This window comes from Lontra canadensis, unplaced genomic scaffold (genome assembly GCF_010015895.1).
Source record: "Lontra canadensis isolate GAN:19392208 unplaced genomic scaffold, GSC_riverotter_1.0 scaffold588, whole genome shotgun sequence".
Lineage (NCBI taxonomy): Eukaryota > Metazoa > Chordata > Mammalia > Carnivora > Mustelidae > Lontra > Lontra canadensis.
Genome location: NW_022631575.1, coordinates 1 through 51,054, shown reverse-complemented (window position 1 = coordinate 51,054; position 51,054 = coordinate 1). Strand labels below are relative to the sequence as shown.

General features: G+C 44.3%; 1 protein-coding gene across 1 annotated transcript; it reads right to left on the bottom strand.

The window, feature by feature from the left end:
* Positions 1-2,102: 2,102 nt before the first annotated feature.
* Positions 2,103-40,414, bottom strand: LOC116863137 (putative ATP-dependent RNA helicase TDRD12; the record flags this gene model as incomplete). Its single annotated transcript, XM_032850629.1, has 21 exons — positions 40,256-40,414; positions 38,176-38,312; positions 36,160-36,279; positions 33,218-33,273; positions 31,929-32,014; positions 28,175-28,364; positions 27,537-27,629; positions 20,490-20,584; positions 19,769-19,845; positions 16,929-17,009; positions 14,948-15,008; positions 14,431-14,538; positions 11,301-11,486; positions 9,628-9,784; positions 9,010-9,137; positions 7,192-7,383; positions 6,837-6,965; positions 5,662-5,779; positions 4,700-4,839; positions 4,345-4,565; positions 2,103-2,202 (listed from the first exon to the last, which is right to left on the bottom strand). Coding segments are annotated over exons 1-21 (2,544 nt in total), but the record flags the coding sequence as incomplete, so codon positions are not given.
* Positions 40,415-51,054: the final 10,640 nt, after the last annotated feature.

Genomic DNA, 51,054 nt, shown 5'->3' with positions numbered 1-51,054 from the left:
TACACTAATGCAGAAGTTAATAATAGGAAGAACTTTTGTGGGGGGGGTGGTAGAGGGAACTCTGTATTTTCTGTTCAATTCTTCTGTAAACCTAAACTGTTCTTAAAAAAAAATCAGGGGTACCTGGGTGGCTCAGTGGGTTAAGCCTCTGCCTTTGGCTCAGGTCATGATCCCAGGGTCCTAGGATGGAGCCGTGCATCAGGCTCTCTGCTCAGCAGGGAGCCTGCTTCCCCCCCACCCCTCCGCCTACCTCTCTGCCTACTTGTGATCTCTGTCAAATAAATAAATAAAATCTTAAAAAAAAAAAAAAAGAAAAAGAAAATAGATGCAGGAAAATTTTAAAAATAAATAAATAAATAAATATCAATTAATTTAAACAACAACAACAAAATAGCAGATGAACAAAACCCAGCCAGATCACAAAGCCCACATGGTGTCACTGTCTGATGGACCCAAACACAGGAGAAGTCCATGAGCAGGAACAATTACTCACTAGAAATATGGGGCTGGGGTTGGGGGGAGGGGAGACAGTGAGACAAGAGCAGCTGAGCCTGGAGGTGTTCATCCACTCCAACCGTGGGCGAAGCCTGGAGCCTTGTGGAGTCTCAGAACCATCCACCCAAAGACACCAGAGATGAGGGAAGAAAAGGGTCAGACACAAGTGGGGGAGGGAAACAGGGCCAGAAGATCTTAACTATCTCAGAAACTAGGTCTCCTACTTTTTTAATAAGAAACAGCAGGAATGAGAATTCTGAAATTAATTAAAAGTCACCCTGACCCACATCTCCTTCTAAAATTTAAGGAAAATATATTTTATCTAAAAAGAGCCATAATAGGATGCCTAGGTGGCTCAGTCGGTTGAGCCACTGCCTTTGGCTCAGGTCATGATCCCAGAGTCCTGGGATCAAGTGCCACATGGGGCTCCTTACTTGGTGGGAGCCTGCTTCTCCCCCTGCTTGTGCACACTCTCTCTGACAAATAGATAAATAAAATCTTTAAAAAGAGCCATAGTGAAGTATCAAAGTCAAATCCCTATTAAATCATACCAAAAAAGAGAATAAGGAGAGTAACGATCCCTACAGAAAATAAGAGCCACTAGAAAAGATGTAACCACAAGACAGACCAAATGTACCCTTCCATTTCAAAACAAGCTACCTTTCTTCTCGTTAATTAAGAAAATAATGGGACACACGGCCGGCTCAGTCAGTGGAGCATAGGACTCTTGACCTCAGGGTTGTGGTTCAAGCCTCATGTTGGGTGTAGAGATTACTTAAAATCTTAAAAAATAATATGTAAGATACATATATGATAAATGGTACGTACAAAACAACAATACAAATTTTAAAAAACTCTTGAAACGAGGTGACAGAACGAGGGACAAAGAACGGTGCAAATGAGCAGAACAGATCTGCCTCAGGGAAAAGAGAGGGCAGAGAGGAGAGCAATCTTGGACTCAAGAAGAAAGGAAGTAGTATCAAAAAGGATTCAAAAGAAAGTGACACTCTTAACTTAGCAATTTTATCTGCATTTCAGAAATCTCCTCAAAGGAATAATCATGGATGTTGTGAAAAGATGTGTGTGCTATCACTGCAGTGTTTTTAGTGGTTCCCATCCCCAGATGAAAATAACTTTCTGAAACTATAACTACAAAACCCTTTAACTGTTGAAGTATTTATCTATTTTCCCAATTTGACCTTGGTTTTCTAAATAAACTGGGGTCTTAAAATAAGGCACCTTATAAGGATCCACGGCCTACTGTCAGATCAATGGTGGTTCATTAAAAGCATCATTATGTTCTGCTGCTTAAGAACAAAGCATGTTCAGGGCACCTACGTGCTCAGTCAGTTGAGCGTCTGACTCTTGGTTTTGGCTCAGGTCATGATCTCAGGGTTCTGGGACTGATCCCTGTGTCAGGCTCCACACTCACTGGGGGGGATCATTTGAGGATTCTCTCTCCCTCTCCCTCTCTCTGCCTCACCACCCCATGCTCACATGCTCACACCCTTGCTCTATCAGATAAACAGAGCAATCTAAAAGAAAAAGAATGAAATACATTCATTAAAATGACCATTTATCATTGAACAGAGAGCAGCAGAACTTACTTTGATGTATCCAAATGTTGGCAGGGTTTGGTTGGATAACTTCCTTGGCATGTCTATTTCTAGATTAACATGGTGTCTATCAGGACAGATCCTTTTGTCTCTGAAAAAAAAGTAACTGGATTTTAAAAACAAAAATAAGACGATAATTTTTAACATGAATTTTAAACTATTCTTCAGGAAAATGAATCTATAATTGAAATCAGAGGACCTTCATTCTAAATAATTTTAAGTAGCCATATTAAATAATTCAGATGACACAACATGCACATTAATGAAAAGAGGCCCTAAAATTTAATTAACACGCAATAAACTTAAAGAGTTACTCCATCATTTCTCTAGACATTCTGTAAATGAACAAAATGTACTTGAAAACAAAGACTCTGAATCAGAAATTTATCACAACAACCCAAAACAAAGGCTAATAATTAACAACTAAACCAGAAGTCATTCTGTAACCCAAACTGAGAAATAAAGCTTTGGTTTCAAAAGTCAATAGCATAACATTATATGTTAATAAAAATATTAAAAAATTTTTTAAAAAGTCAATAGCATAATCAAAATCACTAATAACCTCTTTAATGTACCATAGTTCAAAAAGTTCATGTCAATAGTTATTTTAAGATGAAACTCAATGTACTCGATACACATCAGACATCTCCTACCCAGTCCCCGTGATTGCTGATCAAGTATTGGCATCGTGTCTGCATCAGTGAGAAGGCCCCCATGACTGCTGATATCCACGCTCTCCAAACTGATTTACAGCATCAACACATGTGCTCTCAAAAGCCAGGTAATGTTTCTGAGGAAACGGACAAGCCTATTCCAAAATGCACGTGGAGATGCCGCTGACTTAAATAGCCAGAACAACCCTGATGAAGAGCGAAGTTGAAGAACTCACATACCAGCTTGTAGGACTCACTAGAATACAAGCTACAGTGAGAAAATGCAGTACCAGCATAAGGACAAAGAGACCAATAGAACACAGAGAGTCCAAAAGTGGACCACACACTATCATCTGGTTTATGTCCAAGGCACCAACTCAGGGAGAATGCAGCGACATTTTAAATAAAGGATACTGGAACAAGTGACTATCCACACAGGAGAAAGTAATCCTTGCCCTGTATCTCACACTCTACGCAAACATTAACTCACCCTAGATTACACACTTAAGTGTGAAAACAGTCTATAAAACTTCCAGAAGAAAATACAGAAGAGTGTCTTCATGACCTAGAGATCAGCAAGTATTTCTCACCTAAGGACACAAAATAACAACAACCAGAATATACTTCACCAAAATTAAAAGGTCTGTTCATCAAAAGACTCATAAGAGTGAAAAGGCAAGCTATGGACCGAGGAGAGATCTTCTCAAGGCACACCTCTGACAAAGCAGTTATATCTAGAATGAATAAAGTACACCAACCGACCAGGAAGAAAAAGGGTAACACCCGATAACTTCAAAAATGGGCAAAAGACCTGAACAAGCACTTTAAAGAGGATGGTCAAATGTCCCACAGGCATGTGAAAAAACACTCATTATTATATTAATTACTCGGGAAACACAGATGTAAACCACGGTGTGCCGCTATGCCCCCAGGGCCACTCTGTCGGGGAGGGTGTGGAGCCATGCATCTCTGTCACCCACTGCGGATGGGACTGTGAAACAGTCACACACCTCCGAAAGGTTACATGTGTGCTCACCCTGTGGCCCAGCAACCCCACACCAAAGTCTACACCCCAAGGAAACAGGTGTACGTTTCCGCAAAAAGACACAGCAGCTTCATCCATAACAGCCAAAAGCTGGAAACAATTCACAGGCCCATCAACGGTGACTGGAAACATATTCTGTGTTCTATGTATGCAACACAATCCCACGCCACTAAGTAGACAGGTAAATTAATCGATCCAAAGCACAGAGGACCATAGAGGAATGTCACAGACAGTAAGTTGAACGAACAACTCCATTTACATAATGTTGGGAAACGAGCAAAGTTCATCAGCATGGATAGTGGGGGGCGGTTACTTCTTGGGGGGCAGACTGGGAAGGAGTCCCCCAGAGGTGGGCGGCAGTGTACATCCTGTGTACACACGGAAAGGTCATCCAGCAATAAACATATCACTGTGCACTTTACTGTACATTCCAGTTTTTCAAATTAACATATAATGTATCACTTGCCCCAGGGGTACAGGTCTGTGAATCATCAGGCTTGTTACCTTCCAGTTTTTAAAAAAATGACTGGCTTACTTGCAAAAACCAAATGCCTTAAGATATGGACAGAGAGGCCTTCTGGCTTTTTTATCTTCCTTGGCTTCCAGAACCCCCGCAGTAAACTCATACAGCTCCGACGGGATCTCGGCACCCGCCCGCTCCAGGTAGCGCACGACGCCGACTGCGTGGCACGCGCTCCTCTCCGTCAGCAGCAAGACAGATTTGGTCTTCTTATCCGCCTGTTCTGCAGGAGAACCCTTAAAATCGGGGGGTGAAGGAAGGCAACAGGTCATCCACCCCAGTCTAAATGACAAAACTTTGTGGATTCTGAATTTGTCATTGCGCAGAAAATACCGGCAGAATATCTAAAGATCATGAAAGTTCATCAAACCTGCTCAGCGGAACTCTGAAAATGATCCGACATGCAGTACAGGCGTCCACCAAAAATTTTGGGGGAGGAAGGAAAGCTGAAGTGAATCACACACGTGGCGTTGGTGATGGCCAAGAGCGGTATGCAGTCATCCGTCAAGGCTGGACAGAAGGGTCCGAGAGTCACAAAGGAGGCTGCGGCCTTCCCGCACTTACTACAGAGCAATTCCAGGAACCGGACTTCAACACCGTTCTCTACTGCATCTCACTTTTTAGATGCCAACCAACTTCTTCCTCATTTTTTTTTCCCCAAAACACCACAGCCCAGTGATGAGGTTCCAGAGAAAAGTGGCCTCCCTAATTTTAGCTTGGAAAATGCTTCTTTTTTTTTTTTTTTAAAGATTTTATTTATTTATTTATTTGACAAAGAGAGAGAGAGTGCGCAAGCAGGCAGAGAGGCAGGCAGAGGCAGAGAGAGAAGCAGGCTCCCCACTGAGCAAGGAGCCTGATGCGGGGCTCGATCCCAGGACCCTAAGATCATGACCTGAGCCGAAGGCAGCGGCTTAACCCACTGAGCCACCCAGGTGCCCCGGAAAATGCTTCTTTCTATGACAAATCTAGGCTGTCCATCAATCTTTCACTTCTTTTATAGTTCTGACTTGTCGATCTCTAACATTGCACATTACAACCATCTGTGACAGATTTCATCGTAGGCACACACACGTTCATGTTCTGGCTGGAACCCCGGGGTGAAGGCCTACACTCACGGCTGCTACACTCGGAGGTCCGCAGGGCCCTGCCTTTGCCTCAACACCAAAATCTTGGCAGAGCTTAACCTTCATTTTGAAATTAACATTTCTAATAAATTCTCAGTAAATCTGGGAAATGATGAGAAATTTGGACATGAGCTATACAAACAAATGGAAGACATGATTCCTATTAGCTCAGCCTTCTCTAAATGGAAGTAGAAATTAAAACACTTACCTAAGACAATGTGAGAGCCAGAACTTAACTTCTTCTTCCACTGTTCTAAAACACTTTTTAAATTAAAAACCACTTCTTTATGCATTTTCAAACAAAATATTGAACTGCTTTCTATTACCTAAAGATGAAACCAAATAGGCCAGTTCAGAGTCAGGAACATAAGCTTGAAATTAATTGTTCCATCAACAATTATCAGTATAAGACATTTAAAATTATCTGTGATGGTATTACCTCATTGATCTACAACTTTTAAGAACAAGATGATTGTAAACGGAAACAAATATATTTCTAAAATTCTATAGTTTGTTTCTAAACACTTGCTCAAATGAAGCCAACGTTTTGCTACAACCATTTTCCTTCCTTTTCAAAAATGCGTGCACCCACACATGTGTATGCATACGCACGTACACACACACCCAACTTATGTGCCAGCATGCCCCAGGCAGTCCCGACACCTCCACTTCATCACTGCTGAAAGGTGGCTGTACTACTGATTTATATATTTTTAATTTTTTATAGAATCTTTTTTTCAAAAGATTTATTTGAGAGAGAGAGCGCACATGTGTTGGCGGTGGGGGCAGAGGGGCAAAGGGCAGAGGGACAGAGAGACTCTCACGCAGACTTCCCGGGAGTGTGGAGACTGACGCGGGGCTCGATCTCAGGACCCTGAGGTCAAGACCTGAGCCAAAACCAAGTTAGGCTGGAAGCCTAACTGACTGCACCACCCAGGAGGCCCTGCTTCTTACATTTTAATTTGTATTTGGCTTCATTTCTACATTTTACTATCCATGCAGATTTAGATTATTTAAATAAATCTGTCACCAGCTTAGTGGCTTTTCTGGCCACACGATCTATCTCTTGGTGTTACTGTCTCTATGTTTTTAAACAGAGGATACAGAAGTCGCTGGCATTTCTTTATGAATGGGACAAATTCATTGACAAAACACAAGGTACTGGCCTCCTTGGGGAACACCTGCTCGGCTCTCCCCCCGAGGACAGGCCTCCTGCTGTTCTGTCTCATTGCTACGCATACTCCACAGCCCCGGTCTCTTCTGACTGATGATCAACTGCTAATGTCTTACCCCCTGTCAAATACTTAACTACCGGTAATTCTCTGATGATTTCGAGATTCCATCTTGGTTTAAACACACAGTAAGGGCACTGTATGGGCTCACCTTACACACGGTTTCTGTTTCAGCTACAGAACCAGTGAAGATCAAGGTCTTTTGTGCTTGACTTGGAATAAAATCTAGAGTCTGGAGTAAAGTAGAGGTTTTTTCACATTCTAGGCAAAGGCGCACTACCTGGTGATGAAATATAGCAACAACGTGGTTTTAAAAACATATTCGAGGTGCACCAGTTTCACTTTTCATCGGTAAGTGAGATCTTAACAGAAAAATGTACAGAAAATCAATATGGATTATTGTGCATGAGATTAAAGCTGTACTATTTTAGGAGGCAGCCACCAAACCAAGGCTCCTGGCTTTGTGTTCATCAGCCCCCACCTCCCATTCGCCCACGAGCCTGTACCTGCTGGACGCTGCCGTAGAGAGCAGCCTCTTCCAGGGCCGTGACCACGATGTAGGGGTCGTTCATGAACTCCTTGACCAATTGCTCTATGTGTCCGCTCCAGTGAACACCCACAGCAACAATCTGATGTGGTGAAGATTCCCTTTCTTCAATGTCAATATTTTTTTTAAAGTTATCCAGTATAGCAAACATCTAAAAAAATTAGTAGAATTAATTCCACTTTCATTTCAGAAGGGGATAATCACTGGTTGACAGAACATGACCGGTAAAGAACTGTACACTTTCTGTTGTCAGAGTGCGGGAAGGCCTTTCCAAACAAAAGAGAAAAACTAGAAGGAGAGAATGTTAAATATAAACATAATAAAACACAAACAATATCTGGGTGAATGTGTAACATATATAACAAAGCATTAACATCCTTATATTAAAAAGGTCTACAAACAGACTACAAAAAGATGATCCTGCCAACAGAAAATAAGCAAGGAAAATGAACACGCCGCCCAGAGAAGAACTGTACCAGTGGCCAGTACGAATGCTCAGCTTGACAAGTAATCAAGGAAATACAGGACGCTCACGCGAGATGCCACGTTTAACACGCCGACTGAAAACGAGAGCTGGCCTAAGGCTCTCCCCCTGCCCGGGGCATGGGGCATGGGGCGTGGCAGCACGCTGTCCACGGGGGTCTCTGCTTTCAGAAAGGCAACTGCACGGTGCGGTATACTGGATATTAGCTTTGCAAATCAGAACTGAGGCTTTAGAGACATTCCCAAACCCTGCAGAGGCCCACACGGTCAGTAAGCGACAAAGCCTGGACTTGAACGTGGGGACGTCACTGCTGCCACATGAAATGCTTGTGGTCCTCCTGTTACACTGCGCCTAAGAAACGCCTTCCTGTAAGAGTTCATAGTCTGTGATCCATTAATCCCCTCCTAGAAATAGACCCTAAGGGAAATGTGCAAAAAAGACCTATGTTCTTTAGAGACATACACACAAACAATGCTAAATGTCCAAAAATCGGACCATTTAAAAAAGTTATGTTATGCCCACAGGATTCCATCCTGGCCTGTGGCCAGCGAAGAATCACACCGCAGGACACCGCTCTGACACTGCTTACTGAAAATGCAAGTTATGAGCTAGCCATAAAGTAAGGCCTGATGTTGTCAGTTCTGCGGATCAACTGGAATTAGAAAAGGGATTTAGAATTATAAATTACAACAGGTATTACAAACAGGGATTACTCCAAAACAGAAACAGTGATTACCTCCAAGGGTAACACAATGGATGCTGGGGCTTTTCAAGTATTTTTCTCTATACCCCAAATTTTCTAGAATAAAACTTACTGCTTCCATAATCATAAAAATATCAGTACTTTAGAAAACCTCACCAGAAAATTTTTGCTCTCCAAAGAGAACTTTAAAATTTGGGAAGGAGGAGGGATGCTGGGTGGCTCAGTCGTTAAGCACCTGCCTTTGGCTCAGGTCATGATCCCAGAGTCGTGGGACTAAGCCCATCAGGTGCCCTGGTCAGGGAGGAGCCTGCTTCTCCCTCTCCTTCCCACTCACTCATGCTCTCACTGTCTCTGTCACTCACTCTCTCTCAAATAAATGAAAAAAATCTTAAAAAAATTGGGGAAGGAAATTTCAGACAAACTCTCTTCAAAATTATAAAAGTTAAATGGAAAATCTTCCAAGATTAACTGGCTCCCCCCCCCACCACCAATAAACACATCCTCTCCTGATTCCTAAAAGCAGGTAAGTCCTCAGTCACATATACACTTATTTCTGAGTGATAATGACTTCGGATGGAGGCCACACTTACCTCCTTACTAGCTTCAGAGAACAGCACCTCTACCTCATCCAAGATGAGATGACAGAGTCTAAGAAATAACAAGCTCTGGTATCTGAGAAGTCTCAGGAGGCTGTGGGGTGTTGTAACGATGACCTCACCTACGTGTGGAAAGAGAAGATGATGAACATTCAGGTTTTCCACAGGTTTTCCCTCACGTTTCCTTTGCTAAGATGCCACATACTTCTAGACCTGAGGTCTAATGGGGCACAAAACGGTTTTTCTAGCTGGGGGGAGGGGTGCGTCCTGCTCGTCCAGGCCAACACCTGTCCTTATCTAACACCTGGGCTCCCACAGGTGTTTGTGCTCCTGAAAGGCAGGGGCGGGGGCACGGTCGACATCTAATGAACAGGAGGTATTCGATAAATAGTGGGTAAAGGAGATCATAGCATTTTCTCAGTGGAACGCCTGTGAGCCAAGGTCCAACCTTCATCCTTCTGTGCCCGCCCGTAAGGGACATTGAGGTCCCACCTGTAGCAGGACAGGTAACACCATCGCACAAGCCCGTGTCCCGGTCAGCAGCGGCGCCCGCCTGGCAGGCCTCCACTGCCCTCTGCAGGGAAAACCAAACAGCTTAGAAAGGATGCTTACACCCCCTTGGAAGCTTCATGTTTTTGGCTTCATCTTTGTGGAGTCCGATTGTTAACAACATGGGATGAAGAGGCCTGGAGGACGTGCTATAGTCTTCCAGTAATTCAAAAATAAACTGAGCCTTTTTCCACCCAGGGCACACGATGACTGCCAGAGGCTGCAAAGACAAATTCACATAATTTGGGGCAAAAGTTAGGGATTGAACCTAATGTATGCTGAAGCATGCAGACCATCTCCTGGCACGGGGGAAGCACTACCTAACTCATTTGCTATCATCATTATCCTGGAAGTCAGAAAGGATATAATTTCATTAGAATGGATTTAGACACACGGACTCAGATTCCTCTAGAGCTTACACCAATTAATATTCACGAATATTAATTCACTGTGTCTTTAAAAGACTCTCACAGGGTAGGACCTATTATCACCTCACGACGTCACATATGCGGGGTGTGAGGCACAGAGAGGTAAAGTTAGTTGCCCAAGGCCGCACAGCTAATAGCTAGGAGCAACAGGATCTGAACCAGGCGGTCTGGCTCCAGGGCTCCTGCTCCCAGGGACCAGGCGAACTAACGGCCTCCTGAAAGGGGCTTTAGAAAAGGGCATCACTTCTGTAGGGGGTATCTGAGGGCAGACAGCACACCGAGGGCGCACGGCCTGCCACACACCCTCCCAGACACATGCCCTCAATGGGCTGCAGACCAGCACAGGTCTCCCCTCTCCTGCATGCAGATCCAGGTGGGCGCCGGCTTCTGGGCACCCGGCCTAACAGCAGGCAGACCACAGGGATGTGGTGAAAGCAGAGGACACGAGAGGTAAGACCCGGACATCCTTTCTGACCCGGCCCCAGTTCTATCGCAACACAAGCAGCGGCTGGTCCACAGGGGTCAGAGGCTCACTGAGGGACGCAGATGGGAGGTCAGTACACAATAACCCAGCCGACCCAGATTTCCAAAGGGCAAGCATTAAAACTGCATGGCAGGAGGAGGACAAGGAGCATCTCTCCTACATGCAACGCTGTCTTTTCTTCCCACGATCTGCCACCTGAAGATGGAGCTGTCCGCACCGTGTCCTCTGACACACGTCTGAGACAGAACTCTTCTGCACGTGGTTCGCCTGATAGCCCAGACCCCGCAAAGCAGGACTCGCTACCCACCATCACCTGACCCCACATCCCACTGCTCTCCTTTCCAGCACCCTTCACGACTCCCTGCAGACTCCCACACACGGAAAGAATAAAGTAGGGGGTCGACAACAGTGTGGGCTACTGTGAAATAATTAAAAGAATAGGGGACACAACAACAGAAAAATCTAAATTCTAATCCCACCTTGTCTCACCTGTCAGATGAAGCTAATTTTCTCACCTATGAAACAATGAAAACCGTACACGGCCTGACCATCTCCCAGGGTGACTGTCACAGACGATTTATATCAGTAGAAGAAGTTTATAAGCTACATATTCATCCCAAATGCCAGAAACCTCTGGGCTCAGCCAATGGCCACAAAGGGGGCTCAGGGGAAGAATCACTGTCAGAGAATCAACGAGTCTGGTAAGTTCCTGTCTTGTCATGGAAACCAAATGTGTAATGGAACCCAAACTTCACCAAAGGTTCAGCGTAAAATTTAAATATTTAGGCCACGCTGTTGTGGAAACAAGACAGTCTTCAACTTACTCCGTTTCTGCTTGGTAAAGACTTGTAGCAGCCCCCCATCTGCAGAATTGTAAGCACGGGTGGGAGGTAGAGCAGGGGACTGTTTCCACAGTGAGAGATGACCACCACGTCACAGCCCCGGGCTATGGGTGGCCAAGAGTAGGATTCTGCGTGGCTGGGTCCCGGGAACCTGTTTCTCTGAAGAGCCTGCAAAACAGCCCCCCAAAAAGCACGAATGAAGCACAGGAAACTAACACAAGCTCCATCTCTTTGTTCACCTCCCCTCCCACCCCAACAGCAACTACACACGGCTTATTCTGGTATTTTCTAAGACCTCACTTCTCAAGTCCCTGTGTCTCTTCTCAGCACCAAACTCCTGGCCTAAGACGCTTGCCTTTCTAGGCTCCAAATTAAAACCAGGTGCCTAGAGCTCACCAGAGCAAGGACGTGGCTCCTCCCAATAATCTGTGAGTACATCAGGCTTTACTTACAAAGCTGGGTTTTTTTAAACATGCCTTTATTGGGGCGCTTGGCTGGCTCAGTTAGAGGAGCATTCAACTCTTCATCTCAGGGTCGTAAGTTTGAGCCCCACACTGGGTGTAGAGATTGCTTAAACAAACTTAAAAAAAAAAAAAAGTGCCTTTATTTATTTTTCTACGTAATGGTCACTAAAACCTCCCAAGTGTGGCAACAGAAAGAGTTCTCCAGCCACACTTGACCCTACGTTCCAAGAGGCTGAACTCATGAGCACAATTTGTGCATGACGTCCTTGTCCCCCAGCCCTGAGCCCCAGGAGCGGCGCAGACCACCGACTGGGTGTCCCTCATGCAGCCGTCACTCTGTGGCCTCCCGGCACTGTCCCTGCTGTCTGCAAGACCAGTCATCCTTCTTGGCTGACAGTCTTGCTCTGGTGGGGAACATACTTCCGGAGCGTCCTTCTTGAGTCAATTCTTGAGAGGCTCTTGCGTGTCTGAAAACGTTTTCATTGCTAGTTTCCAGTGGACATCAAGATTGTGAAGAACTTTTCGCCAGGAAGTCGGAATTGGCGCCTGAAGCGCCCCCTATTGGAGTGATCCTGCCTCCTCTCTGTGCTGGGCTGTGGGAGGGGAACTCTCCTAATTTGTTCAGTCCTTCCATGAGGACTGGAAACCACTTGTGTATTGCTCTTATAATTTTCTGCCCACTTCCTCTGCTCTTCTAAAAAATTGGGGCACCTGGGTGGCTCAGTGGGTTAAAGCCTCTGCCTTCAGCTCAGGTCATGATCTCAGGGTCCTGGGATCAAGCCCCGCGTCGGGCTCTCTGCTCAGCAGGGAGCCTGCTTCCCCCTCTCTCTCGGCCTGCCTGTCTGCCTACTTGTGACCTCTCTGTCAAATAAATAAATAAAGTCTTAAAAAAAAAAAAATCCCCACTTCAGGGACTGGACCTTGAAATGACCCTCAAATTGTTTCCATTTCCATCTTGTCTGTTTGCTCTACTTTCTGATAGTTTCCATTTTCTCCCTCCAATCTGCTGGTTGGTTTCTAGCTCGACAGCGTTCTGAAATTCCAAGAACCATTTCTATCCTCTGGGCCTTTTTTATAACACCCAGTTATTGTTTGTAAGTACTGTTAATACTTATCTCTGAAGGTATTTATTTTGTAGCTTTTTTTTTTTTTAAAGATTTGTCAGAGAGAGAGCACAGGCAGGGGGGCGGCAGGCAGAACAGGCAGAGAGAGAAGCAGGCTCCCCGCTGAGCAAGGAGACCTATGCGGGACTGGATCCCAGGACCCGGGGATCATGACCTGAGCTGAAGGCAGCAGCTTAATCAACTGAGCCACCCAGGTGTCCTGTGTTATCTTCTTTCTACTGCTTACACTGTTTGTTTCCTTCAGAGTTTTATTTTGGTCTTTTTTTTTTTTTAATGCTTTTATTTTCTTTTTTAGGTGGGAGCTTTCATCAAATGTCTAAGGATCCCTGACGTCTGTTTGCAGGGAGAAGGCCCACTAAAAGCGGGCTGGAAGAAGTGTGGCCAGCGCAGAGCTCGGCACTATCAGTGCCGCACCCCCTAGAGGAAGCCAGGGCAGTGAGCAGGTGTCTTCTCTAGAAGAATTCATCCGAAGGACATTTCTAGGGTCATTCGGTTCCTTCAGAAAGATCATCCTTCCCGAGAGGCTGACTGTGGATGCTCAGGAAGAGGGAAGAGGGAAGGTCAGAGCCCCCTACTTCTCCTTCCTCTACTAGTCAACCACACTCTGCTGCCTGTTTTCCATCTTCCGAAAGCCTGCGGAAATTTCTAGGCCATTAAAGACTTTGCTCTCATTCAATTCATCCTCGTGGATTTAGTTTCTTTCTGTCCTTTTTTTTTTTCTGAATCAAGAAGGAAATAGATAAGCATGCATGATCAAATTACTAACTGAAATGGCAGGTCTCAAAAGCAGTTTTTTTCTTTTTTAAAGATTTTATTTATTTATTTGACAGAGATCACAAGTAGGCAGAGAAGCAGGCAGAGAGAAAGGGAGAAGCAGGCTCCCCGCTGAGCAGAGAGCCCAATGTGGGGCTCGATCCCAGGACCCTGGGATCATGACCTGAGCCAAAGGCAGAGGCTTTAACCCACTGAGCCACCCAGGCGGACCTCGAAAGCAGTTTTGAGAAGAACACTTGGAAATATAGCGTAACTGCCCTGGTAAGTTGTTGCTCCTTATAAGCCTCTTTCCAGAGACACATCTGAAAACTTATCTCAGAAAAGCATGAAGAGAGGCACCTGGGTGGCTCAGTGGGTTAAGCCTCTGCCTTCAGCTCGGGTCATGATCTCAGGGTCCTGGGATCGAACCCCACATCGGGCTCTCTGCTCGGCAGGGAGCATGCTTTGCCCCCCCACCCCGCCAACTGTCTGCCTCTCTGCCTACTTCTGATCTCTGTCAAATAAATAAAATCTTTTAAAAAAGAAAAGAAAAGCACGAAGAGTTATACAGTGGTTTTGCCAAAGAAATATTATTCACCTATAGGAAGTTAACCTGAAGAACACATGAGAACTTAATAACAAAAGCTTAACAGAGGATTTCAAAGGCTAAGAAATGACTCAAGTGCAGCCTTGGAAGGGTTTCCTAAAAATCCTCCTGTGTTACAACAGGTGAGCATTCCTCCAGGAGCCCGCCTTCAGGAGCACTTTTACCTTTCTCAGGTCTGCCGAAAGTGGCGCCGAGTCCATGGTCAAGCAAGGCTCGATCTTGTTCCGGAGCACGGCCAAGGGCTGCTGGGAGCCGGACCGCAGCCTCTGCAGCTGAGACAGCACGCCTGCCTGTCAGACGCCCGCTGGCAGATGCCCCGCCCCGCCCACTGGCAGAGCCCTGTCCCTGTCACACACAGCAACCCCCCAACCCTGCCAGCACAGGAAGTCAACCACTTTGGGAAAAGGAAGGACGGCTGAGGTAAATATGCTCATCAAAACCCACCCAAACTACCAAAATGAAAGGAAGAGCACCTACTAACCCTCCCACACCCCGCCAAATAATAACAATGTCTCTAAAACAATAATTCACTGGAGAATCTCTAAAAGGGTGTCTTCTTCAGGGAGAGACACTACCTAAGGGGGTTTCTCTTCTCATCTCAAATCCAGACGAGGAAGGAGAGAGACTGAAAGAGTAAAGAGTTGTCGTGGATTTTTAATTTTTTCTGTAGGATTGTCATACCTGCTGCAGATCAGAGATCCCATCCGCTCTCAAAGGATCAGGATTTAAAAACTGCAACAATCTATAAAGTAGTGAAAAGGGCAATGTGAAGGAAAAAGGAGTGTTAGTATTTCTTCAACTGAGTTATAATCTTAATTCTTCCTTGACAGAGATAAAATGAAACATACGGCTGGGCCTTAAGCTGTGCACACCCACTTATGTGCAGATTACTGTACATTACTAAAAATGTACTCTTTTGATTTTCTTGGTAACATTTTCTTTTCTCCAGCATACTTCATTTTAAGACGACAATATGTAATAAGCAAAACACACAAACACATGTTAACTGACTACGTTACTGGTAAGGCTTCTGGTCAACAGTAGGTTATTAGTGTAGCTAAGTTTTGGGGGGGGTCACAAGTTATACGCAGACTTTTAACTGTGTGGGAGGTCAGCACTCCAAATGTCCATGTTGTTCAAGGGTCAACCATATATCCCAAGGCATAGCTATGAAATTACTGCTCGTCCCCTTTTGTACTGTTTTTTGTGCTGCAAAGGCCACAGAGGTCAGGTCAGTATGGTGCTTGCCCCTGAACCCTGGCCCCCGGGCCATGGACACAGCACTGCCAATCCAAGGAACACTTGTTCTGAACATGAAGAAAGACTGCGTGATCACCAGGTAATCTCACGTTGCTGAGAAACCCACCGCTTTCTCCCTTCTGTGCCATAATCCTGAACCACGGGCAGAGTAACTGCCGTAGTTGAATCAATGGGTCCTAAGTAAATGGCATTTCACCCAAGAGGAGAGAAAAATACTACCTTTTAATAGAAAAGTAAAAGGCAAGAGAGTATCTCAGGGTGACTTTTCAAGTTATAATTTAATGTAATGAAAATAAGAAATGAGCTGCATGGGTAACGCAAGGTCTCTCGTTCCAGGGAAAACCATGACATGCAGCCCCACGGCCTCTCGGGAGTAGCATGGAGGACTCCCTGGGAGGAGGGGGTCAACACAGCTGCCCTGATAGCCACCCCCAGATCTGTGGGCTCCAGGGCTACCTCCACAGCCCCTGGCCCAGGATCCAGGAGGCAGGAAGCCCAAATGGCGTTGCAGTCAACGCCCTCCCCGCAGTCATCCCAGGCTGATCATTGGACACAGCTCTCAACTGTCACAGATCCCGGGCCACTGTGGTGACTTCGGAGCAGCCAGTTACTTGGGATATAGTGTTTTTAGGCTGGTATGGTAAGAAATCATAAACATGAGTATGAGAATGTTTCAGGGCTTAAACAAGTATGAAATAAAGTTACTACTCTACTGGTAACAACTCGTCAGTGAATATTTCTTTGTGAATCTGATGAGAGGAAACAAAACAAACCCCCCACCAAAAACAAAAAACCACCACCCAGTTCCATACTGCAAGTAACTACGTAGTTTCTCCAGCCCGTGGAAGACCCCATTAGCATGAGAGAACTGGGAAGGTAGCAGACGTAAACCCACAGAAGATCAACAGCCCCAGAGGCCAACCGTATCTAAATTGCTTCATAAAAATTTACCAAGAGAATAAGGATCAGCATGGGAAGGCAGAAAATGACTACGTACAGGGCGCCTGGGTGGCTCCGTGGGTTGGGCCACTGCCTTCAGCTCGGGTCGTGATCTCGGGGTCCTGTGATAGAATCCCGCCTCGGGCTCTCTGCTCAGTGGGGAAATTGCTTCCCTCTCTCTCTCTGCCTGCCTCTCTGTCTACTTGTGATCTCTCTCAAATAAATAAATAAAAATCTTTAAAAAAAATGACTATGTACAGTGGAACGAAGATTTTACAAGAAAAATCTACCCTAGTGAACAGGAAAAATAATTTCAAAGCCTACAGCAGACACTGTAGGTGTATTTTCCACATGGGAATGCAAGTTTGAAATAAATAATAAAATCATATGTAAATTCTTCCTGCTTATAATTTTATTACAATTATTTCAATAAAATATTTAGAACAAGGAAAAAAATTCATACTTCACACAGCCATTCTTCTCATTGTGTTCTTTCTTCTCGGCCAACCTAAGTGGTTTCTCATTTGGCTTCTGACATAAAGCACTAGGAACCAAAAAACATTCATTAGAATCTCTGAGCCCTTGGGGCGCCTGGGTGGCTCAGTGGGTTAAAGCCTCTGCCTTCAGCTCAGGTCATGATCTCAGGGTCCTGGGATCGAGCCCCACATTGGGCTCTCTGCTCAGCAGAGAGCCTGCTTCTTCCTGCCTCTCTGCCTACTTGTGATCTCTGTCAAATAAATAAATAAAATCTTTAAAAAAAATTTCTAAGCCCATTTGCCCCAATCCTGAAAATGCCTTTATTTTCTGGGAGAAAACTCCCAGTAAGTAGCACAAATGAGTGAGTCCCTCTTCATAAGCAGATCTATTTCTGTGAGAACGGACACTGTCCTCTAAGGGTAAAAACCACACTGAGGGCGCCAGTGATCACCAAGATGGCATAAGGCCTCCACAGCCTGTCTCTCGTCTGACCTCAGCTGGAAACTCTATGTAAAGTGCAGAACCAAAGGGGAGAGAAACCGCCAGCATCGTGGAGAATTCCCTGGAATTTTATACTCCTTTGCCTCCTGGTGTTGGCCTGAGGCCGGCTCAGTAATGCTGCTGCAGTGATGACAGGGGGCTGTCACCCCAAACTCCCTATCTCTAAAGGATCTGGGAAATGGGCCCCAGGGTCCACAGACATGGGGGAACCTCCATCTCTTTCCTTTCTCGTTTACAATGCTGTTTTGCTCCACAAGCGGCCCTAAGCATACAGAACTGTGTAGCCATTTCTCCATGAAAAACCACCACCTACTTGGACAGAGGGAGCATCTAGAAAATGGTCAATGTGAAGAATATCCCGGAAAAGAAAAAAAAGAGAGTGTGCTGGAGAGAGGGGGCCCCCCATCCCTGTCTATGAAGTCCCAGGCTTGCCTCATGTCTGAGCACATTCAGAACAGACCCCAAGCAAAACTGAGGTCACCACCCAAATGGAGCCAGAACCTGGCACCTGAATGGGGTCCCTGACTTACCACTAAAATAAACAGAAACACCACGGCCAGCATTGTCCAGAGGATTTGAATAGAAACCAGCGTCTCACACCATAATATTCAAAATATCCAGAACACAACACACAAAGAGCCAGGGAAACCAGATCAACTGTCAAGGGAGAAGACGACCAGTAGGTGGGAACTCCAGGATGGCAGACAAGTGGGAAGTATCATGTACTTTAAAGCAGCTGTTGCAACCTTGATCCCGAAGAGAGGGAGGGGTGAGCACTCTTGAGTGCAACAGCTACAGTTCTCAGCAAAGAAATATGAACTATAAAAAAAATCAGACAAATTTTAGAATGGAAAAATACGATACATTAAATTTAAAAATTCAGCAGATGTGCTAAATAGCAGGACAGAGATGACAGAAGGTTCAGTTAAGTTAAAGATACCTTAGCAGAATTACTGCTCTGGAGAATAGCAAGGAAAAAGGGTAAAAGAAAAAAAATGAGCCAAGTCTCAGGGACCTTTCAGACAGTATCAAAAGGTGTGCTACTTTGTCTCATCAGAGTCTCAAAAGGACGGGAGAAAGAGACACATGCAGACAACTCCTGTACAGTAGCAACTGAATGCTCTCCAAATCTGATGCAAGACAGACACCTACACATGAAGAACCTTAATGAGCACCAAGCACAAGAACCAGACAGGAGAGAAACTACACCAAGGCATATATAGTTAAACTGCTCAAACCAGAAACAAACAGAAGAATCTCAAATGCAGTCAGAGGAGAAAGACATGCTGCAAACATGGGAACAAAGAAAAAGATGACAGTAGCTTTTGCATTGGGAATCATGCAGCAAGCAGACTGTACGCCAGTATCTTTAAAATACAGGGAAAAAAGAACAGTCAACCTAGAATTCTATACCCAGCAAAAATACCGTTTTTTCAAAAATGAAGCTGAAATAATTTTTCCAGACATGTAAATGTCAAAAGAATCCATCACCAGCAGATCCGCAATATAATCAACAGTAAAGGTAGTTCTTCAGGGACAAGCTCGATACTAGATGGGAGAGCTGGATCCACATATACAGTGAAAAGCACTGATGGTAACCACACAGGTAAACACCGAAGGTATTTTCCTTTCTTCCTGGCCTAGGAGCTTCTCTTCAAGATTGGGTATTTATGCTCATTTCACAAGGGAATGAAAACCTGGTATTTAAATCTCTCGAATTAAAACAGATATTTAAATCTCTCAAAAGACCACTGACTATTTAGGTACAATTGATACTAGAGCCTAAGCTGTATAAAGAACGTGTAAATGAAATGTAGGACGACATGAGCATACAGCCCAGGAGGGGAGGAACGGACCACACAACGTTAAGATCTTACACCGTTTGTGACACGGTGCAATAGTGCGACTTCTCTGTGATTTCACAAACATGATCAGCCTGACACTTGATGTGGACAGGGTTTCAGTCAAAGCCTCAAACACTCCTCATCAGCAGTCAGTCTCTGCCCTCCACCACCGTGTACTACCACCTGCCCTGCACATACCAGCCTTTACAGCAGGACAATTCCACTGCACCGATCTCACAGAAACAACTTTGTCCAACAAGGTAACACAGAGACCCTACGGCCACTACCAATTTTTGGTTAGCTGTGCTACTAACCAGTTGTTCTATGCTTTTCTTTTAAATTAATATAGGTTGAATAAAAATTTCCAGGGCCACTCTTTACCAAAAATGAATCCTTTCCTATCACCAATCATATAGAACACCATGTAAGACAATATTGCCCTCATGTATCTATTCAATTACACTGAATTTTCAAATCATACCTCGTGGCAGGTACATCTGGCTCAGCATATATCGTTATTCCCCTCTTTGTTGGCCAGTACACGGAGGATTTAACACACTGTAAAAAAATTTTTTTAGAAAGAATATGTATGCTAGCAAGATACGTATTCTTATGGAGCTAAAATTCCATGGGAATCATTCTCACAAACAACCATCCCAGATCATTTTCAAGCATGTCTGTACATGGACAAAGAACTGGATAATGTGATTATGCCACTCCTCCAACCACTACATTAAGAATCCAAGTAGCAAGCAGTTGGCACTTCAGATACTCAGCATGTCCTGATATATAATACAGATAAATAATTGCAAATTGTAAATACCAGTATAAATACTGATAAATAACTACAGATACAGCATGTCCTATAATTATTTCACTTGTCTTGTCCAAGGACTGGAAAGACAGGTTAGACTTGAACTATTAGATTGTCCCATAATCTCAGGTTTTCATTCCCTTGTGAAATGAGCATAAATACCCAATCTTGAAGAGAAGCTCCTAGGCCAGGAAGAAGAGGGAATCTGGAGTTCTCTTGTTCTTTTGAATTAGAGCAAACACACAAACTATATATCTTCCTGAAAGACACTACCATAGCCAAGGAATTCTTAACAGAAAACATACTTTGGTTCCTAGATTTCAAACAAGAATATTCTAAAATTAACACTGTATGAACTTTATACCTAGTGAACATTTTAAAATACAACCTTATTTACATCTTTCAAGGAGATGTGCTGTTGTTTCTTTTCAGACTTTTTTTTAGGTGAACCTCTCAATGAATCTCTACATTTTATAGTTCCATCTGCAAAACAAAAAGTGAAAAAGTCCTATCTTAGAAAGTGCTATTAATAGAAAATGATTATAAACTTAAAAGTACAATCATAAAAACCTTAATACATGAAATTTTTATGGAATAGGGTTTTGAATTGAACTTGAGGAGATTAAATTTAAAAATTTTGTTTCAGGGACGCCTGGGTGGCTCAGTGGGTTAGCCGGCTGCCTTCATCTCAGGTCACAATCCCAGCATCCTGGGATCGAGTCCTACATTGGGCTCCTTGCTCCACGGGGAGCCTGCTTCTCCCTCTGCCTCTGCCTGCCACTCTGCCTGCCTGTACTCTCCCTATCTCTCTGAGAAATAAATAAATAAAATCTAAAAATAAATAAATAAAAATAAATTTTTTTGTTTCAACCCTTGTCACATTAAAAGATGTTTAAATAATTCCTTTACTATTTTACAAGCAATTAAACTGGATTTACTTTCCCACCTTGGCAGACCATTATTTTTCAAAGAGGGCCACAACATGTCTCCCAACATACATGCTCTTCTTACAATTTGACACGGATATGTGTCCTGCTGAGAAATGGGCTCTGTACTGCCATCCCATGAGCCACAGGGCGGAGGCTGGGGGGCGGGCAGTTGTAAACAACATGGAAGTGGGGTTACGTTACCTCAAAGCTAGCCAGCCAAAATGCCAGGTACTTATGACCTGTCCTCTTGAATGCTGTCAAAACCCAGCCAGCATGCTGGGAAGAAGCTGAAGCAGCCCCATGGAAAGGTCACTATAGGTATTTCAGATTAGCCCCCAATCATGGTCCCAGCTAAAGGCTACAATCAGCTGCCAGAGATGTCACTGCATAAGTTTCAAATGAATCCATCTGCTTCATCACCACCAGCCTTCAGGTCTCCCCAGCTGAGGCCCCAGCCACTGGGGAACTGAGACAAACCCTTTCTGTTGTGCCCCCTCTGAATTCCCAACCACAGAATCCATACATGATATAAAATGGCTTACACCACTAAGCATTATCAAATGTTTGTCACAAAGCGATCAGAACCAGAGCATCAACTGTAACTGTTTAAGCAATGATTCGGGACGACACCTGTGCATCTCACTTCTTAACCGCACATCAGGCACAGAAGGCATTAGGAAACAGGCTGAATCTGAGTAGCGGGCAGCAAAATTCTAAAGCAGACTCTTTCAAATATCTTTATTCTTTTTTTTTTAATTTTATTTATTTATTTTTAAACATATATTTTTATCCCCAGGGGTACAGGTCTGTGAATCGCCAGGTTTACACATTTCACAGCACTCACCATAGCACATACCCTCCCCAATGTCCATAATCAAATATCTTTATTCTTTAGGCCTTTAGGATTTGGAAAAGTGACAAACACTGTTCTGTGAATCTGAATAATCAAGCAAGGTAATTACGCTTGGGTAAAAACTGAGGCTTGGTGGCTCAGTGGGTTAAAGCCTCTGCCTTCCGCTTGGGTCATGATCCCAGGGTCCTGGGATTGAGCCCCACATCAGGCTCTCTGCTCAGCAGGGAGCCTGCTTCCCTTCCTCTCTCTGCCTGCCTCTCTGCCTACTTGTGATCTCTGTCTGTCAAATAAATAAATAAAATCTTTAAAAAAAAAAACAAAAAAAAAAACAACTGAGGCCTGATGCAAAGAAAAAGAAAAGGATATCAATCCAGCAATTGTTTTTTAGGACACTACACAAGCAATCCTGGAAAGTGTTCACACTAAGCATCAATAAGAGAAACACAACCGAAATGACAAGGTACACCTTTTATCTATTAAATAACATAAGTCACTAAAACAAATAGTAAACACTGGAAATGTGAGATGATGTTGTAAACTGGTCTAATCTTTCTTTAAAGTAATTTGGTGCCCAAGCCTGCTTGTCATGGAATCTTGGGGTCTGAAAATACATTCTCTCTTGAGGGTGTTTCATTATAGCCAAAAATAAAAACTCTGCTCTGGATCCAGGAGTGAAGGTGATGGACGAAATTTGCTCAGATAATAAATGTCCATGCAACACAAGCTTTCAAAAAAAACAACAAAGTCTACAAATCAATGTCATTATAAATGTTAAAAAAAAAAAAACAAACCCACAAAGGTTTTGTCAGGCAGTAGAGATTCACACCTGAGGAAACGGAGATAAAAGAGCACCTGAAAAGGACTCTAAAATAAATATACTAAAGATACCCAAGAGATAAAAAGGATTCAGGTTCATGAAACAAACTGAGTGGATATAAAAAGAAACACAGACATGAAAAAGAACCTATCAGAACTCCAGCGGCAAGAAACAGTCATCAGATTGAAAATTCAAAAAGGTAAAGTTAATATTAAGCTGAAAGCTAAGAGAAAAGTGGTAATTTTAAAGAATTAAGAAAACCTTTCAAAACTGAGTCCAGAGAAATAAAAAGTAAATGCAAAGAAAGCTATAAAAAATAGATGATAAAGAAACACTAATCTACATCTAAGAGGAAAGAGGATAACATTTTTACAAATGTTAACATCTAATGCTTTTCAGAAATTCAAGTTACACATGAATTCTGCAATTAAAAAATTCCATGTGTTAACAAATAAATCTGAACCATCCACTCTTAGACACATTGTAAAGAAACTGCAAAATTATCAAGGATAAAAAGAAAAATCTAAAAAAACATCAACAGAACATAGTAATTACTTACAAAAGAAAAACCAACAGATTGACAGATGAGGAGAAAATGAACCACTATCTCCACTGTTGGAGGAAAATAAAGAACAACCCTGGAATACCATATCTGGTTTAACTATTAGCAGATGTTAACATCTATTACCCACAATCCCCTTCTGAAAGTACTAAAATATGTATCTGAGAAAGAAGAAAAATAAACCAGCCATGGAAATAATAATCCTAATAACATTAATAACCTAATTTAAGATAGTAGTAGGGAAGCCAGAAGGGGGAGCTCTCAGGCTGTAGCAGCCCTCACAGCCTCTTGTGGACCCAACAGGAAGAGATGCACCTTGCATCTTCCAACAGGAAGAAACCCAGAATTTCTCCTTGCCCAGCAACAGTCCAGCCAATGAGAGACTGTCACAACTCAGTCAATGAAAAGCCACTACACTATGGACTCCCACTTTATTCCAACGGACTTTTTAACAGCCCCTCCCAAGTCCCCCCTTTACCTCTGTAAAAGAGCCACCTTCTCCTTTGTACTCTGGATCGCCACATCGTTTTGCTGTAGTTGCCTGTCCTGAACTGTAATTCTCTACTATTCCCAAATAAACCCATTTGTTGGTAAAATAACTGCCAGTTTTGTTCTCAAGATCGACTATATATATATATATATATATATATATATATATATATATATATGCCCATGTGTGCTGATCGATAAGTCAAATGAATGACAACAATGCAAAGTGCAAAGGACAAGAGGAAGGGATTAGGAATATTTTGTTATCATACTTGCACTGCGAAGTGGTACAGTGTTACCTAAAAGTGGACTCGGACTGGTTGTAAAAGCATATTGTAAACCCTAAGGCAACCACTAAAATAAGTGAAAAAAAAGTATAACCAATATGTTAAGAAACGAAAGAAAACAGAATCATATAAAATGCTTAATTACAACTACAGATAGCACAGAAAGAGTGGAAGACAAAAACAGGAGCAAAACACAAGGGAATGAACAGAAAATCGTTAAAAAAAAAAAGGTCAATATTAATCCAACTCTACCAATAATCACTTTAAATGGCAATGGTCTAAATACACCAATCAAAGAGGTCGTCAGAGTGAACAAAAACAAGACCCCACCAACTACATGTTGTCCACACTTCAAATATAAAGACAGAAATAAAGAGATGAAGAAAAATACACCATGCTAACACTAACCAAAGAAAGCTGAAGCAGCTACATTAATTTCAGACAAAGTGGAGTTCAGAACAAGAAAAATTATGAAGGATAGAGGCATTAATTACATAGTGATAAAGGAGTCAATTCTCCCAGAGGACCGAGCAGTCCTTAAGGCAGATGTGCCTAACAAGAGAGCATCACAGTATGGCCATAAAAAGATGTGAAAAATTTAAAAGAATACAAATTACACAATGTATGCTCTCAGACCATAATGGAATCAAACTAATTCAGAAACAAAAAGATAGCTGGGAAAATCCCCAAACACTTAGAGATTAAACAACACACTTCTAAATTACACTTGGATCAAGAAGAAATCTTGAGAAATTTAAAAATAGCTTAAACTGAATGAAAATTATGATACAGCTTATCAAAATTTGTGGGATGTAGTGAAAACAGTACTTGGAAGGTAACTTATAGTATTAAATGTGTATATAAGAAAAGAAGACAGATCTCAAGTCAGATCTAGAAGCTATCCTCCTAGCTTGGAAATGGCTGCCTTCTTGTGTGTCCTCACATGGAGGAGAGGAAGCCCTCTGTGTCTCCTCCTCCTCTTAACAAGGGCACCAGTCCTATTGAACTAGGGCTCCACTCCCAGGACTAACTACCTCTTAAAGAACTCTATCCCTAAATACAGTTACACCGGGGGTGGTTAGGGCTTCAAACATACGAATACATAAAATATTTTTTATTTTTTTTTTTTTTTTTTTTTTAAGATTTTATTTATTTATGAGAGAGAGAGAGAGAGCGAGCACAGGCAGACAGAATGGCAGGCAGAGGCAGAGGGAGAAGCAGGCTCCCTGCAGAGCAAGGAGCCCGATGTGGGACTCGATCCCAGGACGCTGGGATCATGACCTGAGCCGAAGGCAGCTGCTTAACCAACTGAGCCACCCAGGCGTCCCCATAAAATATTTTTTAAAAAAAGACAGAGTCTAGAACTGATAAGCCTAGAAATGGTAAATTAAAACTGAAAATTAATTAATTGTAAAGGTTTCAAAATCTAGAGACAACCGTCCAAATAAAAAGGTAAAAGGAGGGGCGCCTGGGTGGCTCAGTGGGTTAAAGCCTCTGCCTTCGGCTCAGGTCATGATCCCAGGGTCCTGGGATCGAGCCCCGCATCGGGCTCTCTGCTCAGCAGGGAGCCTGCTTTCTCCTCTCTCTCTGCCTGCCTGTGATCTCTGTCTAATAAATAAATAAATAAATCTTTAAAAAAAAAAAAAAACAAAAAAAAAAAAAAAAAGGTAAAAGGAATGATAAAGGTTTACCTCGCAGGAACAGCCTGAGGTGAGAAGAGGCCGGAAAGAGAAAATTACTTCTCATCACTTTTCATTAGCTCTGCACTATTTGATTGTTTAACTAAGTATTAACAAAGTATTATACTTTGATTTTAAAAACATAAGACAATTTCAAAGAGAAGTACCAAAAAATACAGTTGAAATACCTTCTCACCACGATTACAAGGAAAAGGAAATCTGTGCTTGGATAAGGAGCACCTAGTAATCTTGCTTTCACATGACCATCAGTTACATCTCCCATCAGCTTCCCTTTCCTTTACCATCAACCTTTTCCTTTTCAAAGACACACGCAATGGATCTTGACACTGATCACGGTAAGGAAAAGTGGGAAACAGTCACTGTCCAGCAACCTGGGGCTACTTAAACAAACAAACAAACAAAAAAACAAAAAAAAACCATGACATATTCACATGACAGAAGGCTGGGCAGTGGCCGCACACTACATAAAATGCCTGGTGTTTCTCCTGCTCCAGTAGGAGCGGGCATGTATTTTTATTTCCATTTGTATTTCTTCCTTCAGTAACAGGGGCACGTTTCAGGAGAAAAACTCAGCTGAGACCCCTACAGGAGGCACATCAGAAATAAGGGGGGGGCAATGTGCCACGTGGGCCCCAGGCCAGGGGCAGGGCCATGTCAGCTGGATCTATGGATCCCCCATTTAATCAAGTCACTGTGATGGGAACAGCGTTTCCCTCCATCACCCAGCAGGAGGGACACCAAGATCCCATCCGTCTCACATCAGAGCTCATGTCCTTAAACTCACGTGATCCTGGACACATGTGACCTTGAAGTTCATCCATACGTTAACTGAAAAACACTCCACAGAGGTATGTATGGAATTAAATTTCTGTGAGGTAAAAATGTCACCCACAACCCTCAGGAGTGGAGAACTCTGGAAAGCAAGAGCCTAACATTTCAGTAAGTAGCTATTAAAAATGACAGGTTTTTAAACCTTTGATTATCTGTATTTTTTCTATGATAAACAATATTACCAAAATAATTAAACACAACACTAACTGTAGGAAGTAATTTTGAAGGCAAAAGCTTTAACTTAGTTGAGGTTACGATGTTCCGTGTGTGAAACACTTGGTGTACCTGCGCCCAGTGGAAGAGGCAAGTAGCGCAGGAATTACCAGAGGGTGCCCGAGAATCAAAGGGGCTGGCAGAGCCCACTCTGGTCCAACAACTGCAATCCGTTACATACCCTGGAGATATGGAGTTAAACACTAGGTGTCCCTACCCTCCTAAATGCCTCTTGCTTTTATGTGCCCCACTGCTTAAAATAAAAATCACTCACAAATCCATACATACACTCTGAGAACACGTAATCATCACTTGCGTATGGTTGGGCTGGAATAAATCAGCTCTGCACATAAACATAGACCTGTTATGTGTGTTCTTTACAGTAAAATCCTCTAAGTAAGGGGCCGCCAGGATGGCTTAAGTCGATTAAGTGTGCAACTCATGATTTCAGCTCAGGTCACGATTTCATGGGTCTGCGGGGAGTCTGCTTGGGATTCTCTCCCTCTGCCCCCCACCCTAGCCGGCTCTGCTCACACGTGCACACACTCTAATACATAAATAAATCCTTTTAAAAAATCCTCTAAGTAAGAACCACAAGGCCAGGTTATTTCTGTCAGCATCTACATCATCAATTGGTTCCATGAGATGGAGAGAGAATCGGCGCAGCCCTTCTACACAGCCTTCTAATCTTTACAGAGTTGAGAGTGTTCTTTTATGCCAGCTAGACATAAGTAAGGCAAGCAAGTAAACTTACCCACGATCATAGCAGTCGGCCCAAGTTCACCAACAACACCCTTGGGCCACGGATGCTGGAGGGACTGAGCCAGAAAAGTTAAACCATGTGAATCTGACAGAAAGAACACAATTCAGGATTAAAGCATGAAATAAAACCCAAATGACAAATGCAAAACTCAGCAACATACTCTTTCAGCTCCTGCTTTTGCTGGAAGGTCATGAGAGACCTAACGGGGCAGGAAAGCAACGTGAACAAGTGAAGGACAATGGAGCTCAGAAAGAAACACCTCTGATCGTTTCCACGGTCCATGGCGGTCTCTTCTCGCATTTCCCTCCTAATAAACAGATCTTCTGAAAAGGGTCTAAAACGGTAAACATTGACTTTGTTTGGGTAATATCTTTCAGTTATAAACTTCTGGACTTCAGAAAATTTAACTCCATGTTAAGAAGAAATTGAGGACAGTTTTTCGGCATTCTCGTAAAAGCAAACGAGCAGGTCAGGACTTCAAAGCCTGTCACACACCCACCAGGGTTTAATCAATAGCCCGAGTCCCTGCCTGCATGTGGGGAAAGGTTTGTATGACTCACATCAGTACGACAAGATTCGTATAAATAAGACAGTTTAAAAGAAACACCTATTGGTGAGAATCCACTCACTTTCCATTCCTTGATGATCTTTTCCTTGTAAGAACATTGGCCAGAGAGTGAGTGCTGGATTGAGTCTCCTGGAGAAGGATGCGGACTTCGTACTCAATCTTGATTTCTCTACAGAATCAACGTTCTTATTCTCCTTGGGTGATATGTAACGAGCAAAGTTCTTCGCAACCAGATCGTCATTAACACAGACCTGCACAATTTGCAACATTTCATGAACAAGACATTTAAATAGAGTCAAGTGACTGTTCAGAAAATATCCCAAACTTAACCCCAAATTTCAGTCTTCAGAAAATATTATTTTATAGAACATAATCTGATAGAAACTGATCTCTTGACTCCTGCTCTGGTAATGGTGGACTAGATACTTCTGGCCAACGCTCCTGGTAAGAAAAACAGTAGAATCTGTATAAAACATTAAAAAATATCTTCTTGAACAAAGCATCAGGGAGCTAACATGACTTTGCCAGGCAAAGATCTAGGGGGATGACAAAGACAAAGCACCAATCACAAAAGGAAACCTGATAAAAATTCAAAATTTAAATTTTAGACTATCAAAATTTAAAAATTTCTACTCTTCAAAAGACACTATTAAGAGATGAAGGGCAATCCACAGACAGGGAGAAAATATTTTTAAAATCTGGATGGAAATGTATCCAGAATATATTAAGAGCTCTCAAAATGCAATAAGAAGATGATAAACAACCCAACTAAAAAATGGGTAAAATACAATGGGATATTACTCAGCCATAAAAAGATGAGATTCTTTATTTGCAACATGAATGGACCTAGAGGATAGTATGCTAAGTGAAATAAGACAGAGACAAACACCGTATGATTTTACTTATATGTGGAATGTAAAAAAACAAATGAATAACAAGCAAATAGCACAACAGACCCATAGATACAAAGTACTGATGGAGGCCAGAGGGGCGGGGGGGGGGTTTGTGCAAAAGGGTGAAGGGGAGAGGGAGATAAGGTCTCCAATGTGGAAGGAGTAAGTCAGGGGAAATAAAAGGTACAGTGGGAAAAGAGTCAATGGTATTATAATGGTGTGTGATGAGCACAGCATAAGGCACAGACTCATCCAACCACTCTGTTGTACACCTGGAACATCCTGTACCAACTTTACTTCCATTTAAAAAGTTTTCTGGGGGCGCCTGGGTGGCTTGGTGGGTTAAAGCCTCTGCCTTCGGCTCAGGTCATGATCCCAGGATCCTGGGACTGAGTCCTGCATCGGGCTCTCTGCTCTCTCTCTCTGCCTACTTGTGATCTCTCTCTGTCAAATAAATAAATAAAATCTTTAAAAATAAAAAAAAAATAAAATAAATAAAATAAAAAGTTATCTAGGGCACCTGGGTGGCTCAGTGGGTTAAGCCTCTGCCAGTCCCTGGTTCATAAAAGAGAAGTCTTCTTCAAGACTTCTTCAAGTCTTCTTCAAGGGTGGCTCAGTCAGTTAAGCGTCTACCTTCGGCTCAGGTCATGATCCCAGGGTCCTGGGATCGAGCCCCACATCAGGCTCCCTGGTCAGTGGGGAGACTGCTTCCCCCTCTCTCTCTCTGCTTCTCTGTCTACTTGTGATCTGTGTCAAATAAATAAATAAAATCTTTAAAAAAAAGTTATCCAAAAAATGGGGTAAAGATCTGAATGCACACTTCATCAAAGATACATAGATTGCAAATAGCATATGGAGAGATACTCACTGTCGTAAGTCATTAGGGAAATGCAAAGTTAAACCACAATGATACCTCAGCACAGGCCCATCAAAGTAGCCATCCAAGCCCTGAAGAGGACATGAAGGAACCGGGGCTCTCATCCACTGCTGACCGGACTGTACAACAGTTCACCGCTTTGGAAAACCCATCTGGCAGCCTCTTACTAAGTACAACCCCATCCAGAAATTTGATTCCTAGGCACTCACCCAAGAAAAATGAATGCAAGGGTTCACAGGAAGAACTATACATGAATATTCATACCAACTTCATTTATAACAGCCTCAAACTGGCCACAACTCAAATGTCCAAAAGACGTGAACAGGTAAATCCGCTGTAATACATCCAGACAAGAGAAGAGTATTTGACAATACAAGGGAAACGTGGACACATGCTAAAAATAACTTCGCTGCATGAAAGAAGCCAGGCCAAGAAGAGAAAAACCCTGGGAAATCCTTGTGCTTCCTTAGGGAGCTGGAAAAGGATGCCAGGCACCGTTTTTCTGGCAGTGATGACCTCACACGTCCGCCGTATGTTTCTCTGCTAACAAGTGTACCCTCTGCACTCCCTCACCCGAAGTACAGTCACAGAGGGAAAGGGACCTACTTGAAAAGCAAGAAGAGAGAAGGAGGTCAACAGAGAAGTTTAAAGATGTTTCACCAGACTGGTCCAATTGCCAGCATTTTGTTATTTTTACCAAACTGCAAAATAAGGAATGAAAAGCCACAGGTGAAACGGACAAGGCCATGGGGGATCCCAAAATGCCCCACAAAGAATAACAAACGAATCTTACTGCAAATGAGTAACATCATCACAGTGAAGGAGGGAGGGGAAGAAAAGAACTAACCTAAGTAACTTCAGAATACTGTTTTGGCTGCATGCTTTTTGCCTTTAGACAAACTTCTTTTTCACAAGAATTGTGAGTTAGCAATTCTGGAATTACTTTATGTGAATATTAGGATTAATCAAATTAAGTATATCTAACAAGTGCAGGTTTCTCACTGCTAGAAACATGTATCAAGATAAGTAACGGGGAATGAGAGGTACAAGAGCTCCTTTTTTTTTTTTTTTGGAGAGAGAGAGAGAGAGAGAGAGAGAGAGAGAGAATATGAATGAGTGCACACATGCATGAGCCGGGGAGGAGAGAATCTTAGGCAGGCTACATGCCCAGCATGCAGCCTGACAGGGGGCTTGATCCCTCAACCTTGAGCCAAAATCAAGAGTCAGACGCTGAGCCACCCAGATGCCCTGATACCAGAGCTCTTAATACATGTAGACAGACAGATACACGTACAGACAGACAGATCCAGGCATCAATCTGTGGGGCCACGGGTGACTCCACATACATGTACTTCCTGTCTGCGGAGAGCGCCTACAACCACTGACACCCTAGCAGCAGGAAGCACATCTCATGCCCCAGTTTTGCTATCTGGACACCACTCTTCTTGGAGAAGTGGTTGATTCTAGGGCTGGGCTGGAGAACAACAAAATTAGCCTAAAGCATCTGTGGCACCAAAAATAGCAAGTTCCCAGCGATGATGGGGCACAGTGAAAGGACACGCAAGCCACTTTGAAGAAGCTGCTAATGGCCAAATCTGGGACGATCTGAACAAGAAAATGATGACAGTAATGGAGTCTATTCCCTAAAGTAACACCAACAGCCAAGAGTCTACACTGAGATATATTACCGAACCAATTAGTAAATGGGGGCAATGGGCCAGTTCTTCTGTACAGAGTTCCAACTGAAAATGGAGAAGGCCTGGGGCGCCTGGGTGGCGCAGTCCATTAAGCGTCTGACTCTTGGTTTCACATCGGGATCCCGGGGTCACGAGATCAGCCCTGCGCGGCTCTCCGGCTCTCCGCACTTGGCATGGGGCCTGCTGAGATTCTCTCCCTCGCCCCTCCCCTCGCTCCAAAGAAACAAAACACAAAAACCTTCCATGCTGTGTGAATGGCATTCTTTTCCTTGGTGTTTACTTTGTTTTGTTAAAATAAAAAATTTAAATAAGGATAAAACATTTCTGAAATACAATTCTTTCACTCACTTTTTCATTTTTTATAGTTGCATAAAGGTAGACCTCAAAAGCATCTTCTTCCACAGCACATAATTTGGCTTCCACCTGGGTGGTTGCTAAATAACATAAGTGAAAAAAAATAAATCAGCTGATACTGAAGCAATTATATTTCACCTAATTACCTGTGCTGACCACCTGGGGTCACACAGGGTCACCAGAGCTAACAGCTGGAGCAGCAGCCTTCTGCGGGTGGGTGAGCAGAGGAGAAGGCTTCTGGCATGAAGTCGGCACATACCCTCCACCCCCAACTCCACAGCTGCTGCCTCCCGCCCCCCACAACACCTCCGCCAGCTGTTCTTGACCCTCTTCCCTTCCAGCGACTCCCAAATCCACTTCCCGCTCAGTCTTTCACCTGAGTCCATTGCTCCCTGCAAACACCCCATCAGAGTGCTCAGCGACTCGGAACCCAGCACCCACACAGCAGCTCTGGGCACGGGGACCCTGCAAGCCCTGGGCTCAGTCCTTCACTTCACAGCTGTCCCTGTCCCATCTCGGGAAGGAGGCTGGACTCAGAGAAGGCTGTAGGGAAGCCGCAGGGCAGGATGCCATCCCAGGCGCTCTGCTCCCTCCAGCACACCCCGCCCCTCCCGGGCTCACAAGGTCCGAGACTCCAAATCCAGAGGCCCTCCCAAGCTCCCATTTCCCCCAGGGCCCAGCATCAGGCTACTCTGGCCAGAGAGCGGGGTGGTGGAGGAGACGAGCCAGCACCCCAGGCATTTCACGCCTGCTTCTCCTCAGAGCAGCCCAGACGGCCAGTACAGGGACTTGGCCCCTGCCTGCCGGGCGGTCAGGACAGATGGCCTGAATTACAGGTGAAGCTGTAATTCACTGGCAGCAACAGACAATACAGACAGCACGCTGCACAGCTGCTCTGCGACAGGCTGCACATCCGAAACTGGCAATAATGCTCACGACACCATCAGTATCCACGAGAAAAGCTCAGCTTCCATCACCTGTTGCTGTGGGAAAAGCACGTGCATTTGGCAGGGCGCGGCTCCCATGCAAACGAAGGGCCCCTCAGCCAAACAGCCCCTTTCTCCTTTCAACTCTCAATACTGACGTCCACACCCACCCCCAAACTTTCACGGATGCAGAGTCGCTGTGACACAGGGCAGGAGGAGTCCCAGGTAACAGATGAACCCCCATGAGGAGGGGCCAGAAGCCGAATGTGCCCATCTCAAACCCCCTCGCCGATGGAAAGACAAAGCGGCCTGGGCATCAGTTCAAAGCAGGCTGCGACAACAATGCACCTGCCTCACCTTTCAGGATGTTCTGGAAGTACTGAGTAGCTGCGCTGTCCCACTTCTTGGTAGGTCTGGAACGGTAAACAGATGCAACCTTACCAAATAAAAATCAGAGGCTAGGACACAGACACCACCTCGTGAGCCATGCGCTGGCCGTTCCTAACATTACTTGCTGAATATATGATGCCTGGCTCCACTTTGGGGGGGGGGGGGACAATCCCACCCGCACCCCACAACGGGCTCCCCTCACCACTGCCGCCTGCACCCAGCGCAGAGACTAAGAACAGGTTCATCCTGGGGCTTCCTGAGCAGCCCGTGCCTGTCACCAGGGCATCACCTGTCCCAGCACTGGTGTCCCCAGTGACCCAGGACCTGTCTCTCTCCACAGCCAAACACAAGCCCCTGGGGGCAGGGATGCTGTACATGCAGGCTGGCACAGAGCAAGGGCTCCGCCTGTGATGGGGAGACCAACAGGGAAAGAGAGGCTGTGGGAGAGCCACCGGCCAGTGTCTACTGGTACACCTGCCCTGCCGACACCTGTCCTCTGTCTCCCACATTCTATCATCTTGCCCCTCCCTGTGCTCTGGGAAGGAAATCATAAGAAGAGTTGTAGGCAGTGGAAGATGAAGAGAAACCAGTATTCTGAAGCAAGGAGCAATAATAACATAATAAATGGAAGAGTGCTAGGTTTTTACATTTCTCTGCTGGTTTGATTTCCCAGATCAGTGATGGTTTGATGCCACCATCATCCTCGAAGGGCTGCTTTAAGGATTAAATGAGGTAATACATAAAGCCCCTAGCCCCACGCCTAGGTGAAGGTATTATTTTATTTTATTAAAAAAGATATTAAGCACATTACTTCAAGAAAATCACAAAGGATTCCTAAAAGTTAAAAAAATTACATCAGCGGTTCTAAACCCTTGGTACACACAAAGAAATTACCTAGTTAGTGGAAAAAAAAAAAAAAAAGAAGTGAATTTCTAATAAGAAAATGGACCAAGGGGCACCTGGGTGGCTCAGTGGGTTAAGCCTCTGCCTTCGGCTCAGGTCATGATCTCAGGGTCCTGGGATGGAGCCCCGCGTCGGGCTCTCTGCTCAGCAGGTAGCCTGCTTCCCCCTTCTCTCTCTCTGCCTGCCTCTCTGCCTACTTTCTCTCTCTCTCTCTCTGCCAAATAAATAAATAAATAAATAATCTTTAAAAAAAAGAAAAAAAGAAAATGAACCAAGAGAAAAATCAATCTAGGTTATCCAAAGGTAAACCATTCATTCAGTAAAGGTGTCTGTCTCTCTCTCTCTCACACACACACATACACAAATAACCCCATGAAGAGATACCTAACTTCACAAGTTAGAAAAATACAAATTAAAACAAAATACCATCTTCACACAGCAAACAAGCAAAAGTGGAAAAGCTCGATGACCGGCAACACTGCACGGAAAAGCAGTGCTCTCTGTACCCCAGTGATGGGAGCATACACCGCTAGTCCTTCTGGAGGGCCACTCGGCAAAATCTATCACCCCCGTAATCCACATATTGAGACAGACATTCTAGATGAACTACCCACACGAAGGGACGACATGTGTCTGCACGGAGGGTGTGTCCACAGCTGGAGAATGTGGTCATGCAGAGGGGGCGAGAACGAGGGGGGCCACTGAGGGAGAGCTGGGCATGGACAGACTGGCACCAGAGTGGGGGGTGAGCAGCTGGCTGTTCTGGAAGAGGGACAGGTGGGAGGCAGGGGTTGCTGCTATGTGAGGGACCCACTTTTCCAGAGTCTCTGAGGGCAAAGAGGGTATGGGGGGGCCGCAGGGAACCTGGCAGGGCACGCTGGCGTCAGCCGGGACAAGCAGGCTCAGCGTCTATTACTGAAGCTTCTCGGGCCGGCCACAGGGCCCTGTGTTTACCATCTCAAGGGAATGACAGGTGCTGGGGGGAGCAGGGAGGGGCAATGGAGGGTCTCCATAGATCCTGCAAAAGCATTCATAAGAGGGCTGCCTTCCAAGTTCAGAGAACAAAATGCAACATCACCAGGACATGCAAGTTAAGGCGGAACTGTGGTGTGCCCAGTGTTTCTTCCCTTAACCCCACAGTCCTGGGGGGAGGGGAGGGCTCCCCAGGACATCAGGTAGCACTGAGTCCAGACAGCCATACCCCTGACACAGCAGTGCCCAGTGTGGGGGACCCTGGTGGGTCCGGCACAAACACTGGCAAAGTGGCCCAAGACTAGGAAAATGGGGCAAAGACAGGGGCTGGCCGGTTATGTGCATTTGGGCATGCATGTCCGCATCTCCACACCATGTTTTATTTGGACTGATGCATATGCTTACAGGAATGTGCAGCGCACAGTGGTCTGCAAACACTGCAGCTGGCTCTCCAGAGAGGAACAGCTGCATACAGCAATAGCCAGTTACGTTCACCCCCAAAGCGTGACAGTAGAAGGCAGTAAGTACGTGCACTAGCGAAGAGCTTCAGCACACTCTTGGGTTAAATCTGCAAATGACGCTGTAGGTTCTAATTTTCATGAAGGCTCCACACAAATGAACCCATATAAAGCACTGAATGAGGTCTCCAAGTTCAGAGCCTGAACAGGTCCCAGAGGCCTGGGGGGGGGGGCCTGGAGAAAAATGCAATGGACTTTTTTTTTTTTAATGCTCCATGATCCTGTGTTCCAGCCTTTCTCTTTACAGTTAATTTATTACTTTTTGCAAATTAAAAGAAGTTGCAGAGCCCAGACCTCAGCCCCCCTCTAAGGCCCCTCGACGGCAGTCTGGAAGGGGGGGTACCCCGGGAGCTCTGCTCAGAGCCAGGGGCGACACACCGACTCCGAGGTCTCCTAAAGAACAGAGGTTCCTGGAATCTCTTAGCGCTTCTCCAGGGGAACGGATTCCACACAAACCTCAGACACTCAATTTCAGACTTCTGTCCTGCTCCAGCATCCCCCACCAGCGGTACTTACACGATCTCAGCGCTGTCTTCACAGAAGTCAATGTGCAACGTGACAGGCTTCGTGCAGTACAGCCTGAATTTCTTCGCTCGGTAGGGAAGCCGCATAAAGGTTTCAACTGCGACTCTGATGCTTCACAGTGAAACAGAAACATTTCCTTTACAAAGCGGACTTCTATAGAGCAGATTTCTTTAAAGTACACTCCCCTGGTGACTGACATACCTAAAACACACCCAAACCACTTCTTTCTGTTTCTAATACAGCAACCAGCAGCAGAGAGAGCGGGCAGACCTGTGCCCCAGTCTTACTCTTCTCGTGTATAAAAGCATAAGATGGGGGCACCTGGGTAGCTCAGTGGGTTAAGCCTCTCCCCTCAGCTCAGGTCATGATCTCAGGGTCCTGGGATCGAGCCCGGCATGGGGCTCTCTGCTCGGCGGGGAGCCTGCTTCCGCCTGCCTCTCTGCCTACTTGTGATCTCTGTCAAATAAATAAATAAAACCTTAAAAAAAAAAAAAAAGTACATGCATGGATATTCAGAGTATCTTTGGCGTTAAAACTTCATGGTATGGGGGCTGAAGTATTAGAAAAATCATGTCTAACAAAGCTTCTCAGACTAAGAAACACTAGGAAATAATGAACAAGTCTGTGAAGCCAATTCTACTTAAGATTTTTAAATTACAAATTTTAATACACAACCCCAATGAGTTTCTATAAATGAGCATATATGTTTTATTTTTTGAGATGTTTTTATAGTTAGTATTTATCAGTTCTGTACCAAAAAAGGGGCTGAGATTTGATAAGTCTGTTGCTCAGCACTTTTATTTCCATTCTTCAGGCCAATGACAGCCCGCCTGTGCATACTATTTAGACAGAAGCGGATCTGGAAACCCTGAATGGGCAGCCTCGCCACCTCGTCTCCACAGTTCAGAAAAAGGTGCCGGTCCTGACTGCCCCTCAAGCCTCCCTGCACATTACTTAATCACGGGCTTCTCTTGCCCAAAACTCCGAATACTAAAAATCTTCCCAAACAATTAAACACATTTACTTTGATAACAAGACCGGTTATAAAGATGCAGAATCACAAGCTACAAAGGCATCTACTTTTTTTCTTAAGTATCTGCGAATTCCCAATGTTTGAGAAGTCCTTCTGCCTTGAAATGCTTTACTCTTACTACAAAAATACTCTTTTGGAAGAAGGGTCCTCATGTTAATTATTAAACTGATATCCTGGGGTGCCTGAGTGGCTCAGTTGTAAAGCATCTGCCTTTGGCTCAGGTCATGATCCCAGAGTCCTGGGATCGAGCCCCACACTGGGCTCTCTGCTCCGCAGGAAGCCTGCTTCTCCCTCTCCCACTCCCCCTACTTCTGTTCCCTCTCTGTGTCTCTCTCTGTCAAATAAATAAAATCTTTAAAAAAAAAAATAAAAAAATAAACTGATATCCTCTTACTCTGGAACAGGAAACTATGTAAAATTATCACAAACACAAAGGCTGACGTGTTGCTGGTGTTTTCTAATGAACTGTTAATGGGTGGTCCTGGAGGCAAGGAGGGCCACTTCGGAACCATTTCCCCACCTTCTGTGGCTGTGGTCATGCCCTCACTCTGCTAAGGAAGAACACCAGGACTATTTGCACAGGCGCTCTGCTCCCTCTACTTGAGGCTGCACCAGCACCCACCCCTTCTGTGGGGACCAGATGACCTTCTGCCTCCAGGTAGGGTGTTTCCTGCAGCACAGCCTCCAGGAGGATGCATTCCATCACAGGAACACGCTGGGAGGGGAGGCCAGGTGAGCACATGCTCTGCCCAGGAAGGACGGTGGAAGGAGGGCCCAGCTGCCTGGGTCCTCACTGCGACCACCAGCCCCTACACTGACTTCCTGTAGAACTGGAATCTGCAACTGTCCCCATGGGAAACTAAGAACATTCTAGTTCTCTGACCTCTATCCTCTCACTGTGAAAACAGACCTTCTCCTTCAAAACGGATATTCGTCTCCCTAAAAAGTGTAAGAAGAAATAAATACGTACGTACTTTTTAGATTTCACAGGGATGTACTTGGCAAAATCCACAAGGAAACATTCTGCCAGGTAATGGTCGGCCGAAGACACGATGGACTTAATAACAGCCCTGCACCAACACCTCAGTTCCTGACAATACACCACACAGACCTACAGAACAGAAACCTTGGTGTTAAAACCCCCCGTCGAGGGAGAGAACAAAAAGACAACCCCAAACCATCTCTGCCCACATTCTACCTTCCAGAAGAGGAAAGGCGGGGGAGGCGGCTGGGGCTGCCCATGCTGACCCCTGCCGGGCAGTAACCAGAGCACAGGGCAGCCAGGTCCTATTTCAGGCTCTCCTCCCCTAGTCATTCTGACTCCTTAAATAAGGACAGGCTTTGGAAAGTAAAACAAGGAAAATGCATTGTTTTGCCTTCTTAAGTCCGAAAACAAAGCTTATGAATGGGTGTCGAGCACGCGGCCAGACCCCTGTGAAATCCCCACCCAGGCTCACCTTGGCTCCAGGACAGGCTGTCTTCTGCACCAGCATGTGCCCAGCACCTACAACTGTGCTTGCTGTGCACGGAGCCTCCAACAACTACTCGATGAATGACTCCAGAAATCAGTGCGTGCCTGCAGCCCCACTCTAGGGAAACTGCCCCGCAGCAGTGACAGCCACCTGACCAACCCACCGTCCCACGGGGCTGCTAGGCCAGAGCAGACTCGACCGTGACCCAGACCAGCAAACCAGACACCAACCACAGGCTCAGAAAGGGCCCCGTGGGGAGAAAGCTGTGTCCAACTGGGAAGAAGCCAGCAGAGAGGAGACTGCCACGCTCGGGAACTGAACGCGGACGCCACAGAGCGGCCACTTTGCAAGGGATGGGCTCTTGGGAGCCTCCCATAATTCCAAAGTCAAATAACCGCAGAGAAATCTTGCCAAAGGGTGGAGGGTTAAAACAGATAACAGTTCAGCTGGCTTTGAACTGGTGGCGTATAGGGCTTCCACCAACCCAACAGGGGGCAATTAATGCATCAAGAACAATGAGGACAGCTGATGGAATATAATAAAAGCCTTGAGTTCAATACAGTCCTTTAAAAAATGAAGAGGACAGAAAAACCACACAGACCTCTGGACACAGAAGGCATGTGAAAGCGACCGTTGGGAAGGTTAAACAGAAGGGCTGTTCAGGCCGTGCTGGTCACAGGATGGTGCCTCATCTCCAGAAAAAGCGGACGGGCACCCCCTGGAGGCAGGACTCGGGCGTCGCCCTCCGAATCTGCTGGGCTGTGCCAACAGTGCAATCACCTCCCAGTGCCACGTAAGGTGAAGCTCAACAGCCCAGGCACTCTGAGGGGTAGAAACCCGACCTTAAGTCTATCCAAAGCTTTATCCACATAAAGTAGGGAGGGTGGAAAGTTCAGCACCATCACAGGGAGGCACTCAGGCTCTCCAAAATGTGGAGTATTTTAAAAGGACAACTGACTGGATTTCCTCACTTCAACAAGTCAATGGTATGGAAAAAAATAATGTTGTTAATGAAGATTTTTTTTGAAAGGGGAGGGGTGTTCCAATTATTTCTAATGTTTCTCATAGTTTATAAACGTTTCCCAGTAGAAAAATTCAAACTCTTCTAAAAAGTGAATGACTTGCAGAGAGAATCAGACAACGGGCCCAGGAGCCAAGGCAGCAAGAAAGGAAGAAGGGGCCGTGACGTGAGGCAAGGAAAATGAACAAGTGTGACTCGGCCACAGTCATGAGCCACAAAAGGGAGGCACTGGCCGTGGACTGAAAACTCCCGTGCCCCCTCAGCCAAGGTCCCCATACCCATGGCAGATCTAGACTACATTCAGAAGAGCCTCTGGTTCCCTGCCCTAGGAGAATGGCCCGATGCCTGAATTTGGATGACATTCTATCTCCTACTGCCCCACTAGAATCTTCTACAACCTCTGCTTTCCAAAACCAGCCCGAATCTTGTGCAGCCAAAAGAACCTAACACAAGGCAGTGATTATGAGCAATTAAAACACCCTAAAAGCTTTTGCCACCAAAATGTGTACATTTTAAGCAGTATTTCAAGACACAGTGCTTAAAACACATGTAGATACATACCTGCCCTTCTTCCAACATTAATGGTTTTATTTCTATATCTTGACACATGTTATTATAGAAGTCATTCATGGCACTATTTAGTTTTTGATAATCAACTTCATGATCTAAAAAAGGACTACATCCTTTTATAATAACCCAGAAGCATCCTGGATCTTCAATCTGTAAAAATTTTAAAAGACAAACAAAACAATGCCTGGTTTAAAAAACAGAACCATAAAATAATGAACCTTAGAGGCATGATAACTGTTAATAATTTAAGTGGTCTAACAAATTCCAGGTGAGCTCTAGATGAGTACCTGTCTTTTACAGTCAGACCAAAGGTAAAAGATAAAAAAAAGACTGTCAATATAGATCAAATCATCACACTGTACACCTTAAACTCATACAATTTTATTATATTTATATTATATATTATATTTCAACTCAGCCGGATAACAGGTAAAAGATGCAAAGTTAAAAAAAATATAACCAATAACCAGTAATTTTTTAAATTATGTGCTGTGACTCAAAAAAGCAGAGATAAATGTCCTGCATCTCCTGTGTTTTTTTTATTTTATTTTTTTAAAGACTTTCTTTATTTGAGAGAGAGAGCTCATGAGGGCAGAAGGAGAGGGAGAAGCAGCCTCCCTGCTGAGCAGGGAGCCTGGTAGGGGACTTGATCCCAGGATCCTGAGATCATGACACAACACAAGCCAAAGGCAGATGCTTAAACGACTGTACCCCTAGGCACCCCATCTCCTATATTTTTAAAATATTCATGATAAAATACAAAAGCAAGGTTTCATGTTTGCAATATGCTGTGTCTTTGTAAGAAGGAGAGGTAAATATGAATACATGTATATTCTGTTCATAAAATAAAAAAATAAATGATGGCAGAAAAACCAAAACAAATACAAGTTATGACCTACAGGAAGCCAAGAATAGAAGAGATGGGGATGAAAGTCAGACTTCTCTGAATGTATCTCGATATAGATCAGTGTCATTAGAAACCAAGATTTTCATCGTTAGAAGGTACAGATGTAAAATAAAAAGTTAAATTTGACTTGAAGATATCAATAAGAACTCAAGACATTCCAAAGGTATTTATTTCCTAACTCTGCTTACTGAAAGGGCCTAAAAGCAATGACATCTTAAGACTTCCAGTCCTGGGCGCCTGGGTGGCTCAATGGGTTAAAGCCTCTGCCTTCAGCTCAGGTCATGATCTCAGGGTCCTGGGATCGAGTCCCGCATTGGGCTTTCTGCTCGGCGGGGAGCCTGCTTCCCCCCCTCTCTCTGCCTATTTGTGATCTCTCTCTGTCAAATAAATAAATAAAATCTTAAAAAAAAAAAAAAGAACAGAACAATTCAAGAAAACTTGTCTTAAAAAAAGAAGACTTCCGGTCCTAGGTACCAAGTGGCAGGGGAACAGATGTTCACGTTAATATTCTATTTTTCTGGGACGCCTGGGTGGCTCAGTTGGTTAAGCGGCTGCCTTCGGCTCAGGTCATGATCCCGGCGTCCTGGGATCGAGTCCCACATCGGGCTCCTTGCTCGGCAGGGAGCCTGCTTCTCCCTCTGCCTCTGCCTGCCTCTCTGTCTGCCTGTGCTCACTCGCTCTCTCTCCCTCTGTCTCTGACAAATAAATAAATAAAATCTTTAAAAAAAAAAAATATTCTATTTTTCTAAATAGCTGAATACTTTTAGAATAGTTGGGGGAAGAAAGAACAGTGGGCCACTCTCATTCCAGGTCATGGCAGAGTGGTTTACATGGACTAACCCACTTGCAAGTAACAATGATCAGCCCAGGAAAAAATACAAAATAATAAACAGGCGCTGAAGAGAACAGAAACCACAGGGACTGAATGCTTTGCCAAGAGGATCGGCCTTGGGGGAGATCCACATTTCCTCTCAGCTTTTCCAGTCCAGGAGGAAGGGCTGCAACTCAGGCAGAAAGCCACTGTGTGTGCGGCTTGAGGAACCAGAGAAGGGAGTTTGGGGGCTACAAAAGCAGCTGTACGTTGAGGGGAGAAATTCTGAAAGAGCCCCAAGGGGGAGAGCCAAGTCCTCAGCGAGCCTGCACGGCACAGTGAGCCCCACAGTCCAGGGGAGAGCGACCCTGAGAAGGTGGACAGAAACACCACAGTTTTGGCTGCTGCCCCTGAGAACGGCAAACTCGTAGCATGTCACCTCCCCAAACCTCTGCACAGAGAGGCCCTTCCCGGGGATGACACTCACCCCCCCTAAAATGCCTGCCTGGGGAAGCCCAAGGCCACCAGGAGAAGCCACCCTCTGTTCTAGGCGGCTTTGGACAGAGACCCTTGACCTTCCTGTGAGCATTTCCTCAGAAGGGCTGACAGGTGCCAACCCTCCCCATCCCTTTGAGATGTGGCTGTACATCCTGCTACTCAGGAGAACCTGTGGGGGGCTGGAGGCCGTGGTGGCCACCTGGGACTTCCTTCCTCGGAGGGCAAAGCACTGACCGGCCCCTGATCCCAAGTATCCCTGGAGCCCCTCCCCTCCTCTTCCTCGGTCTTCCCTCAAAATTCTCGCCCCCCTCTCGCCTTCCCCAGCTCCTGCCACCACTGCCGGCAGCTAATGCTCTGACCAATGTCTGCCTTTGTCTGTCTTTGGTAGCCATCACTGGGAACCATCTGCAGCGGGAGTCCGGCCAAATTCACGAGGCTCAGTAGGCACCGTGGCCTCTCCCGGGAAACCGCTGACAGCCACGCCTGTGAAGTCCAGACCGCACTGCTGGACAAACACAGTGTGTTCCGGCAAAAGCAGACGGGGCCTGAGGAGTGTAACCCAAGCTCCCGGACGGTACCGCGAGCGACCGAAGCGCAGGTCAGCCGGCACTCTTCACCGTAACTGCAGTACCCCGCGTGCACATACTGGCCACGTAAGGAGATGGAAACGTGACGCGTGGCCAAGGACAAAGGCAGTCGGCAGACGTGGACCCAAGACCGCCCAGAAGTTGACGTGAACAGGCAAGGCCGTCAAAGCAGCTGCTAGAAATAGGCTGAATAACTTAAGGACAAGATGGTTGTAGTGAGTTTCTGTGTTTCCTAAAGAGGAGAATCTCATGGAAAAAATGGAAATTATATAAAAAAAAAAAAAACAAAAACCTAGGGGAAAGGTAATTCCAAAAAAGTAAAACATACCAAAAAAAAAAAAAAAAAAGTTAGTAGTGGTGTGCTCACTACTACTATTTGACATCATACTGGAGGCCCTACTTAGTATAATGAAGTAAGAAAAAGGTTGTTAGCAAGCCTGGAAATGAAGAAAGAAAACGGTCTCTATTTGCAAACAATATCTCCATAGAAAATCCTAAGGAATCTACAAAAAAGGGTAGAAGGTCATATAATACATTCAACTGTACATCTATAGTCCAGCAATTAAAACTGGAAATTTAAATTAAAAAACAGCACCATTTTCAACAGCACCAAAAAACAGGATTACTCAGGAATGAGCCCAACAAAATATGTGTTGAAAGGTACAAAAACTAATCAAACAGACCAAGGAAGGCCTCTTTAATGCCAGTATACTGTGTTCATGGACTAAGATGTTGATTTTTCCCACAAGGATCCATAAATACAACTCAGTTCCAACAAGAATTGAGAAATCAACAAACTCACTAGGAAATTCTTTTATTTTATTTTATTTATTTATTTGACAGAGAGAGATCACAAAGCAGGCAGAGAGGCAGGCAGAGAGAGAGGAGGAAGCAGGCTCCCTGCTGAGCAGAGAGCCCGATGCGGGGCTCGATCCCAGGACCCTGAGATCATGACCCGAGCCAAAGGCAGCGGCTTAACCCACTGAGCCACCCAGGCGCCCCTCACTAGGAAATTCTTACTGGAAAGGCAAAGGAACTAGAATGGCCCAAATACTTCTGAAAAAGACAACACAGTTGGAAGACTCACACCACCTGATTTCAAGATTTATTAAAAAGCTGTAGTAATCATGGGGCACCTTCAGCTCAGGTCATGGTACCAGGGTCCTAAGATCCAGCCCCGCGTTGGGCTCTCTGCTCAGCAGGGAGCCTGCTTCCTCCTCTCTCTCTGCCTGCCTCTCTGCCTACTCATGATCTCTGTCTGTCAAATAAATAAATAAAATCTTAAAAAAAAACAAAAACAAAAACAAAAAAGTACAGGGGCTCCTGGAGACATAAGCTAACAGCACAGAAACAAAGCCACGTGTATATGGTCAACTGAGTCTTGATAAAGGCACAAGAGCAGTTCAGCAGAGAAAGGGTAGTTTTATAAACCACAGTTAATTTATTAACACTTTTTTAAATTTTTTTTTAAGATTTTATTTATTTATTTGTCAGAGAGAGAGAGAGAGAGAGAGAGACACAGTGCGAGCGAGCACAGGCAGTCAGAGCGGCAGGCAGAGGCAAAGGGAGAGGCAGGCTTCCTGCCAAGCTAGGAGCCTGATGTGGGACTCGATCCCAGGACACTGGGATCATGACCTGAGCCAAAGGCAGCTGCTTAACCAACTAAGCCACCCAGGTGTCCAGAGAAAGGGTAGTTTTTTAACAAATGATGCAGAAACAATTAACTATCTGAATCCACAAAAATTAAATTGGATCCATTTTTCATTCCAGATACAAAAATTAAATCCGATGGGTCTTATAGATAAATGTAAAATATAAAACTATAAAACTTCTAAAAGAATACATGGGGGAGGGGCGCCTGGGTGGCTCAGTGGGTTGAGGCCTCTGCGTTCGGCTCAGGTCACGATCCCAGGTCATGGGATCAAGCCCCATCGGGCTCTCTGCTCAGCGGGGAGCCTGCTTTCCCCCACCCCCTCTCTGCCTGCCTCTCTGCCTATTTGTGATGTCTCTCTCTCTGTCAAATAGATAAATAAAATCTTTAAAAAAAAAAAAAAACACATGGGGGAAATCCTTGTCATGACGGGTTGGACAAAGATTTTTGATGTAACACCAAAAGTTTAATTTGTACAAGCAAAAATTGATAAGTTGGACCTAATCCAAATTTTAAAATTTGCCTGTTGAAAGACACTGTTAAGAGAAAGAAAAGACATAAACCGGGAGAAAATATTTGCAATCACATCCAACTTCAAAGAACTTCATCCACAATATAAAGGTTAAAAACTCAGTAAGAAAATGACCAAGTAGAGAAATGGACAGATCCGAACGGACACTTGTCCCAAAGGGATGGAAGATGGCAAGCAAACCCACGGAAAGATGATTAGCATGTCACCGATCATTAGAAAATGCACATTAGGGGGTGCCTGGGTGGCTCAATGGGTTAAGCCTCTGCCTTCAGCTCAGGTCATGATCCCAGGACCCTGGGATCGAGCCCCACATTGGGCTCTCTGCTCCGCGGGGAGCCTGCTTCCTCCCCTCTCTCTGTCTGCCTCTCTGCCTACTTGTGATCTCTGTCAAATAAATAAATAAAATCTTAAAAAAAAAATGCACATTAAAACCACAAGATACCACTACACACTAAACACTACCAGAACAGCGAAAATCTATAAAACTGACCCTATCACATATCACATGCTGGTGAGGATGCAAAACAACTAGACAATTTTTTTTAAGATTTTATTTTTGGGGCGCCTGGGTGGCTCAGTGGGTTAAAGCCTCTGCCTTCGGCTCAGGTCATGATCCCAGGGTCCTGGGATCGAGCCCCGCATCGGGCTCTCTGCTCAGTGGGGAGCCTGCTTCTCCCTCTCTCTCTGCCTGCCTCTCGGCCTACTTGTGATCTCTGTCAAATAAATAAATAAAAAATCTTAAAAAAAAAAAAAAAGATTTTATTTTTAAGTAATTCCTACACTTCACTTTTTAAGCACTTTCTACACATCAAACTCACAACCCCAAGGTCAAGAATCCCAATTCCAGGTGCCCTGCAGATAGAACTCTTACACATTGCCAATGGGAACCCATAATGGTATGGTCACCATGGAAGATTTTCTCACAAAGTTAAACAGGTAATCCAAGCCTAGTTATGTATCCATGAAATGGAACTTGGGTTCACACAAAAACCTGTCTGTAAAAGTTAGAGTGGCTTTATTTATAATCGCCCCAAACTGGAAACCACTCAAAAGGCCTCCAGCTGGTGACTGTACAAACTTGCATGTTCTTTCAGTGGAGGACTGCTCAGCAGTGAAAAGGAAGCCGTCAAGACTCACACAACCACCTAGGCAGGTCTCAAATGCACCCACTAAGAGAAGCCTGACGGGGAGGCTAGCCCCACGGCATGATCGGAATGACCATGTGCCCGCCCACACTTCCAATCTTACAACATCCTGGAAAAGACAAAGCTAACAGGGAAGATCCAGGGGATCTGGACTGGGACAAAGAAAGGACTACAAAGGAGTGAAAGGTAATGGAGGGGTGAGGGAACTGCTCTCTACTTTGATTGTGGTGGTGGTAACAGGACTGTATGATTTTTCAAAATGTCACAGAATTCTACATGAAAAATGATGAAGGTTACCATATATCAATCGTACCCCAATTTAAAAAATAGTTTATGGGGACATCTGGGTGGCTCAGTGGGTTAAGCGTCTACCTTCAGTTCAGGTCATGATCTCAGGGTCCTGAGATTGAGCCCCAGCATCAGGCTCTCTGCTCAGCAGGGAGCCTGCTTCCCTCTCTCTCTCTGCCTGCCTCTCTGCCTACTTGTGATCGCTGTCAAATAAATAAATAAAATCATTTTAAAAAATAAAAAATAGTTTATGCGTTTAAAAAAAAAAGCAGCAGGCCTGGGTGGCTCAGTCAGTTAAGCGTCTCACTCCTGGTTTTTGGCTCAGGTCAAGATCTCAATCTGTGAGATGGAGCCCCACCTCCAAGGCCTCTGAGCTCAGCAGGGAGCCTGCTTGAGCTTCTCAAACTCTGTCCCTTTTCCCACCTGCATTCACACACACCACTCCCTAAAGTAAGTTAAATCTTAAACAAACAAAAAAAATATATATGGGGGCACCTGGGTGGCTCAGTGGGTTAAGCCTCTGCCTTCAGCTCAGGTCATGATCTCAGGGTCCTGGGATCGAGCCCCACGTCGGGCTCTCTGCTCTGCAGGGAGCCTGCTTCCTCCTCTCTCTCTCTCTGCTTGCCTCTGCCTACTTGTGATTTCAGTCAAAAAAATAAATAAAATCTTAAAAAAAAAAAAATACGTGCAGCAAACACGGCAAAATGTTAAAATATTTGACAAAGCTGGGGCGCCTGGGTGGCTCAGTGGGTTAAGTCGCTGCCTTCGGCTCAGGTCATGATCTCAGAGTCCTGGGATCGAGCCCCGCATCGGGCTCTCTGCTCAGCGGGGAGCCTGCTTCCTCCTCTCTCTCTGCCTGCCTCTCTGCCTGCTTGTAATCTCTCTGTCAAATAAATAAATAAAATCTTTAAAAAAAAAAAAAATATTTGACAAAGCTACTTACCTTGGTGGATTTCCAGGTGTTTATATTTTTTATATTTTTTTGTATGTCCAGCATATTTTCTAATAAAAAGTTAGACTTTTAACTATGTTTAATCACAGGAATGATTTTAAAAGCTTCTTGTCCTCTGATGTGATATTGCCCATGCAGTATTTTTACTAAAAATGCCTAACCTAAACATAATTATGAAAAAACAAACAAATCTGAACCGAGTGATATTTTGCAAAGCAACTGCCCTTGTTCTTCATAAATTTCAATGACATCAAAGACACAAAAAAGCCAGGGAACTGACCTAAATTAAAGGAGACGAAGAGGTCATGATAACTAAATGCAATGTACAATTTTTGATTGGATCCTGGAGCACAGAAAACAAGTTTGAGAAGACATTATTGAGACAAATGGAGAAATCTGAACACAGACTATGTATTATGGTACTGGATCAATGTTAAATTTCTCAAGTGCGATAATTATATCATGATGATGTAAGAGAAAGTCTTGGTTCTTAGGAAATACATGTGTAAGGATTTAGAGTTCTAAACTCATTCTCAAATGGGTCAGCAAAAAGTAATTTCCTATATATCTAGCAAGTAATTTCCTATATATCTATTTATAAAGAAATATGCAAATCAACAAAATAATAATTAGGGTATAGAGCATTCGGTTATTCTCAATATGGTTTTTGTGACTTGTTTTTATATCTGAAAATCTTCAAAATATAAAGTTGGAAAGATGCTTAAAAAAAATTTTAAGGCATCATAGATCCTTTGAAGTTACCAAAAAAATATATATATATATATGTATATATATTTAAAATTTGCCTCTAAAACCTCAAAACGGTAGGCCAGGTTCGGTTTTACCAATTAGGAGAATACGAGCTTTACTGGGAGGGGATGGATGCCCTAGGATGGGGAGCCTCCCACCTCTGACACTGGCTGCTTCCAGCCAAGCCTATAAACCAATACTGGCCAGTGTAATGACCCTTACACATTTTTCCTCCTGCATGTCTGTTGTATTTCCATTAGAAAAATATCGGGGCGCCTGGGTGGCTCAGTGGTTTAAAGCCTCTGCCTTCGGCTCAGGTCATGATCTCAGGGTCCTGGGATCGAGCCCCACATCGGGCTCTCTGCTCAGCCGGGAGCCTGCTTCCCTCTCTCTCTCTGCCGGCCTCTCTGCCTACTTGTGATCTCTGTCAAATAAATAAAATCTTAAAAAGAAAAAGAAAAAGAAAAATATCACCTATATAAAATTTTGGTCCACTTTCTTCTCCTTTACCCCTGCCATTCAAACTTGAATACTTAAATTTTATTCAAATAAATGCAGAATCATTTATCTGGCAAGAGAACTAAATATTTCATGTCATTACTAGGATTTAATCGAATTAGGTGTACTCTTTATTATTTCTCAGGCATGATTAACCCATCTTTTGTTAGTTCCTTCATTATTTGTTATTTCCCTTTACGTCTTTACTTCCCTGAGTAATAATGTCTTGAGTGTCATTTTCCACATTCGGTAGTATGTATGTGTCCAAGTGTAATTTATAACATCATCTAATCTTTAATTTCTGTTCAAGTTCCCTTAGTGTGTGGTATTTCCATAATAACTCCAGATATCTTAGTCAAACTTAACCTCTCCAACATCAATTGTAAAAATTAAGATGTTAATTTTAAAATGCTGTGACAGGGGCGCTTGGGTGGCTCAGTCACTTAAGCGTCTGCCTTCGGCTCAGGTCATGATCCCGGGATCCTGGGGTGGAGCCCCACATCGGCTCCCTGCTCAGTGGGGAGCCTGCTTCTCCCTCTCTTTCTGCCTGCCACTCCCCCTGCTTGTGTGCTCTCTGTCAAATAAATAAAATCTTAAAATAAATAGCTGTGACAATTCCAAACGAAACAGGAAGACCTAACCCACTGAAAGTCATGCTGATGCGAGAGGTCCCTGGATCTTTCATCTCAACACAGCCTCCTCTGGGCAGGAAAACCACTCTTGAAATACTGTTTGTGGATCCCATGGACAGCACTGAAATCGTTCATGTGAGCCAGGAAACAGCTACTTTACCCCATTAGGGACGTCACAGACTGCAGCTTTCAGAATGTCACCCGTGTCACCAGTTGTCTGCTTAGCCCCTACCACTCCTCCTGGCACAAGCTGTCCACTTGAAGGGTCCACGCCCCACTACCCAGAAATGTCAACAGTCCTTCAGGAACACAGCGTGACTCTATGACCAATGGCCCTGGGGCTTTTCTAGTGCCAGTCACTTCAACAAAGATGCCATGGCTAATTCTTCTCTCCTGTAGCCCTGCTGCGGGAACAAGCCCATCTACGCGACTCCCACTAGGTCTCACCATACTCTGCCTGACTCATTCCGACATAATGGCATGTTGCCTGGGCTGCTTTCTTAAGACATTATTTTCAATCAACACCTTTTTCTTCATTAGACTCATCTTAACAGGCTTGTGATGCTACTTCTGTTATTTCTAAAATCTATTACAACAAATATTAACTGGACATTTAAACAACAATTTTTAATAATAATTTTGTGGTAAAATACCCATAAAATTTACCATCGTCACCATGTTCAGTGGCATTAACCACATCACCACCATCCATTTCCAGAACTCCTTTCAGCTTGCAAAACTGAAACCCTTCACCCTTTATGTAATAATCCCCCACCCCCAGTCTCCCCTCAGCCCCTGAGCAAACCCCCTTCTACTTTCTGTCTCTGAATGTAAGTATTCCAGGAACCTCACAGAAGTAGAATCATACAGTATTTGTCCTTTTGTATCTGGCTTATTTCACTTAACAAGTGATGGTTCATCCATATTACAACATGTATCAGAATTTTCTTTGTTATTAAGGCTGAGTAGTATTCCATTGTATGTATAGACCACACTTTGCTTCTCCATTCATCTCCTGATGGGCACTTGAGGGAAAAATTTTCATCCATGTAAAAGCTAAATTAACCTGGAGAACTACAACCGCAACCTGTACCACACTTAGGGAACTACTCCTGTATGTATAAAAACTTTGCTGACGGCCAGTAGATTAAGAATTGAAGTGTGACAGAGCAGAGCTGACAGGGTAAAGAAAAAGATCCAAGACAGGGGTTGTTTCCCAAGTTTGAGACAGTGAAAATCCAACAACTCCTGCCCCAAAATTCTGTCCCGGTGCAACCCTAGTAGAGTCCTGTCTTCCTACAGGCGAAACGGGAGATGCCTGTTTAGAACTGGTGATGGAGAGGGGCTTGCCAGTTGGATATGAAAAACCTAAAAGTCTTGGAGCAAATCTTCTGTAAGAATCAGATGCTTCAAACGTCCGTGAATCTCTGCTCATATAAATTACCCAAGACCTAAAAAAGGAGCGGGAAAATTGATGGTTTTTAAAAATCCATCATTTGCTACGTTCCTCTCCTCCGCCCTCAGAAACATGATTAAAAT